At 40.6% G+C, this 59,683-nt stretch overlaps 3 protein-coding genes across 3 annotated transcripts; 1 reads left to right on the plus strand and 2 right to left on the minus strand.

The window, feature by feature from the left end:
* The first annotated feature begins 3,213 nt into the window (after nucleotides 1-3,213).
* LOC135464722 (uncharacterized) lies at nucleotides 3,214-37,475 on the plus strand. Its single transcript, XM_064742243.1, has 23 exons — nucleotides 3,214-3,329; nucleotides 3,673-3,884; nucleotides 4,724-4,813; nucleotides 7,759-7,909; nucleotides 9,127-9,235; nucleotides 9,887-9,977; nucleotides 10,265-10,342; nucleotides 10,665-10,825; nucleotides 11,172-11,209; nucleotides 12,446-12,551; nucleotides 13,893-14,057; nucleotides 14,733-14,877; nucleotides 18,172-18,291; nucleotides 18,893-18,944; nucleotides 19,222-19,395; nucleotides 20,796-20,912; nucleotides 23,511-23,771; nucleotides 25,515-25,614; nucleotides 29,066-29,234; nucleotides 32,277-32,476; nucleotides 33,761-33,884; nucleotides 36,350-36,487; nucleotides 37,287-37,475. The coding sequence occupies exons 1-23, from the start codon at nucleotides 3,227-3,229 to the stop codon at nucleotides 37,473-37,475; spliced, it is 3,093 nt and encodes a 1,030-aa protein (XP_064598313.1). The 5' UTR covers nucleotides 3,214-3,226.
* Nucleotides 37,476-41,340: 3,865 nt separating this feature from the next.
* On the minus strand, nucleotides 41,341-44,567 carry LOC135461821 (tubulin alpha-1A chain-like). Its single transcript, XM_064739067.1, has 3 exons — nucleotides 44,464-44,567; nucleotides 44,056-44,278; nucleotides 41,341-42,559 (listed from the first exon to the last, which is right to left on the minus strand). The coding sequence occupies exons 1-3, from the start codon at nucleotides 44,464-44,466 to the stop codon at nucleotides 41,430-41,432; spliced, it is 1,356 nt and encodes a 451-aa protein (XP_064595137.1). The 5' UTR covers nucleotides 44,467-44,567; the 3' UTR covers nucleotides 41,341-41,429.
* A 1,146-nt stretch (nucleotides 44,568-45,713) lies between these two features.
* LOC135482388 (tubulin alpha-1B chain-like) lies at nucleotides 45,714-48,585 on the minus strand. The gene is made up of 3 exons (XM_064762343.1): nucleotides 48,474-48,585; nucleotides 47,460-47,673; nucleotides 45,714-47,303 (listed from the first exon to the last, which is right to left on the minus strand). Exons 1-3 carry the CDS (start codon nucleotides 48,474-48,476, stop codon nucleotides 46,180-46,182), a joined length of 1,341 nt encoding a protein of 446 aa, XP_064618413.1. The 5' UTR covers nucleotides 48,477-48,585; the 3' UTR covers nucleotides 45,714-46,179.
* Between the last annotated feature and the right edge of the window lie 11,098 nt (nucleotides 48,586-59,683).

Genomic DNA, 59,683 nt, shown 5'->3' on the forward strand with positions numbered 1-59,683 from the left:
TCAGGCCTTTGTCTCAGAAAAAGAGGCGTGCGTCTGATTTAGGGGAATGGTCGGTAACGCGCCAAAGTAGATGGTTACAACGTTTACTTATCTTTCCCTCTCATGAATCTTGCAACCCGTCGTAAGTGAAATGATCTTGGAATGACGATAAACCACAATGAAATAAATAACTCAACACCGATGAGTACATATATTGTGGAAATATATTAATTATTCTGCTTTTTGGTCTGAATAGAACTGCAATGTCATTGCATTGAAACACAGTCACTAAATTAGAAAAACGGATTGTGTTTGGAGACAAATGAGTCCACTTTTTTGTCAAATTGCACTGTAGATGATTTGCCCTTCCATGGGAGAATTGTATATATGAATATATGCTACTTCTATATGTGTACTGACAGTTAAAACTAGCAAACCTACATAAACTTATGTAATGTTGGCTCATTATCAGTTTGGAAAAACAGGTATATATATCTTCGTGACACTATATCATATGATCTGGAAAAGCCAAATCTTTGAGAAATAATCAAAATTCACAACCTTATGGCATTTGCAGCGGCTCCATTTCAATCGGCTGACTAGTCCCATCTAAGAGAGCTAACTCATAAACATATACAAATACGGATGCCCGAGGGCGGAAAAAACATATAGACCCTATATTAATAGTAATGTGCACTGGGAAAATTGAAGTTTACGATGTTAAGTTTACCGAGAAAATATATTTGCAATAGTGTGATGTTTTATTCGGCGATGGGGCCTGTTTGTGTTACAAGTATATATAATTTCCGGAACCTGAAAAGTGGAAGGTCAAAAGATATGCGGCCCCCATCCCCCGACCCCACTTTTGAAAGTGCCATGTACATGTTCATGAACATGTACTTTTCTGCGTCACGAAGCATCCAGTTGTCTGTATATAGCTGCGTCGATTAATGCGTTCTTGTGAGTGGTTGAATACAGTTTGCCCACAGTTGGCCATTGTGATGCATCGTCTGCAACAGGTCACGTGACAGTAACTCTGCTCCGTCAGAGCTTACAGCTATCGATCACAATGTCAAACTTTCTGAGGTAAGCGTAATTAAGCCGGGCGTATTTAGGTCGACAAATGATCCGAAGCGACTGCTTCAGTCCATTTCTATCTTCAGCATCTAGAGAAGCATGCTACGGAAAACAAAAGTTTTGTATGCATGACCACTGTGTTTAACAAGACTTTTTAATATCAAACCTTTGCTAACTATATCGGGTGGGCATAAAAATGGGCCGTGCTTTGACACTCAACATCTCCAAAAACCTCTTACGTCAGCTTCGAAAAATTTACACACACAAAACCCATATATGTTCTAAGTATACAGACCAAATTTCAATTTCATCCCTTAAGATGTTCTGGACATTTCACAATGATGTTCTACCTTGCTTTACTTGAAAAGGTGATCGATTTTTTGTCCACCGCAGAGAAAACACTCTTGATTCAGCAAAAGTTGTGCCTATATGGCAGAAGGGTTTCTCTGACACTAGAGGCAGCCAATTTTTCCAGGTGATACTTGATTGACGCGTGTCACACAGGTGATGCGCACGCTCTACTCATGACACCTGACCGTTGATGCAATATGTGGGTCACCGGAAAGTGCGTTTTTGAGGCTATCTTCTTATTTTAACCCTGTGTACACATTACTCAAGCTATGCCCTTGAAAAGTGGTCAGTATATTAACAAAATCATGCCATTTGAATATCTAAAGTTTGAAAGGGTTTGAACAAAGGATAAAGGAGCAATGTAGCAGCAAACTATGGCCCATTTCTTTATGCCCACCATAAAGATTCAGGCATGCAGTAGGCATATCTATCCTCCTGTACGCTGTTTTAATTTGATTAATTTTCTTGAATTTTCATTCGTAAAGAGCGATCCGATTGATCAAATATTTTTTTACACTCTAATAATTCGACAATAAATAACGAAGGCACGCCCACGTAGGACTACTTTATCTAAGTGTAATATAGACCTTTCCGAACTGTCAATCAAGAACAAGCAGTTGACCAATCATTAGCACTATTGTTGCAAATAGGTCAAGCGGATGTGCTACACATTGGTTACAAATACTCAATCTTCTATAACGCCATGACGCCACAATGGGAGGCTTGAAGACCAAATGGCAGTAGAACACATCGTTTTCATCTGTGACGTTGCAGTGCGTGTGCACTTCATACATGATTTATTAGCATACATACAACGAAGTAATAAAGGAAAACGCAAATGAGTTCACAGCTTTAGGCCGTCTGAAAGAGGCGTGAAGGAGATTTACGAGCTCCTCATTGCTTTCACGTGGAAGGGAATGAAAAACTACGTTGTCACGAGAAGGGGTGGTGGGACATCGGATGTGTTAGATCCATCCATTGTCACTGGGGAAAGGGGCATATTGTTTAATTCTATGAGGTGATGCTAGTGTGATACAGGGCCTTGAGCCATCGTTACGTCAAAAATGGATTGCAGCGCAAAGTATAGAATGTCGTAATGTATCAATTTCTAATGTAAGGTCATACCGTCTATAAGGTGGCGCCATCATATTGAACTGTGAAAGGAACAATTGACGTAAATAAAATGACGCCAAGGCCCTGCCGCTGGGCGTTTGAAAGTCCCTGTATAGAGCTGAAAGAGACTGAAGGCACGTCATGTAAAATGACAGAGAGAACACGGTACTTATACCTGCTTTCGTCTGTACTGTGTTCACATTCACAAACAGGAGCATCAGTGCAAATTCTTCAGGTAGACTAGGAGGAATCAAGACTGTTAAAACAATGCACTACACGGACAGCGTTTTTTCTCTCTCTCTCTCTCTCTCTCCCACTTATAGCCTACACCTAAAAATATTACATTCAGTCCTTAAATATATTTTGTGCAGCATGTTATGACGTCACGATAGCCTTTTACAATATGACATCATACCAGGACATTTGCAGCACCACCAAAACGTCACGAATTATGACGTTAGACGGATCGGGGCCATTTATTGAAAAGGTGTATATACGGTATATGATGTAACCCTTGGAAAGTGAAGGGTCACATTTATTGTATTTTTGATAACGTCTGTTGAACGTCATAGTTAAAGAGAAACACTTGACGTTTAGACTGCTGTCTGTTGCGTCATAACCGAATGAACAAGGACAAACGCGACATGTGACACCAGTTATACAGCGAAATGTCCGACACATCGGGCAATCCACTCTATTTTACATCATGATTTTATATTTCTCTTTTTGGGGTATTTTTTTTCTGTTATTTGATGTCGACGGGTTGTTATGGCAACTTGCCGACAAAGAGACCATTGATTCTCCTGAAGGTAAGATCAGCTAATCATCGATACACTAGATAGTGTTACCTTGTACCTTATAGGCTAGGAACTTGTTTCAAGATGAATGCCCTCCTTCAGTCCTGGGGCTAATATAACATACATATATTAGTCCCAGTTCAGTCATGATACCGGGAAGAATTTATATTACAGAGAGATTACTCCGTTTTTACGTGTATGTGACATGACAAATATGTCCCAACAATTGTCACATATCTTAAAGATTCCCTAGAAAACAACTTTTCACCATATGACCTGTATAACCGTATGTTTATATCAGGTTCGAATTACTTAATTTACCGTGATACAATGTTCTTCTGTGTATTAATTGCAGAGCGGGTCGAAGTGAAACTCGTCGAGGAGAGCGGGGAAGACATTTGGCACGGCCATTTAAAAGAATGGTTGACATTTGAAGTGTCTGACCCTGAACGACCTGACGGAAATTTTTCTATACATCTGCGACACAACAGAAATGTGAACGTGCCGCGACCAATCTATGTAATGAGGGAGGGGCGTATTGTGCCTCAAACTGTGCCTGCACTAAAGGTAAGCATAGCTACCGTCTTTTGAAAACAGGGATTTGGAAATATCTTCATATATGATTAGTTACAATTAGCCATTGAAGGAGTTCGGCAAAAGGGCATGTGAGCCTATGTGTGTATATAAGCCTATCAGACACCTTCCCCCCCCCCCCAAACCAACCCCCCCCCCCCCCCCCACCCCCCACCCCCAAACCAACACACACACACACACACATACTATAATTAACTGTTGTTTTCATAAAAGAGGGCATACAGAACGGGCAGAATTAAAGCTATTGTGTGAATTATGCCACTTCATGAGACGCTCGATCATATATAGCTGAAACCCTCATACAGCACTGTCTGACATAATAAGTTTATCTTCCGGTATTTATTTATTTGATTGGTGTTTTACGCCGTATTAAAGAATATTTCACCTGTACGGCAGCGGCCAGCATTATGGTGGGAGGAAAATCACGGCTATCTGCAAATTGCTGGAGGACCTTCCCACGTACGGCCGGAGAGAAAGCCAACATGGGCTGGACTTGAACTCAAAACGACTGCTTCACAGTTATCACACCATAGTCGCTGCTCTGGTCTTACTCTCTATGCTGTGCGTCTTCGGTTATATTTGTAAAAGGCTTCTGGGCCATTGCGCCCCACTGGCGTGCTATTTCCCTCGGTCACGTAGGCCCCTATATAATAATTGAAAACCGAACTTATAAGTATGGGCTTCAAGATATAGGATTGTGGTCTCGCTATATTTTTACAATACATTATTGTCTATTCAACTTAACGCAGTTGGTTTTGGAAATGTAGAAATTTCCCCATATATTTTTCTCCCCTGTTGTGTCTGTTTAACAGCATGTGGAGTTTTACCAAGGTGCAGAGGGACTCGCCTCTATTGGGATCACTTGTGAACTACAAAAGGGAGGGTGGAAGCAATTCGAGGTTGTAAGTACCGTATATTAGAACTACTTTTGATCCGCAGAAGTAAAGCCGTTTACTAGTATTTTGAACTGCGGAAGGGAGTAAGTAAAGCTGTACATTAGAATTACTTTTTAACTGCAAAAGGCAGTAAGTAAAGCCGCATATTGGAATTGCCTTTGAATTGCAGTATATGTATATTGGAAATACATGTATTTGTGAACTGCGGAAGACACTATGTGAAGCAGCTTATTCGGAATAATCGTGCATGAACTACAGAAGAAAGAAAGTGGAATTGGTCCGAGCTCATAAGTAAAGCCGTACGTTGGTATAATGGTTGAGTTATATACGTCCAGTTCATAAGCAAAGCCGTACATTGGTATAATGGTTGGGGTGTATACGTCCAGCTCATAAGCAAAGCCGTACATTGGTATAATGGTTGAGGTATACAAGTCCATCTCATGAGCAAAGCCGTACATTGGTATAATGGTTGAGGTATACAAGTCCATCTCATGAGCAAAGCCGTACATAGGTTGTGATGATTGGGGTGGATACGTCCAGCTCATAAGCAAAGCCGTACATAGGTTGTGATGGTTGGGGTGGATACGTCCAGCTCATAAGCAAAACCGTACATTGGTATAATGGTTGAGGTATACAAGTCCATCTCATGAGCAAAGCCGTACATTGGTATGATGGTTGGGGTGGATACGTCCAGCTCATAAGCAAAGCCGTACATTGGTATAATGGTTGAGGTATACAAGTCCATCTCATGAGCAAAGCCGTACATTGGTATAATGGTTGAGGTATACAAGTCCATCTCAAGGGCAAAGCCGTACATTGGTATAATGGTTGAGGTATACAAGTCCATCTCATGAGCAAAGCCGTACATAGGTTGTGATGGTTGGGGTGGATACGTCCAGCTCATAAGCAAAGCCGTACATTGGTACAATGTTTGAGGTATACAAGTCCATCTCATGAGCAAAGCCGTACATTGGTATGATGGTTGGGGTGGATACGTCCAGTTCATAAGCAAAGCCGTACATTGGTGTAATGGTTGAGGGTATATACGTCCAGCTCATCAGTAAAGCAGTACATTGGGGGTAATGGTTGAGGTATATACGTCCAGCTCATGAGCAAAGCCGTACATTGGTATGATGGTTGAGGTATACAAGTCCATCTAATGAGTAAAGCCGTACATTGGTGTAATGGTTGAGGTATATACGTCCATCTAATGAGCAAAGCCGTACATTGGTGTAATGGTTGAGGTATACAAGTCCATCTAATGAGCAAAGCCGTACATTGGTGTAATGGTTGAGGTATATACGTCCATCTAATGAGCAAAGCCGTGCATTGGTGTAATGGTTGAGGTATACAAGTCCATCTAATGAGCAAAGCCGTACATAGGTTGTGATGGTTGTAAAGAGGTACATTGGTATGATGGTTGGGGTGTATACGTCCAGCTCATAAGCAAAGCCGTATATTGGTGTAATGGGTTGAGGTATATACGTCCAGCTCATAAGTAAAGCAGTACATTGGGTAAGGTATATACGTCCAGCTCATAAGTAAAGAGGTACATTGGTATGATGGTTGGGGTGTATACGTCCAGCTCATAAGCAAAGCCGTACATTGGTATGATGGTTGGGGTGTATACGTCCAGCTCATAAGCAAAGCCGTACATTGGTTAAGGTATATACGTCCAGCTCATAAGTAAAGAGGTACATTGGTATGATGGTTGAGGTATACAAGTCCAGCTCATAAGTAAAGCCGTACAATGGTTAAGGTATATACGTCCAGCTCATAAGTAAAGTCGTACATTGATATAATGGTTGATGGTATATACGTCCAGCTCATAAGCAAAGGGGTACATTGGTGTAATGGTTGAGGTATATACGTCCAGCTCATAAGCAAAGCTGTACATTGGTGTAATGGTTGAGGTATATACGTCCATCTCATGAGTAAAGCAGTACATTGGTGTAATGGTTGAGGTATATACGTCCAGCTCATAAGTAAAGAGGCACATTGGTATGATGGTTGAGGTATACAAGTCCAGCTCATAAGCAAAGCATTACATTGATGTAATGGATGAGGTATATACGTCCAGCTCATAAGTAAAGCAGTACATTGGTGTAATGGTTGACGTATATGAATAGGCACATTGGTATGATGGTTGAGGTATACAAATCCAGCTCATAAGCAAAGCAGTACATTGATGTAATGGATGAGGTATATACGTTCAGCTCATAAGCAAAGCCGTACATTGGTTAAGGTACATACGTCCAACTCATAAGTAAAGTCGTACATTGGGTAAGGTATACACGCCCAGCTCATAAGTAAACTCGTACATTGATATAATGGTTGAAGTATATACGCCCAGCTTAAGGCTAGTTGAATGGTTTAACGTCCAGTTCAATGGTTGAAGGCTGGGAGGCTATAGTTTTTGCTCGGAATAGTATTTTTTTCGTATCATGTTTTTTTATCTTATTCACCTACACCGTTCATTGCCAATTGACTTGGGAAACATTTACACTCCGCTGAGGTACTTAGGTACGCCATATTGGAGATACATGTATATGGAATTTTAAGAAACTTCTTCTTTCTAACCACTTATTACATTGCTTTGAAACTTAAAACACATATTCTTTACTGATGGGGCTGCGAAGTTTGGGAAATAGACTGCGTTGTATGCTCAGTAGGTCTCATGGTGACCTAAACTCTTCAATTTTGAAATAACCTGAAATACACTTAGTCATTTTTTTTTCTTGGTTGAAGACGAATCTGGTTTGATTTATTTTATCATAGAAAGCATAGTTTCCCTGTAAACTGGAATTAAAACTTGAAATCTTGCTACAACATAAATTGTATGTACACATGTAGGCAATTTTTAGAACGAATTCAGTGCTCTGAATCAGGTGGTAATATATCTCCACCTCACCTGTTTCGTGTCTTTAAAATCAGGTGTTCTGTTTTCTTAGGAGGGAGTTCTTCAAAGAGGCGATAAGTCGTACCTTATCTATCCAGAGAGAACATCACCGGACTTTTTGGCTAATGGCGAATTTCACAGGCATATCCTTAAAAGAATAAATCAAACGGAAGAAGTTTTCGAAACTGACTATATACTGCCAGGTATGTCATCGGGGTTTAGGAGTTCATGCAGGGTTAGATGTGAGATTTGTTCATTCTTCCCAGCTTATCTTCAATTCATACAACTCGAACTCGGCCGTTTCGAGTGTTCTGAATATGTCAAAGCTGTGCACGACAAAACATGTTTTCTCTAATACTGCAGTAATTCTGACTTATCACCTGATTATTTGTGAATAATAAAGACTATAACGTCACAATTATCACAAATGTACCTGACGCATTGGTGGCAAGCCAAACGAGGATAACTTTCATTGTCAGTTCGAGTCGGCGGCGTGGCCTGCACTCGGCAACGTCCGGAAAAAGATAAACTCGTGGACGACTGGATTGAAACCAATGAGAACTACGCCATCTGAAGGAGGATTGACATATTGTTAACCTTAATCTGTGTGTTAATAAGGAACAGAAAGGAATTACAATCAACTGTTGTGATAAAGGGGAGAATGATGGGAGAAAGGTGAAAAACAGCAAAAGATATAACTAAACTTCTTGCAGATAATAGGTCCATGCAGACCTAAACGGACGTAGGCACTTTTTTGTTGCGTGCTTGGTAACTCTATATATCACCTTTTAATCTGGAATTTTTGCGATGCCATGGAATATGCCATTTTAGAGAAACGGGAATCAGGATGTCGCCTCATCCTACGCTCTCCAGTATTGGAGGCGAGATACTGCTTTGTCGTGCGGTAACAGTAGACTTGTTCCAATACTACTTTTCTCATTGAAACTGGCTTTAAAGTATATCGGAATTGTCTTCTAATCCAGCTGATTTAACACCACCTCAGATTGCGCTGACGTTAGGTTTGACAAAATTTTGTTACTTTGAACTGTGATACCTGGGTTGTCCTACATCACAAGAAAATGAAAAGTGGCGTTTTCTGAAGTTTAAATGTGACTCTTTATCGATACATGTATACATTTGATCTAGTGTTGTCGTTTTTTTATTTGTAAGTCATTTCATACAGTTTAGCAAATGAAAGATTAATCAAAAGCGTATTGAACGTTAAGTCTGCCTTAAATCTTAATACCAGTCTTGCTCTAGTACAAAACTAATTAGACTTTAGTTCAGGCTAAACTGAATAAGTGCTTAGGCGTTAATATGTAATCATTGACTTTAACCAGCCAAGCTCATATAACTTGTATGTCATGTGAAATTCTGTAGTCTGCTGAATAATGCACAATAAATTCTGCGACTTTTACAGATAATTCAACCGTTTTTGATGAGCATTTGCCACATCGACCTAAGAGGCAAGGCTTCAAGACATACAAAGTGGAAATGTTGGTTGCTTTGGATTACTCCATTTATCAATAGTAAGAACATTGTAATTCTGACAAGTTTGTGTTTCGGCCAAGTGCCGGGCAATTCGTCAAACACACCAGGTTTTGGTCCAATCCATGTCTCAGATATGTTTATTATGTCTTTAAACCTTGCCATATGCGGGGGATCCCTGGCATTCCACCTTCAGACATAAAACTGACTTAAGAGCAAAGCATTCTGTGGTACAGTTTCCAACATTTATATGAATCAGTCATTTAATCAATTGGTATCATTGTTAATCACAACGCTAAAGAACAACAAATCAATCAGTCAATCCTCTTGTGGACCTCTACAGGACGATCTTTCAGCGACCTGCCGATGGTCGTGGGTATCGCACGCGCTCTGCACTATTTCCTATCATGATGCTGGCCGCCGTCGTATAAGGCAAATATTTCTGACTACGACGTAAAATACTAATCAGGTTAACCAAAAAAAAAAACAAAAAACCGTTACTTGATATACTGTCATAGCTCTATTGTAGTTTGTGGTGAACGTTGTTTTGGAAATTAGTCCCACGATCATTAACCCAGATCGTCCACAATGGTTGACGGCTGATATGTACGAATGTTTCGACGCCTTGATAGAACACTTGGGTCTCATAATTCATCCTAATACTTGTTTCGTTGTGCTTTCTTCATTTCTAGCTGGTCTTCACAAACAAGCGGAAATAATAACAATCAACATGAGTTAACATTACAGTCCATTCAGCAGTATTATGCCTATTTCCTAAATGGGGTAAGTAATTTACCTTGGTGGCATCTTGTGTTCTATTTATAACATATATACAGTATATTCAGTTGTGTAACAACATTAATGTCACAATTTCAAAATAATTAAAATCAATAAAATGCCCGCCATATTACAATGCATATTTTTACATGATCACGTTTTCCAGTTAGGCCTATTTTGAAATTATATGAATATGTTGGTAAGAAAAACTGTTTTGCAAATTGAGTGCTTGTTTCAAGTAATTCCAAAAAGAGCCTTCCTCTTCAAGACACATTTCGGTTATGGTTTTGCAGATAGATCTCAGGTACAAGAATATCAAAGAGAATGACTTTGCCATTAACGTCCTCCATTCTGGACTGTTCGTTGCGGATGTAAGTTCATATTACAAGAGTACCTTACTTTGTAAAATGTTTTTTCGAAGTGATTATTCATCTTGTTCTCAGATTAGAGAATAGGAAAATATATGTATATTTATTTATTTATTTATTTGAACTGACAAATTTGTCCACACATGACACATATGCTTTGCCTGTTGGGTTGGGTCAATATTTTGTATTTCCTACAGTGACAGAAAGACAGCCATGTCAACCAACTTTATATTTATTTGGGTAATAATGGACCTTCATGAAATGTGTCTGAAATCCTTGATTTCCTCGAGGCTTACTCGTTATTGATTTATTTTTTTCGGTTTAGTCAAGTTCTGTTTCGGTGTGGACGCACGGAAAGACGTCACCAAACACTGACAATCCTGAACGGGCGTTGTTGGAAGCTAGCTCTGCGCTGGAAGCGTTTACCTCCTGGGTTGGTTCCCGCTCAGACCTACCTAAACACGATCACGCTATGGCATTTACTTCGTTAGTATTCGTTAGTATTGGATGTATTCACCATGGTATGGTGCTCAGGCTTACGCTGTTATAGTTACTTAAGCCAATAGTTCAACATCCAAAATGAAATCCTTAAATTCTTATATTTAAGTCTACAATGTGCAGAGCTAATTAATTATTTTAGTCATATACCAGACAGGATATAGAAATTCTCTGGGAAAATCTCTGTAACAGTTATGGAGTTATTTCATCTCAAACCGAATACGATCACTTGCAACATGTGAGGACAGGTTGATGCCGGAATCAACTGTATTCCATTGTTTAGCAAAAAATAAAATTGCACGAATGTTTGATTTGAACTTTTCTCATTTTTCAGATATGATTTATCGACTCAGGGCAAGAATTCAGTAGCCGGTAAGTTCATGTAAACAAGGTAAACGCACGACACAAGGACACCGTTTTAGCCTTTTAGCCCAAAGGGCGTGGAGTATGGGGGACACATCATCGTGTTTCCGGATTCTGTAAAGCTGGGAACAAGCTACAGGCGAATATATCTGATCTTGGACAGGAATATTTCCGCCTGCGAAATATATACGCTAGCGATATTCGCAGAGTAGTCGCAGACAGTACTCTAGCCGGATTTTTCCGTTGGTCGTGGTCAGCGAGGTGTGTCAGGTGACCAAATAAATCATGTCATACAAACTGACACACATCAACATAATACAGTACTGTCTGACTGATCAAATTCCGACTCCCTATCGCCGAAATTCTCAGCAGCAGGCATTCTAAACGTCAGAGAATAATCGCGGCCATATTTTCTCGCTGGTGTCCGCCGTAGACAATTTAAGCGGAATTTTGCTAATTTGCCAAATTCGCCTTTACGAGTCAAAAACAAGAAAGAACACCCGAAAACATAAAAACATAATTTATAGAGGTACCGAACACGTAAAAACAACCTGAATGTGGCCGTGTAGGTATTTCTCCAGCTCTCTTGCGATGTAACTAGTGTTATGTTATTTGTTGTCTTTTTCTTTAATTCGTTAAAAGAACTATACCAGAGAATGTCCATCACTTTTAGGTTTAGACTACGTGTATATTCACACTGAACTTTCTGTATTTTATGTTTTAATAGCCGACTTTTTCTTTAACAAAGTTACACCTTCGTTACCATTACCATTTATGAATGCACATATGGACAATGTTGAAGGCAGCCCAGAATTCGCGCAAAGAGGGCCTTTACGTTCTAATTTCCGTCAAACGGAATGTTAACAATGACGGCAATATGCGAAACGATCGTTTTTTATGCTTGAAAAAATAAAGTTTATGATTGGTCACATGGACCTTCTTAATTGATGGTTCAGAAAACGTTAGGCCCCAACGTTCCGAGTATTGGCAGTTCCGATGGCATCACATCATCGTCGCGCATATTGCAGAAAAGATCGTGAGAAAATCAATTTTCTAGCCTAATTCATCTGAAACTGACTTAACGGGTGCATGAAAACCAGACTGCTTCCAGGTTGCCTAAAGGGCCGAGAACGTAATCTTTCTACCCCGAGGGATGCCATGTTCTGATGACATCAGGTATACAGGTACTCTGTAGATTGCCCCGAGAATTGCGGTACGCTAACGTTGTGATTCCTGGTTTCACAGGTTTGGCCTACATCAGTGGAGTCTGCAAACAAAGGGCTACCTCAATATCCGAGAATTTCTTCAGTTTTCGAGGTTTGGTTACCGCTGCTCATGAACTGGGTCATAAGTAAGTATATTTTCTTATTAAAATTCACTTACAGTAATTAACTTACATTCAGAAGATTTACTTTTTTGTTTGGTATTTTACACCGTCCACATAACTGATCTTAGGAGTACATGTAATCCAATGGGTACAGAAGAGGCTAGGGTACATAGAAACATCGGACAGGCCTACTACAGTTGTATATATGGAGAAAATCATGTTGTGTAGGCGATATGAACCAGTTTGAATTGTCCTATCTTACTTCTTCAGTTACATTTCAAAGTTCACGATTACCATCAGTGGAATCGAGACCGATAAATCAATTGTATACTTTGACAAAGAAGTACTGATTATAAGACAATATTCCCCATAAACTCAAATTATGTGGAAGGCCAATGGCTAAAAGTTGTCATACCCCTGAACTCGCTATACTTTGTGATGTGCAGATGGATGGATGGATGTTCTTGGGGATTAACATCGTTCTTAACAAGTTTTCAGTCATATGACGACGAGAACTCCTTAGATGCGTGTACATGTCCTGTGTCACATGGTGTTGTGATATCTAATCTTGACATTCAGTCGTGAAATTCATTTGTGGCAATTGCTTGTGACGTTTTGACACCTAAGTGTGACATGTAGTTCTGACATGTAGCCGTGACATGCAGTAATTGTGACACTGAGTTATGATATGGAATTGTGACCTGTCTAGCTCTGGCATATGCAATTACAGCATTCAATTGTGACTTGTAGTCGTGACGTATGCAGCTGTGACATGTAGTTGTGACATGCAGTTGTGACCTGAAGGCCCGGCATATGCAGTTGTGACGCGTGGTCGTGACACGTAGTTTTGACCTGTAGTCGTGACACATGCAGTTGTGATATGTACTCGTGACTCGTAGTTGTAATATGTAGTCGTGACGTATGCATTTGTGACATTTAGTCGTGACATATGCAGTTGCGACATGTGGTTGTGACCCGTAGTCGTGACATATGCAGTTGCGACATGTGGTTGTGACCCGTAGTCGTGACATATGCAGTTGCGACATGTGGTTGTGACCCGTAGTCGTGACATATGCAGTTGCGACATGTGGTTGTGACCCGTAGCCGTGACATATGCAGTTGCGACATGTGGTTGTGACCTGTAGTCGTGACATATGCAGTTGCGACATGTGGTTGTGACCCGTAGTCGTGACATATGCAGTTGCGACAGGTGGTTGTGACCTGTAGTCGTGACATATGCAGTTGCGACATGTGGTTGTGACCCGTAGTCGTGACATATGCAGTTGCGACATGTGGCTGTGACCTGTAGTCGTGGCATATGCAGTTGCCACACTCGTTTTGAGTATTCTCTTGTATTCCTAACAGTTTAGGCTCCAAGCATGATGGTGATGGTAATAGTTGTGACACCGACCAGCAGTACATAATGAGCAGTGTGTCTGGCCCCCCGTCTGCAGGCACAGCTCTTCACCCTTGGTTCTTCTCTACCTGTTCGATAACCCAGTTCAGGACTTTGATGCAAGAACTTGACAGGTCAGTGGTTCTGGACGAGGGACGCTTTTCATGTGATAATGCAGTCAAGCAAAAGTTCAAAATTTAAATTTCTTTGTGAATAAGTAGCATGACTACCTCCCATATGAGCTGCTGTACTTAATTTGGGTGCGATCTTCCGCAAAAACTTAAAATGTTCTGAGAGACAAAAGACTGATCTACCTAGAGGTAATGTAGGCGCCACTGGAGGGTCAATTTACTGCCTTATATTGCGTTGGCAATGCGTGATTTTTGATCTCAAAACTTTGTGCATGATTAAACGAATGAAAATTTTGAATGATCAATTTTACACATTTTAGCCAAGAATCTATTTTAAGACTTCAAATATCCAAAGTTTAGATTTGATTAAATGTTTTATGATGAAAAAATACCGTATGAAGCTGCCTTAAAATGGGCTCCCCACGCCAATAGACGTTCAGTTTAATCAGATATGTGTGGTCTTTAAACGATAGACGTGTTTTGTAATATTAGTGATTTCTTTTGGGATGACAAATGGCACTTTGTCATGTAAGAGGCATCTTACTAGAACGAGAGACATGTTTTGTAATTAGTTACTAGCTGTTTGTCTGATTATGGTTTGTACTTCGTTGATCCGTTGTTTATTTCTTTTGCAGATGTGTTTTGTAAGTATCATTAATTTTATGTGTCTTTCAACAGAACTGGTTCAAACTGCCTGTTATCCGAAAACCCTGGATATGATTCCAATTACCTGGGCCCTTACCTGACTACACAGCCGGGTCAGTACTACGACGGGGATACACAGTGCGTCTATTCTTTGGGACAAGGCTCCTTTGTATGTAGGGTAGGTTTAAGAGATATACTCAGACGAAGGTGGTTGGGTTGGGGGATGAACCAGTCCAAAAAGTCAATTATCGGCCAGATTTCTGAATATAGCGACATGAGCGAGTGATAGAATGATAGGAAACCCTGGATAAAACTGGGCATTCAATTGTCCATTCAAGTTCACATACTTGGCAGTAGGCATCTGAAACCCTAAAAGACAGCACCTGCCCAAAACATATTTCATTCGAAAACAGAATATTCGAGCTTTCTAAAAGTGTCATGCTTCATTATTTTAATGAGATTTCACCGAATATCGTGCAGAACAAAATGACAATACTGCACAAATGGCTGGTGTGAATCAAGGCAGCCATTTAGAGAATTTTATCCAATCAAACACGTTGCTATTAGGTTGCGTGGCATAAGGTGTCAAGTAACCTTTACCTACTCACTCTATGAAATGACATATGATAACACAGAATAGCCCGAGACCGCGGTCTAAGGATGTCAAATGTATTGAAACGCGGGGACCGCTGGCCATCCTTAGCACAACAGTTATGAGGACCAGATTCCGGTATAATGCTTACAAAGAGCTATCCCCTCGTTTAATTCAGATGCATGCGCGATAGATCCGTCCTGAATACACACATAGCATGGCAATTCGGAAAACTAAAATATTTACGCACTTTCTGCCTCAATCGCTACTTGCCTTAACATCGCCATTCTCCTGTAAATCTTTACTGAAGTCGAAAATAGGCTCGCATTTAGCAGGTCGCCGCGCGCTGCCATGTTTTTAAATCTGGGTCAGCGAGGCGCGCATGCGCAGCAGCTGTTGACGTTTCCGTGAAATTTAGAATGGAACGGTTGCCGAAGATAATCCCCCCCCCTAACCTTTTTACTGCAAGCAATTTGACATTTCGCACAAATTGTGGGGTCCATCATTCTACTCCACAGACTTCAGACAGTTGCGAATTCGCGCATCCACTGTAACATGGCTTTCTGCATGATAAGCTGTTTTTAAATACCACTATTTTAACCTGGAAGATTCCTCGGCTGTGATTATGCCTAACCTCATATTAAAAGATCACAGCCGAGAACTGCTGCATAAGACATCATTTTGAGATCGTTTACAACGATTTATTTACATGTAGCCGTAGAGACATTTCAAATAGTGTTGTGGGACAGGTCCGTATCATTTACGGACCACCACAGACGTAAAATCAGTTGATTTATAAGCCGTGTAATATTTAACGACGGCATCACAAATTACAGTAGCATATAGTCTCGGCCCAAACCTCATTCATCTCATCAGTAGATCTTACGTCTACTTATACACGCTGTTCAAGTTACATAAATACCTTTTTTGTCGTTCATGTTAGCGTTTAGTCAACATGCAGTTATTAAATAAAAGATATCAGTCAGGGAAAAATTCATTAGGGATTATTGGAACTGAAGAATTCAAATTTTGCCCTTTGTCTTTCTCGCATACAATTTATGATTGTTCTGTTCATAAAATACAGTAAAAAGGTATTGAAACGCCATGTTAAAGCCGAGGTTCTTTCGCTGACGTCCGCATTAACTGGATCAGCACTGCTCCCATCCTAGAAGCCACCACTACAAAATTGAAGCATAAAATCCAGCGACAGTGGAATGCCTAGATCAGCCTCAGTGGTGCTTAGATTTATTTATTGTTTCAGAACTGAGCATGGATCCAGTTGTACAACAATCCTATTGTAAAATTGTAAATATTTTTAGGGGTTCAAATCACGAGCACAGCCTCTCCAGAGGCTATACGACCTGAACCAAGAATACCGCGGGGGTGCATCTGCACGCTACTCGTAAACTGTATAAATGACACAGTAGGCCTAGTATGACAACAGTTCAAGCAGTGGAAGAAATATCCCTCCAATATGTCTAGTTTCCGAGGAAGCTTCTTATCCCTTAGTCCTTCATCGCCGAAGTCCACAACTTTAATCTGCTAAAGGCCACTGCTTAGACTATGATACAGGAAATACCTTCGACGTTCGAGAGGTAGAGTAAACTTGACGTCACATTTGCCTTCGATAATGGAGACACGCTGAAGCTGTGACAAAATGAAGTTTCACTAAGTTTTACTGGGTTGAAAAAAATCTAAAAAAAATATTTAATGCCGCTTTAAGATATTTGGAATGGTAGTCTTTCAGTGGACATAAACATTAGTCAGGTGTTGTCTTTCACTTTGAGTATATCGGGTAGGCATAAAAAAATGGGCAGTACTTTGATGCTGCCTTGCTCCATTATCCTATGTTCCAACCCTTTCAAACTTTAGACATTCAGATGGCATGATTTTGTTAATATACTGACTAATTTTCAATGACATAGCTTCAGTAGTCGGTACACAGGGTTAAAATGAAAACATAGCCTCAAAACGGTACGTTCCGGTGACCCACACTGAATCACCTGTCAGGTGTTATGGGTAGAGCGTGCGCTGCACCTGTGTGACACGCGTCAATCTGGAAAAATTGTCTGGCTCAAGTGTCAGAGAAACCCTTCTGCCAGATAGGCACAAGGTTTGTTGAATCAAGATGGTTTTCTCTGCTGCAGACAAGGAATTGATCCCCTTTTCAAGTAAAACAAAGTAGAACATGCGTTTTTGACTCTATTTTGATTTTGGTCCCATGAACAGAAATCTTAAAGGATAAAATTGAAATCTGGTCTGTATACTTAGGACATAATGAATTTTGAGTGTGTAAATTTTTCGAAGCTGACGTAAGAGGGTTTCTGAGATATTGAGTGTCAAAGTACGGCCCATTTTTTATGTCCACCCGATATATAGATGACATTTAAAATAGCAGCACAATTTTGGCCGTCGACAATTAGTCCCTTTAACGCTAATTGTAAAAACTGAAAAATCAAATTAGCTTGACGATATTGGGGAAAACCGACCAAATCCAATGACTGATATAATATCGCAGTACGTATGGTTTTGCTCATGCAATTTCTGTCAGGTAACAATGTATATGTACATTACACAGGTGATCTAATGTTAAGCAATACTGTCGTACAATCTTGCCCCTCGTGAATTAAAATATTACTTTACCAAAAACTGTACCGAGCGACATTGTCAACCGACCAACAGAGCTTCTTATAAAGAGCAGCTTCCCTGTCAGCGATAGAGTAAGAGTAAGAGTAAGAATATCAAGTTGAAGAAAACGTAACATGCGCACAGAAATACAGTATGATACATTTAGTGTGCCTCAAAATCCTCTCAAAAAGTACACGGGCTATTTGTTCTTAACGAGAGGTTGTGTTTATTATATGCTGTGTGTGATTTCAGCAAATCTACGAGAGCACGGGATACGCTGAAGTCTGTTCAGGTTTATTTTGCCTCATGCCGGACTCTAGCAGCTGTAAGCGGATCTTCCCAGCTAAGGGCACGTCATGTGGAAACAGGAAGGTAGATTTAAAGCTTTCTTGCAGACGCTAAATAGAGTTTTCAGACGTGGTGATTTTGTGTGTTGAGCCTCGGTTTTGATCTAATATAGCCTGAACACCTTTCCCAAGTGGCAATCAAAGGAGATCGACAGCGAGTCTCACATTCGGCAGTTGCTGCCCCTGAAAGGACTGTTCTAACACACCTATTTTGTCCTATTTTGTCCACTGTCCAGAATTTTTCTTTCTTTCTTTCTTTCTTTCTTTCTTTTTTTTTTGTTGTTTTTTGTCTTTTTTGTGTTGTTGTTGTCTTCTTTTCTTTGTTTTTTTTTGTTTTTGTTTTGAAGCAAGGATTGTGAATGTTTTAATGCCGGCTTTTAAAAATGCTTCCCCATTTTTGTAGTGAATATTTATGGGCCAGTGACTGGTAACTGTTTAATAGCTCTCCCGTCTGTTGGAGTTCTTGCGAGGATACGATGTCATCAAACATTGTCATTTTCTGCGTGTTGGAATCTTGCCAAAACGTTTTACATGGAGTTTTCAAAATTGATGCCCACAGCCTGTTCGAATCATGATATGATGATAAATACAAGTATTATTATTTGTCTTGTTCTCTGTTCTTCTAGTGGTGTGTGAATGGTGAGTGCGTGTACGACACAAATGCCCCAGCTGTATCCGGTTAGTAAAACTACTCATATCAACAATCAATCCTTGGGCAAATGTCAAATCTGGTTGAATCCCTTTGAGACACTGGTTTACATAATGTTATGTCTGCTAAACCTGACACTTGTGTGGTACTATATGTACAATTTGCTGATCACGTGCATATGAAACTGTACGAATACCACTGTCGAAATGTCTTTTTGAGTTTGTCTAGAAAATTGGATTAGTTTAGTCAATTTCCTGTTTAGTATGCCTTTTAAAATCATTTTAGCAATGTTTTATCACAATTCAGATTCATGTCCGTTTGGAGATGAGCCTGGTGTCGTTACGGACGGTAAGACTTGCTCTCAGTTGATACGTGAGCGGTCCGATGCGTGTAATTATTATTCCAAGCCATGCTGTGGCTCCTGCTCGCTCAACCAACCCTCCCAACCAACAGAATCCCCCCAACAAACGCAGGACACAGGTGAGTTGTGGAACCGTCGGGTAGGTAAAGAGGTTGTAGATCCATTTGTTGCATTGACTTATCACTTTATAGCTTTAATTGATGCTGTGAGATTTCTACTGAGCCAGTTGGTCAAGCTCTCGATGTTCTGACAGCGCTAACGCAAGATGAATTGAATACATGAGTTTCTAGTTAAAATCATTCCTTCAACATCATGTGACTTGAGACAAATGTTAGGCAACTTTTTTTACACTAATTTACGGATCACCTGTCTCACCTGAGGCGTTCCAGAGGCTCAAATGACACCTGTTTCCTCTACAAAGCTTCTCAAGTTTCACCTTCAGTTCAGCTCCTCACTTTCCTGCATCGTTCATATACTCTAAAATAATTTTTGAAAGATTTTAATGACGCTAATGTTACAGTAAATGTGATCAAAAATGTGATTGGAACTAAAGAAATCTAGTATTTGTTACATGTGAAGCTTTGTCAGTGCTCCTGGTGGCCTAAGTATCTGTGTTTTGTATTGTCTGGCTATCACACGAAATGCTCTGAACTTTGTTTTCATAAATTGGTGAAGATCAATCACAGGTTTGTCTTAGTGATGATTGGATTTTAAAAACACGTGCACTGTTATCGAAACTGAGACATAACCTGTCCCGGACAGCTGAATTTCGAGTGATCCATAGCGACTGTGTGATATGCATCACAGACTGGGAAGTTAATTCTCAACAACTTTTGTGCTGTTTTAAAACCCTGCATGAGCTACAAGAACCAAAGGCCAAATACAACAAAAGTGCAATATATACCACAGCTGAACATTTAATTTTTCGAGCCAAATTCAGCGCGAATGCCACAAGCTAACGCGCTCCCACCCTCCTCAACATATGTTGTTTCTTTTCTATGATAGATTGCAGTTTCTCCGAAGCTGTAGTATTAAAGGCGTGTCATAATAATACTCAAAAAATTGGAGTTTTGGGCTGTACTCAAGCATATTTCACTCATACGACGCCAGGCACCATTACAGTCACCAGTTGCTGGCAGGCCTTTGCACGTGCATGTACGACCGGTGGACAAGATATAAAGGGTAACTGCGCGGCATAATAGACTGACTTGAAACGGACTTGTGGGAAAACGAAGCTCTGTTTGTTGTGTTTAAGTCTGTATTCAAGATTTTTTACTGTTACACCGGGAACCAGGCAGGTTAGGTTTGGAGGTGTAGTAAATCAGTGCTCATCTGCTAGTGATCCATAATAAACCTTCTGACTACAATCACAGAATCAAGTGCAGATGCTCTATCAACCTTATGCGCCTTTTCACTCTACGTTAGTAAGCTTTGATTTCAAGCAGGCTGTTCGCTTCCTTTTTAGTTCATACTGAACTTTAATATGTATTTTGCACCTATCTAGAGGTTATGATTACAGGTTGCCAGTACGATCAGGCGTCCTACTGTGGGTCAATCACTCCAGGGCAGTGTTACAGTTCAGCTCAGGAATGCTGCCGCACATGTGCGAACTACTATAATCCCGATGCAGCGCCAGGTGAGTCATTTGCCATACTTTAATACCAACTTCATCCCCTAGTCGATATTGTAGTTTCCAATCTTTGCCATTTTTAAGTTTTACAGTTCGTGACTTTAAGTGGATATTATATCCCTGAACGTGTCATGTGGCCCACTTTACAGGAGGTGTGCTAGAAGGAGAGGTAAAGTAGTCCAAAAAAATATACATCGCGAGGCTTTATTTCATCTTCTGTGACCTCGTGACTCCAGTCTTCTTAATACCAAGACTTAGATCACCCCTATCTCGAGACTCTTATCTACGATAGCTGTAACTTACAATCAGAAATTACAATCGGCTCGACCCTGTTGTAAATATTTAAAAGAACCCCAAAATTAACGCTATGTACATATACTTGTCCTAGATAGACTCTTAGTTGGTGCCTCTCGACTCGGTTCGCAAAGGCATGGGAATGATGTTACAAGCAGTTGTTCACATGTTTTTGCTGTTAGCTGCTGAATCATTATGACGCAGAACTTTTTTGAAAAAAGAAAAGTTATTGACCGATACCGTGTCCATTTACACAGGTCTCATTACTGTACAAATCAAATTTAGCCAAGTCTGGGGAATATGTAATCATATGTATAGGACATATAGGCCCCTAGCAGCGTATAGATTGAGAATGTTGCTACAGAACACATGCGGACATGCCTAACCCGAGATGGGCTCACAGTAATACATAGTATCTGTTTAACATAACCTGTAATGTTAATAGCACGTACATGTAACTACCTAGCTCTGAGATCGGTTGGCCATGTTCCCAGTTTAACCCGCAACTCCACTCTGTCGACTGCGGTGTTCTCATAATGCCAAAAGTGTACGAGACGAGAACAGGTTTCCGTGATCTTTAAGTATAATTAACGTCCCATTTAATAAATAATTAAATTAAGGGGTTTGTCACCGCCGTAGCGTTGTTTGCTATGTAAGCCGATACCGCTGAACCTTGTTTCTTACCGAGTCAAATCGCGCATTGGAGGGATTTGGCGAGGTACGAAACAAGGTTCAGTGGTATCAGGCTACACAACAAACACCAAGACGAAGTCGTTAAAGTCAGCTTTACCCCCCAAATTGAACAAAATGTGGCAAAACTGCATATTTCATACAGACATTCTGTTTTACTGCCTCCACAGAGGTCATGCATTTTAGGCCAATCAACGGTAAGCCTAGATACGTCAAAGCTGCGTATGTATGATGTCGTGTCTTACTGTTTCGTGTTTATTGTACATGTATTGTGACGTCATACCGCTGAGCTCAGATCGGAATGCCTTGAAACAAATGTTTCTTTTTCAACGTCATGGCGTCTGGGGGGAAAATATGAAAAATGTAAAAACAAAAGCGATAGGCCTATCTGTAAACTGTGCGAAATAACACTTTTATCACTGGACGAAATCTCGATTGTTCACGTTTATATAAATCACGCGGCAAATCTAACAAGTAAACAAACTCAAATTCTTTTATTTGTCGACATAAATAGCATGAAATGATTTAACTCGGGGAGGTAAACGTACCGGCCGGTGTGTTGCGTGACACACTCGAGGTTGTTTGAAAGGTCATCTCTGTTTAATATGAATATTTGCATACTGCCCGCAACTAACAGCAGGGTAGAATAAACGACTTACTCACTCAAACTTCATCCAATCTTCGCAAACCGCCATTTTGAAATCACGTGAATCCGTTGCTAGGGTGAAATCGGCTACTCTTCACGATTATTAAAACAAAAGTTAAAGTCAGCAACAATGTTGTTCATCGCCCCTTAATGATGTGCGTCTCCTTAGTTTCAGTCTTAACGTTCCACGAGTTTATTTTCTGGACGAGTGCGGCCGGCTCGAATAGCAAACGTTGGAATGCTGTCTATGCGCCTGATACATTTGTGTTAATTGTAACGTTATAGTTTTCATGATTAACGAATAGCTGTATCATACGAAGTTAGAATTATTTTAGGTTTAAAAGACATGTATTTGTGGCGCACAACTTTGGTATGTTGAGAACTGCGCATTCGAGAAGACGAAGTCTCGGGTTACCAAATGGTACGTCCGTCATTCAACACTTATGTCTTAATTCACAAAGGCTATAGGACTATTTACTACCGACTAACCCTTTCGGCCGCGTCAGTTTCCCAAAGCACTTCTTAAATCTCCCGTCCTATGAACGACCTAATGTTGGACAAGAATCGGAACTGAACTCCTTAGCGAAAAAATGTACAAAACGTAGACACACTGACGTTGAGATAAGAATAACAATATAAGAGTTGATGAAAGGCGGTTAATGCTGCAGCAAGCTGATCCATTTTCTGTAGCAGGTTACTGAAAAATGCCTAAAGTTTTGCTCTTATCGCAACGTTTGTGGGCCACAACTGCTGCTACTTTTTTGACTTTATCATAATTCTGTTAACCGACTTACATTTATATCATGCAACTGCGTCTAAGTGTTAATCGCTTAATCATCTATTTGTATATTTAAAATTCGGGTTTTATAATTTTACGATTTCTCCTCCTTGAATTAGGCAATCACAAAATAGTTTGTACATAAAGCTTTTTCACATGTGAGTGGACAGTTAGATTGTATATTCTCTGTTTGAAGGTTGTGAGTATGGGGACTTGTGGGACGAATGTAACCATAGCCAGTGTTCCATGTACAGCCAGACAGTCCGGGATTATTGCTGCCAAACATGCAGCTCGACCAGCCAACCCAACGCACCGGCAACAACCACGTCACCATGGCCGACCAGCCCACCTCAAACCACTACCCAAAACTGGACTGAGACAAAAACTCCGTGGAAATGGTGGTTGACCACGCGGCCAATGGGCAAAACGCCAAGCTCAGTCCATTCATTACGATCGTGTAGACTTAACCATCACTGTCTCATTCTCCTTTGTCTTCTTTGTCTCGACTTTGTCAACACATATGTAATTGTAACTTAACTAAAATAGATGTAGTTATTTTGCAATTGGTCATCCATACAATTTTTTGTGTCGTTTGTATTTATTTCATAACTTAAACGGGGTCCCTGTGGCTGAGTTGCTTACCGCGCTAGCGCAGCGTAATGACCTAGGAGCCTCTCACCAATACGGTCGCTGTGAGTTCAAGTCCAGTTCATAGATTCATTCATACTGTAGATTTAATAAGATAACCAATTACTGAAGCAGTTCCAATCAGCCTAAAATTTCACAAAACGTGGTATTTTTGGCCTAACCCTTCCTAGGGTAGTTGACGGCCAAGTGAACACACGCGTAGAGTTTCGCATGGCGAGAGAGTTCAGAAAGAAAGGATCTGATATGGTTAGGCGGGGAATCGGCCTTAGTGCAACAAACTGTGCACCTCAATAAGCGAAACTGACTATCGCCGTAAGTGACAGCTGCTGACGTACTCTTAAGGCCACTTCTTTATATATATAATATGACAAAATTCATCGTATTATAAAGATGATGTTTTACATATGAAGACAAACGAGACTTTGAAAGCATGTAGAAATACACACATAATCACAAAGTTTCAGTGAAAATATTGTTTGGTTAACTTTTATCTTCGTACCATAATTTAAGAACACGGTAACTCGTTGAACGAAAAATTGTCTTTTTTGATCAAGAGCGTATTTTTGTCGGGTTATTACTAAACAATCATGTCTTTCATGGCGTATAAGTTTTATGGGAGCTTTGATCAAGTTTTATTCTTCCGATTCAAAAATTTACAGAATCGTGCTGAGATTTTGAAATTTGCACTTTTTTTTAATAATACCTCTCTGAGGCCAATTATCCGCCTTACATTTTCCTTTATGAAAGCGCTTATAAATGACTTTTTGTTTTTGGAATGGTGGAATAATTGTTATGTTTCCAGAATTTGGTATAAGTAAAGTTTTCTAGGTTCCAGAGTTGTGTTGTGTATAAGCGCAACAAAGGTTATGACTGACCCATGACTTGTCACGCATATGCCGTGGCAGCCACTGGCATACAACCTCTATACTGACTTTCAGACCTTCATGCAATAACGAAACAAACGACAGCATCGCTCTCCTGATCACACTCGTCTTTCTTGTCAATGAGCAGTTCGACTACAGCTGTACAAATATCTCGAACAACCTACCAATGAAATCGGGGAAGCCCAGTGGTCGTCCTGCCTCCCCTTCCGTGCCGATGCACTGGTACTGAGTCATTCAGGTGACTTCACTACAATTTTTTACAAGCCAAAGATAATTTTATTCCCAAATCAGCGGTAAATGTATGACGGGAATTGCTTAAATGTGAGCGATCGCAACCGTTGTCAGATATACCGATTAGGAAAGCAGTTAATTTGATTTATTACATTTATTTGTTTGATTATTGTTAAAGTCATCAATCAGTTTGCCAAAATATTCAATATTACCAGAAAAATCATCGGGATGAAAAGAGAAGGGGCACGATCAGTGGGCCAGAGAAGGTCGCGTAAACTTCTGCAGGCTTCCCAAACAAACCACCCTCCATTATCTGCACAAAAACCTTTTCCCCTTTTTCTAACTCTGTCAAAACGGTGTTCATCAGCGGAAACCAGGTACTCCATGTTTCGTAGAGATCTAGGTATAATTTCGCGTCCATATCGTCATCTTTATAGTTAACAGCAGTGAATGTAATCTGATGAACCCGGCCACAGGAGCGATGAATGTGTTCTTCTCAGTGCTGAAACCGTTACCAATATTCGGCATCACTTTTTCGTAAGTAACCTGGCGGGCTCCAGTCTGATGGTTGTCTTCCCAACCGAGAAGGCGACGAAAAGTCGAGTTGGTGTGTTGAAATTTCCCGAAACAAACGCCATCGTGTTCGTAACTAGATAACCCTTTTTACCCTAAGGTGTAAGTTATTGTTTACCAGTACAATTACATGTAGTAATTCGTTGACACTGTTTTCGTTTGTTGTTAAGTTGTGATTTCAGCAGATAAAAAGGGAAACACATTCACACTGAGACATGTGACTGGCATCCTGACATGTCGGATGACATTTATTTATTCGATTATCAAGTTAACATCATACCCAAGGATTTTTTCAATGAAAACAGCGGCGATCTGGCGCCTCTTTCACAAAGCAATAGGAGGCTAAGCTGACCGTAATTGCAATGGCAACATATGTCTTTAACATAGTAATTACTATCAACTTAGACTACGATCGATGTGTGCCGGAGGCCCCATCTGGAAAAGCAAAATTCACAACCTTACGACAATTGCAGCCATGGTTGCATGGATGCAGAAAATACAAAACCGACGATGCATAAAAACTGTTATTAAAAAAAGACCATTATTTCAGTATATGTGGCATGAACATTTGTACAAAAACTGCCTACGCTAAGTAACTCTCATAAAAGAAAGGAAAACAATAAAATGAACTATATGTCAAACTCCATGAAAAACATCCGGGTGGTATGATTTATTTTAAAGTTGAACTCGACAAAGTTTGTCAGGCGGCTCCAATTCAATCGGCTGGCGAGTCCCATCGAAGAGAGCTAACTCATAAACATATATAAATATGGATGCCCAAGGGCGGATAAAAACATATATAAAGCCCTATATCAAAAGTAATGTGCACTGGGAAAATTGCAGTTGACCATATTTAGTTTACCGAGAAATTAGTATATGGTTGTGTATTGTTTTATTTATTGTGTGATGCACTATCCCCTTCATGCTGAACGCCAAGCGAGGAATTTACAACTTCCTCTTTTAAAGTCTATGGATGATTTGACCCAGTTTTATACTTCTAATTTTAAATTTACAATAATGTGCTGAAAATGTGTGATTTTGAAATTTGCACTTTCTTATCGTGCACGTACATTTCTGGGTTCCTTTCTGTGAAGGGTCACTCGCCACATGTGTTCATCAAAGTGACCCCCTAAAAAACAAAACTCTTAATGTAGGAGTACATACTGTTGCTTTTAATCACACTCTACCCGTGCGAACAATTTGTGCTATTGTACAAAATCCTCCCGAACGTGAGGGAATTCCTCCACTTACAGTACATGGCATGCCTTAGGGCTGTCACTGTGCCGTGTCATATAATGCGAGACTGGCATGTGCACAGATCAGCGGAAGGTTGACTGGTATTGAATCTGGAGTGATGTAGTTAACTTGGAGTTAAACCTTCAGACATAGTCAAATGATGTAAACATTTGTTGGAATTATGCAGTATGATCTGACGTTCACTTTATGGGTGAAAACACGTTCAAGAGCTCTATCGCTTTTGTATCCGCCATTGTGCATATGGAGAAGGAAAGGGAACGTCTCGCGCGTGTCGACTGTGTCAAAAACAAAATCATCTTTACTTGGGCACATTTTTATTATCATTTTATTTGCCTGATCCAATAACAAAGAATATACCATGCAGATTTTGCACAGAAATTTCATGTCACTTTACACGAATTTCCATCAACCAAACAGTGTATGCAAGATTCAGTTAGAGGTCTGGTGGGTCAACAATAGGCATCACAGTCGCGAACTTGATCCTAGTAATATCGTGTCTGTTCGGAACCATTTCAACCATATTCTCAGCGTAAGTATTGTACTGTTGTTTCACTTTAGGCACCTCGCAACAGTTTAAAGTGATACATGTAGCTTCTGCCCAGATTTTAGCGCTACTATGGTTCGCCTGGCGGATTGAAGTGTGCTGCACAGTCTTCACGCAGGATCTGTAGCCCAGTCTGTCAGAAAATTTCTTCTGCGTTAGTATTAACGATATCGAACATCATTAACTCGAATTGCGCTCACGCATGTTTGTAATGCTTTTCCATGTATTCTGTCTATGCATCTCTTACAAAACAACTGCATTGATTTTGATGAAACTTACTATACATCTTGCCACCATCTGAGCTTGTGTATACTTAATTTAATGGCAATCGGCTATTTTTTTCATGATTATTCCCATTTATGAGTTTGCGTAATAGTACTTTTCAAGAATTCGGATTTTGTCCATGCAACCCTTACTAAAGTACTGAACCAATTTCCATGAAACTTAGCATACATGTTCCCTATGATCTAAACTTGTGCATGCTTAAGGTTAGCTGTAATCGGGGTATTTCGGACATGAGGATTCTAGTTTTAAAAAATCTTAAATTTTGGTGGAACAATACAGCTGCTCCAAAATCAGAGCAGATCCTACATGTATGTATATAAACTATCGCGAGCAAGACAGTCAGGTCTCTTTGTATTTATCGTATGCATGTAAATTCGTGCAGAGCAATGATTGCCATTTCCAAGCCTATGATATGGATATTTATGGCTTCGTGTCCAGGTTACAACTCCAGTTACTGGAGCTGATAATTACTTTACGACTGGTCCAGAACAACCTAGTCATGGAAGCCGAAAAAGGTCAACATGACTAGATGAATCCGCCATGTCAGTATCGTTTCGTGGCGCAGTCTGGCAATATTACTTTGCTACATCTCTAATCTCCTTGTACCATCACAATAAGTTGCATTGCTTCGCAGCAGCTCAAGCGCTTAAGTAGTCATCCGTGCGGAGAACTGAAAAAATAATACATTTCGCATTGCTTGCAAGTATCCTGATTTCAGTACAATGTTGGCATTGATGTTGTCTCTCCAAATCACAACTGTTGGTGTAAACCTAAGTATTTCACTACGGTTTCATTGATGTAACACAGCTTTTCTGGAACATATCGCTCGCTTGTCAGCTTTAAAAATTGCACATGGTTTCCAATCCTTCTTTTGGAGTAGGGATACCGGTTAATGCCATAACTGTAAACATTATACCAAATGTTAAAAGCAAGAGTGTTGGGATGGTCTGGTGACACTAAGCCAATGTGGCGTCAGAAGATGCGAACTCCACGTTAAGCAGAAACCACTGTGACCATGTGACAAAAGACTGCAAACTGCACGTTTAGCAAAAACAGCTATGGCTATGTGAAACAATACTGCAAACTCTACTTCAAGCAAAAACCACTGTGACTATATGACAGAATACTGTAAACTCCACGTTAATCAGAAACCACCCTGTGACGGAATACTGCAAAGTGCACGTTAAGCAGAAACCACCCTGGCCATGTGACAGAATAGTGTAAACTCTACGTTGAGCAGAAACCACTGTGACTGTGTGACAGAATACCGCAAACTCAACATTAACCAGAAACAACAGAGTAATTACATATAAATATTTTTTCTTACAGAGACCAAATAATGATGGACAAAGCAGTGGCCAACGACGAATTACAAGAACACCACAAAAAGGATTTTGTCTACGTCTATGCCCCGCTTTCCTGTGGACTGGTGCCATCAATCTCTCCATTCGCCCTAAAGTTGGAGACATGGCTCCGCATGATGGATATCCCATACAAGGTAATGACTAGTTAATACAACTCCACATGGTGAATATCACATACACTGTAATGACTGGTTTATAGGATTGCACATGGTGGATATCCCTTTCAAGACACTGACTAGTTTATATGGATCCGCATGGTGGATATTCCATTCAAGGTAATGACAAGTTTATATGGCTCGGCATGATGAATATCACATTCTATGTAATGACCAATTTATGTGGCTCCGCATGATGGATATCCCATACAAATTAATGGCTAGTTTATATGGCTTGGCATGGTGGATATCCCATACAAGATAAAGACTAGTTTATATTGCTCGGCATGGTGGATATCCCATACAAGATAATGACTAGTTTATATGGCTCCGCATGGTGGATATCACATACAAGGTAATGACCAATTTATGTGGCTCTGCATGATGGATATCCCAAACAAGTTAATGGCTAGTTTATATGGCTCCGCATGGTGGATATCACATGCAAGGTAATAAACTATTTATATGGCTCCGCATGGTGGATATCCCATACAAGTTAATGGCTAGTTTACATGGCTCGGCATGGTGAATATCCCAGACGAGGTAAAGACTAGTTTATACGGCTCCGCATGGTGGATATCACATACAAAAGCATGACTAGTTTATATGGCTCTGCATAGTGGATATCACATACAAGGTAATAACCTATTTATAAGAGTCCGCATGATGGATATCCCATACAAGGTAATGACTAGTTTATATGGCTCCGCATGGTAGATATTCCATACAAGGTAAAGACTAGTTTATATGGCTCCGCATGAGGGATATCATATTCAAGGTAATGACTAATTTATATGTCTCCGCATGGTGAATATCTCATACAAGGTAAAGACTAGTTTATATGGCTCCGCATGATGGATATTCCATACAAAACCATGACTAGTTTATCTGGCTCCGCATGGTGGATATCTCATACAAAGGTAAAGACTAGTTTATATGGCTCCGTATGATGGATATTCCATACAAAACCATGACTAGTTTATCTGGCTCCGCATGATGGATATCACATTCAATGTAATGACCAATTTATGTGGCTCCGCATGATGGATATCACATTCAATGTAATGACCAATTTATCTGGCTCCGCATGATGGATATCACAAACAAGGTAATGACCAATTTATATGTCTCTGCATGGTGAATATCTCATACAAGGTAAAGACTAGTTTATATGGCTCGGCATGGTGGATATTCCATACATTTGATTTATTTATTTGATTGGTGTTTTACGCCGTACTCAAGAATATTTCACTTATACGACGGCGGCCAGCATTATGGTGGGAGGAAACCGGGCAGAGCTCGGGGGAAACCCACGACCATCCGCAGGTTGCTGGCAGACCTTCCCACGTACGGCCGGAGAGGAAGCCAGCATGAGCTGGACTTGAACTCACAGCGACCGCATTGGTGAGAGACTCCTGGGTCATTACGCTGTGCTAGCGCGCTAACCGACTGAGCCACGGAAGCCCCCAATATTCCATACAAGGTAAAGACTAGTTTATACGGCTCCGCAGGGTGGATATCACATACAAGGTCATGACCGATTTATATGTCTTTGCATGGTGAATATCTCATACAAGGTAGAGATTAGTTTATATGGCTCCGCATGATGGATATCCCATAGAAGGTAATGCCTAGTTTGTATGGCTCCGCATGGTCGATATCACATACAAGGTAATAACCTATTTATAAGAGTCCCGCATGATGGATATCCCATACAAGGTAATGACTAGTTTATATGGCTCCGCATGGTGGATATTCCATACAAGGTAAAGACTATTTTATATGGCTCCGCACGATGGATATCACATTCAAGGTAATGACCGATTTATATGTCTCCGCATGGTGAATATCTCATACAAGGTAAAGACTATTTTATATGGCTCCGCGTGAAGGATATTCCATACAAACCCATGACTAGTTTATCTGGCTCCACATGATGGATATCACATTCAATGTAATGACCAATTTATGTGGCTCCGCATGATGGATATCACACACAAGGTAATGACCAATTTATATGGCTCCGCATGGTAAATATCTCATACAAGGTAAAGATTAGTTTATGTGGCTCCGCATGATGGATATCACATTCAATGTAATGACCAATTTATATGGCTCCGCATGATGGATATTCCATACAAAACCATGACTAGTTTATCTGGCCCCGCATGATGGATATCACATTCATTGTAATGACCAATTTATATGGCTCCGCATGATGGATATTCCATACAAAACCATGACTAGTTTGTCTGGCTCCGCATGATGGATATCACATTCAATGTAATGACTAGTGGAATGTCTAGTGGACACCCTATTTAAAGGCGGGGTATTTTGTCTGATGCGGGATAATAAATCTGACTGATGGCAAGGTAAACACCTGACTTCATCTGGGCGATATCTCTTACATGATGGTAACATATCTACAGTACTCCTGATGCATTTGTTTGGACTTTACAATATACAATAAAAGATAATGCATGCTCATGTTGTCCCATCTGGGCAATATCTCATACAAGATAATGAAATGTTTTGCTTTTTTTTCGACTGAGCGGTGTTGCATACAAGATAACGACATTTTATATGGCACGGGTTGGGGGATATCCCAAACAAGTTAATGGTCATGTTACATGGTGTAGATACCATATCAAGTACTGATACTTATTTGCTACGATAGGTTGATGTCCAATATAAGATATATGGCGTGTACTAGGATGTTTAAATTAAGAAATCTTTTTTAGTCAAAAAGCATTGTACTTCAGACTAAGATGTCAAAATTTCTGTCAGGCTTAGAACCGCCATGTAAGTTCTGTAAATTGTCCAATTGCTCCTATGACATGTTCTTGGCCTGAGCCGTAATAAACTTACTTACTTACTGTCATTGCAGCTGAATATTACACGAATCTGTCTTATTAAGTCAGTTCTCAAGCTGGTCAAGAGCGATCCTTCTTCAACTGACCAGAAGGGAGTGTCTCTTGAAAACAATACAAAATTTATATTGAAGGTTTTGTTACTTTGCAGACGATTCCAAGCAAGACACCCTCTACCAAAACCAAGCAGTTTCCATTTGTGTATTTGAACGGTGAAGAGATATGTGACAGTAACCTCATCATACGGAAGCTCTCTGATCATTTTTGTAAACCAATAGACAGCCATTTGTCACAGGTGGAAAAAGCCATATCTTTGTCATTCATCAGGATGGTTGAAGAGCACACATTTCAGTAGGTCCAAGTATTGATGTGAAAACTATGTGTAAGACCGATTACACAGAACAGTCATGTATGTCAGAACATGGGTATGAGATTTGCATGCGGCTTTGAATCATGAGGTTTCTTATGTACCTACTGCGATGCTGTGGTTTACCCCAGTAAGTCAGTATTGTCCACTCATGAACCTGACCACTGTCGTATGGGTGAAACATTCTGGAACCTGGTGATCAACACCCATGAAATAAATAGATAGAATGACCCTTGGCGCATGCCCATACCGCCCTCAACCTTGGAGACGTAAGGTAGAGCCAAACCCAAGCACTCTTTACATCATCTTCACATTGGCAAGTCATCTGTAAAACGACGACCGTTCAGTGCAAGGTCTTCAGTATATTAGGACCTACCTGAACAGATGACAACAGCTCATGCTGTTCAGATTCTTGCATGCGAACTTATCCATTGAAAATGCGTTTTATTACTTAAGACTGGAATAAAAGCTTCATTCTCATACTAACTTATTTCCGGTTTTTAGATTAGTTAAATTTTATATATTGGCAGACAATTCATGAAAAACAGTTGAAGAAGAGGTGACATATTTACTACATTGAGACATTGTTTTTAGTTAAATCGGGAGAGCGGAAAGCTGATGGCACAGTTGCTGGCAAAACCACTATTGTTACGTGCAGGCAGCTCATAAGACAATTGGCCCATACTGTGATTGCATGCTGGATGCATAATTATTCAGATGCAGTCTCCATCAAGAATAGGGTGAATGGGACAGATGGTTAGACTTGAGCAGCCAGGATTTTTAAACTGCATCTGAACAGAGGAGATGTAGGCCAAGGTGTACAAGCCTTGATATTATACCGGTCTTACGGAAGGCACACTGCCTTACTTACATGAAAATTTTACTTTCATCAACTACAGACTATGACCTGGTTTATAATCAAATCTTAGGCAAATTTCTTCACTTTTCTTGTAAATTGCGTTGCTTTTTGACACTGGGATCAAGGCATTTACGAAATAACAGTAACGGGAAAACTAATTCATTGAGCTATGTCAAAGTTGGTTGTGGGTTTTCCCCGAGCTCTGTTCGGTTTCCTCCCACCACAATGCTGGCCGTCGGCGCATAGGTGAAATTCTTGAGTGCGACGTAAAACACCAATCAAATGAATAAAAAAATATGTAACAATGACATTTCCTTCCTTCTAGTTGAAGAAACCGGGAATAATCCCGATCTCCCGGATACTACATTGTTTGTATGAACTGACAAAGACATCGTGATCTTTGTTGCAGAGCATATATATGGTACCGTTACGTGCACGCGTCCACTGATTTTTGGGGCTGTTTTAACTTCAGCGATCAAGGAGCCGATGTGGTCAAGAGATACAGCTTTGTTGAGAATGTCGTTAAAGAGAACGTAAGTAGACAGTCTATTTAGGCATTGATATGTTCAGGAAATCTTCGACACCTGTTGGACCCTGCTGGCTGAGGGCGTGTTGGTCTTGCGAGATTCTCACGTCCAACACGTTACTTTGGCCCTTATTTGGAGAGAGACGGGAGGTTGGATTGGCTCGGTCCGATCAATCGGCTTGGTCACAGGTAAAAAGCAGGTAAGGCTCATAATGATCCGTCTAATTACCGTTCCATAGGTCTTACCAGCTTCGTCTACAATATTATGGAATGGACGATAAACGATAAACTTGTTTGGTTTTTAGAAAGCAAACAAGTTACGCTCTAATATACATTGTGGTTTTCGGCTAGGTCGATCAACTTTGGATCATCTTGTCCCATTTGAAATCGGGATGGTTTTATTGAAAACCTTGAAAAGGCCTACGACACCACATGGAAATATGGTACTTTAAAGAACCTTTCTGACATGGACATTACAGGGCGATCACCGATATTTATATCAGAGTTTTTAGCTGATCGTCAGTTTAAGATACGGGTGAGGTCCACTCGTTCTAACTCATGAGCAAGAAATGGTATACCTCATTTCAGTACATTATCGCCAATATTGTTTAGCAAAAAATAAATAGCTTAGCCAAAACATTAACATCTGTCACGGAGGATTCTTTATATGTGATGGATTTCCTTATATGCTACCTTGCTAAAAAATACGAATAACATCAAACGTCAGCTTTAGCTTTGTCTCAGTTAGATCGGGAAATGGGCAACTGAAAAGGTTTTAAATTTTCAACATCGAAGACCGCTGGTATGCATTTTCGTTATAAACTGAAATTTCATCTTGACCCTGATCTAAAATTTCGTGGTAAACACATTAAAATTTTGTGGGTACAATATTTGATAATAAATTATCTTATACACCTCATATGAAACTGCTTTAAGCTAAATGTACAAAGGCTCTCGATATAATTAAGGTCGTGTCTAGCACTGATTGGGGCCGGTCTATTTATTTACCCTGTATCGTTCTCTGGTGAGGTCTGAATTGGACTAGGGCCCATCATTTACGGTTCCGGTGCTTTTAGACCTCTCCGGTATAGAGTTTATACGTAGAGATAAACGAGCCTTGTTTATATGACGTATGAAAATCGGCCTTCAATATGCTACAAAGCTTAAAGCTCACCAAACAAACCCTGCCTACGAAGTGTTTTCAATCCATCATATGTAGATCAATTTAATAAAAGTCCCAATAAGATCCCTTCGTTCGATCTTCGTATAAGGGACCATATTGTGGAAGCCATCTTTAAGATAGAGATAGCTCCAGTGTCTTTCTCGAGTCCCGCATATACAAACCCTCTTTTTTTTGCTAAGTTTTGCAGAAATTAAGGCTTATTATCCGGGTAATAAATTCATATATACTGATGGGTCAAAGGATGAGGACAGGGTTGCGTCCGCGGTTGTCTAGAACAGCGAGTCTCTTCTCTTTGTCTTTCATCCCTTTCTTCAATCTTTTCTGTCGAGGCCAGGGCTATTTTCCTGGCCTTATCATATGTTTCTACTGGTGGTCAGCTAAATGTACAAATATGATATGCAGTGACTCTCTCTGCTGACTTTGGCAATAGAGAATAATAAATTTTTAAATCCGTTAATCTTTGAAATTTTAGCCCTGTATATAAAACTAATTAGAAGAGGTAAAATTATTGTATTCTGTTGGATACCAAGTCATACTGGTATCCGTGGAAACACAGTCGTAGACAGAGAGGCAAAAACTATAAAATAGTTAAATAAAAATAAACTAAATAACCCTATATCAACGGTCAAATTACCTTACACTGATTTTCATTCGAACATTCTGAAATATATTCGTCACCTTTGGCAGGGTGAATGTAATTTACAGGTGCATAATAAACTGCACACTATTCACCTTGGCATTGGCTATAATTCTTACATTCATGTTTTGTCACGAAATGACCAAGTAGTTACAAGAATGCCCAACACGGCACCTCGTTAATGAGGTGCCGTATTGGGCATTCTCGTTTGACACACAATTATATTCTTAATGGGAGCAGTGCTCCCGAGAGTGCTGGATGTGATGCTCAATACGACATTAAAACTATCTTAGCTAACTGCATAGACGTTGGTCATGTCCGGGCAAAGTTCTACACAGTCAGTACTATATTCTGTTTATTTGACAGCATTGATGGCGATGCTGTCACTGAATAATTAAAGCCCATTGGCCTGTGTAATAAAATACAGTTTTTCTATATCCAGATAACCCCTATATACATACATAAAGACAATTTTTTAGATTATGTATTATAAAAACGTTATGGTTTTCCGAGGTTTGGTTCTTTTAACTGTTTTTAATCACGTACGTCTACTTTTTGACAACCACTTATTACGTTGAATAATTTTAGTGTTCGAACATGGTTAGACGTTTCTCGTATCTCGTTTTTTTTCCTTCTAATTTTCCTACTACAGGTAACACAGAAATCTTGGCATCACGGGATTGGCAGAAAGTCGGCAGACGACATCTATGCAATTGCGGAAGCCGATCTTGAAGCTATGTCCTCGTTCCTTGCTGACAAAGATTTCATGATGGGCGATAAAACGTCGTTGGTAAACCACGTATACATGTTGTTCTCAACAGAACTTTCACCACCTGTAGTCACTTGAATAATAACTATGCTTATTGTGAGCAAATCTGAACATAATACTAAGAATGCTGAATATACTATGATCAAACCTGAATATACTGCTAGCAAGCCCGAGTATATCCCGAATAAACCTGAATATAACAAGCCCGAATATATCTACAGCAAACCTAAATATACTATTAACAAGCCTGAATATATCCCGAATAAACGTCAATACACTCTGAACAACCCTGAAAAGATCCTGAACAATCCTTTATATTATCTTTACGAAACTGAATATACTGTGGTCAAACGTGGGTATGATCTGAACAATGCTAAATACACTCTATACAATCTTGAATATACACTGAATAAACCTTACTTTATTCTGAATAAACCTGAATATATTTATTTGTTTCTCTATTTGAAAAGTGTTTACGCTGTTCCTAAGAATATATTACTTATATGACGGCGACCAGCGTTATGGGGGGAAGAAACCCGTGGGAAATCCACGGCCATCCGAAGTTTTCTGGCAGACCTTAGATGTTTGGTCGGAGAGGAAGCCAACATGAGCTTGACGAATTCACAGCGAACGAATTGTTGAGAGGTTCTTGGGTCCTTGCGCTGCGCTGGCTCGCTAACCACCTGGGTCACGCATGCCCCCTCCAGCTCCAAGAGTGTTATGACGTAAACGACAGCTGTCCAGTGTGACATGAAACTGAATTCTTGTAACGTCACCACATAAGGGTAGTATATCATTTTTATTTTTCTATCTGTTTCAGGTGGACTGCGCCTTGTTCGGACACTTTGTCCAGTTGTTTTACATTCCATTTAATTTTCCGCCAAAGATCCATGCAGAGACAAAATGTCCAAACCTTGTTAGCTTTACAAACCGGATGCGTGACCGATTCTTTCCTGACTGGGACCAGCGATGTCAGTCAAAGGTTAAGAGTTCTGTAATTTCTTCTTAGACGTTCAACCGGATTATTCTACACCGCGAACAATATTCACAGCCTTCTATATCAGACCTTACGTGTTTCTTCCAAGAAATTGTTCACAATTGATCTTGGCCCACATTTACAATTACATTCGGCTTGAGTGGTCACTCAGATTCTACAATTATCGCCACAGATGTCTTCATGTTAAAAAAATATAGTTATATCAACATTATTGTACTTCTGGTCTTAATCCTTTACGGCCCAGTGGGGCTGACGGTGTACACTACAATTCCCTGTCAATATTTCATCCAGAGCCTCTGTGGTGGAACCAGCTCGGCGCAATTACCCAGGCGCCTGTCACCAATGCGGTCGCTGCGAGTTCAAGTCCAGTTCATGCTGGCTTCCTTTCAGGCCGTACGTGGGAAGGTCTGCCAACAACCTACAGGTGGTCGTGGGTTTCCTTCGGGTTTTGCTCCATTCCCACCTACCAGAATGCTGGCCGCCGTCCCATAAGTGAATATTCTTGAGTGCGGGGTACATCACCGATCAAACAAACAAATCAATGTTTAATCCAGCGCCCTGATGACATTGACATGGTGTTTCAAAACACAGTCCTTCAATTCATAAATTTCAGAGCTCAAAAGGCATTTTTAGTTCAAAACCCTATTCATGTTGCTGTTCTTGGGATGTCGTAGAGTGTATAGAACTACTCGAACTTCTGATTGATGATATCTGAGTGAAATTTGACAGGACGATGTGTCAATGTCGTATATAGGTATCACAATGGGAACAAAATGCGCCCCCTTTTAATAAACCTTTGTTTCAAGTTCTGTGAATGCAGAATATGTTGATAAACAATGGACTTCGTGAAGCCAGCTCATTTACATTCACCAAATGTCATGTTGACGACAGTCTAGCCAAAGATAAGTCCTTTATATACGAAGCAGTGAAGGAATATATCCCGGTTTACTGAAATTAAGAGACTGATGATTCCCAGATGGTACATCTTATCTGGATTTGTATATTTATCAAAAAAAAAAAAAAAAAACAATAACAAGGGCTTCCTGTCCCGATTGATTGTATAACAAAAGATGATTTTAATTTTGATATTGTTAACTAACATATATGAATGGTAATATTCCAGATAAACCTCCGTGTGATACATACATATCTCGCCTAGTTGCATATACTGGAGCGTGTACTATCATCGACGATATCAAGCTGTATCTTAGAGCACTGCTGTTGAAACTTCTGAAGGCTTTACTATCAAGCGCCTCTATACAACATTCTTAAATTTTGTCAAACAAACCAGCAGATAGCTACGACTTTAAATAATAGCTTGGAAAATCTTTCCCGCTGTACTATTTATGTATGTATCTAATACCGCGTAACCCGGGGCTAGGGACAGTATAAACATGTTGGAGTTTTAATATCACCGGTGTGTTTATATGAACAGTTGCAGAAAAGCGTAACTAAGATACTTTTATAGATACTATTTTATAGATACTATATTATATATATATATATATATATATATATATATATATATATACACCTTTCATGTAACTCTTCTGTCAAAAATGCATATACTTTTAGAGATTGTGATGCTATTTAAGTAATGAAACTGGTATTTGGGAATTTGACTTTGGGTGTTGTTTACCAGTTGACATCCTGCACTGTGTGATTGATAACTATCGCTTACTATTTCAATCACTCCGGTTTCCTCCGCCAATATGTATTTAATTTATTTTATTATTAATTTATTTTATTGATGTTTTACGCCATACTCAAGAATATTTCCCTTACACGACGGCGGCCAGCATTATGTTGGGAGAAATCCGATCAGAGCCCGGAGGGAAACCCACGACCATCCGCAGGTTGCTACCAGACCTTCCCACGTGCAACGTTAGAGGAAGCCAGCGTGAGCTGGGCTAGAACTCATAGCGATCCCATTAGTGGGAGGCTCTTGGGTCATTGCATCATGATGGCGTGCCACCTCCTTCCGCGCGTAAAAACAACAACAATGGTGTAAATAAAATATCATTGAGTATTAAAACAATGAAATGAATTAATACAACACCATGGTTCAAATAATTTATAAATGTTCAGGCTTCCGTTTACATCAGCAATACACAGGACCTATTCCAATGTCTAAAACCTTGGTAGGGTGTTGAGTGTATCAAGGGGGATAACTCTTCAATACATCGCCCTCTGTCCTTATGTCACAGGGAATCACTCAAATCAAGCCATAACTTAGTCCACTATATTAGGTGTAGCTTTTTGTAATACAATAAATAAGACAGTTGCATACATTGTGAGAAGATAATGTCAAGAAGATGTAAATGTTAGTTATACGCACTTTGGTAAACCAGTGTCTATGGAAGCGAACAAAAAACAAAACAAAAATTAACAAAAAAAAAAAGAAAAACAAACAAAACAAACATACTAACAAAGCTCCACCGTTGTTGGGTGTTCCAAATGATGACACCACTATTTCTCCTGTTCGTAAATGTCCTTCAAGTTGATCTAGCGGTTGTGAAATTAATTTGATTTGCTTTGTTTCATTGTGTTAAGAAACTTGATAGCCACCATAATAATGCATAAATTAATGCCGAGCTTGCATTGAGGAGTGTCAGCATTGCCATACACTGTAATCACACTCCCTAACTATTCGCACAGAAAAGAACTACCCTTAAAATCACATCAGAAGATTTATTATGCTAGAAATTTCAAACGCTCTTTCCTATAATCTAGCACCCACGAGCGTAGTAACTCGTAGATATATATGTGAGAGGAAATGGCGGAAAGAATCAGTTTGGATTAAGCGATGATTTCTAACAGTTTACAATCGTGAAAATGTCTGTGAATGAAGAGAATGTCACAGTTTCACTTGTAATGAAACAAGCAGTACTTCCCACCCCCGCCTTTTTGAAGTGTTTTCAAATGGCTTTGAAACCGGTTAAGACGCGATTTGCGCGCGCAGGTTTATCTATGAAAAAATCCCATCGTTTGATATAGAATCACTTAGGAGTTTTTCATGCAAATTCTGTCTCTGTCAGATAGTACTGCAGTGATCTCCGGCGTCACGTGACATTTGTACAAATGAAAAGTATCATAATCTACTACTAATGTGCTTCTTTCTGTAAGTAATTTCCCTGGATTTGTTTCACGGTGATCTGCAGTGCCGTACTTAGCATCAATAGAATTCGTGGTTCAAATCCATGTGTAGGTTACATCAATATACATTTATATATTTTGTAGTTATTATATATGTCAATTGTCGCCTATATTTGAATTCATAAATTACATAGCTATAATAGGCTATTTATTCTTTTCTGATTAATAATTCATCTGGGGGAAACGGTTAGACGGAAGTATTCCTCTCATTGAATTGAGACCATTGTCAGATCAATATGCAGCCTATCAATATACACCGTGTATCAATATACACACGACAACAATCTTGTTCGATCACGCCTAGAAAACGTCTACATGTACAGGCGTATTCCTGAAAACCTAATTATGAGTTTGGTAATAAGCTCTGTACCATTTAATACACACAGCGACCATACTTATTTCAATAAGTATGGTCGCTGTGAAACTAACGCGAAACCGCCTAACAAACAAGGTGACTAACTGTTCTAGCATAACAGAAACTCATTAAGGACCAAATCCCCAGTGAACCCACACTCGTCCTGCTTCACGAGAAGGCAGTTACCGCTTATGAGACACCTGGGCAAGGTTTTAAATCAAACCAATAAAAACCGGATTGTATAGCTCGCCATATACAGCCTTTTTTGTACTATCACATTTGAAGACAAGCGGGATTAAGTATTGCATGAACTGTATCTCGAGTTAAAGCATACCAGAAAGTAGAAGACAGAACAAAAAGACAGTGTGCTGAGAAACGAAAAGGTTTATTTTCTGACATTACAGCTGGGACAGGTTCACTAACAGGCTGCGCACGTGTGCTGTATATACCCGATTTTAATACTCCTCGGCTTCATCCTCTCCCTCATCCTCCACGGAGTCGACGCCCACCTCCTCATAATCCTTCTCCAGAGCGGCCAAATCCTCCCGAGCCTCGGAGAACTCGCCCTCCTCCATACCCTCTCCCACGTACCAGTGGACAAAAGCCCGTTTGGCGTACATCAGGTCAAACTTGTGATCAAGACGAGCCCAAGCCTCAGCAATGGCAGTGGTGTTGCTTAACATGCACACAGCTCTCTGGACTTTGGCCAAGTCACCACCAGGGACGACGGTTGGAGGCTGGTAGTTGATGCCGACCTTGAAACCAGTGGGACACCAGTCGACGAACTGGATGGTCCTCTTGGTCTTGATGGTAGCGATAGCAGCGTTGACGTCTTTGGGCACGACGTCACCTCTGTACAACATACAGCAGGCCATGTATTTGCCGTGACGTGGATCACACTTCACCATCTGGTTGGCTGGCTCGAAGGTGGCGTTAGTGATTTCAGCCACAGATAACTGCTCATGGTAAGCCTTCTCGGCCGAGATGACTGGAGCATAGGTGGCCAGAGGGAAGTGGATACGGGGGTAGGGTACCAAGTTGGTCTGGAACTCGGTCAAATCAACGTTCAAGGCGCCGTCGAATCGGAGAGAAGCCGTAATAGAGCTCACGATCTGGCCAAGTAGCCGATTTAGGTTTGTATAGGTTGGACGCTCGATGTCGAGGTTACGGCGGCAGATGTCGTAAATAGCCTCATTGTCGACCATGAAGGCACAATCGGAGTGCTCAAGGGTGGTATGAGTGGTTAGAATGGAGTTGTAGGGTTCAACCACAGCCGTGGATACCTGAGGTGCTGGGTAGACGGAGAACTCCAGCTTGGATTTCTTGCCATAGTCCACGCTGAGTCGCTCCATAAGCAGTGAGGTGAATCCAGAACCGGTGCCTCCTCCAAAGCTGTGGAAGATGAGGAAGCCCTGAAGACCCGTACACTGGTCAGCCAGCTTGCGGATGCGGTCCAGGACGAGGTCCACGATTTCCTTACCGATGGTGTAATGACCACGTGCGTAGTTGTTGGCGGCATCTTCCTTGCCGGTTACCAATTGCTCAGGATGGAAGAGCTGTCGATAAGTACCTGTCCGGACCTCGTCTATCAAGAAACAAAAGTCACATGTCATTTTAGAGAATAAATGTTCTACGGTTTTGTATGTCAAGAGATAGTCAGACGACATGATGTACATGTAGTTTTCTCTACAAACATTATATTTCAGCAGTACGTATAAAGGTCTTCCAGCAACTTGGGAACGGTAGTGGGTTTCTCCGGGCTCTGCCTCATTTACTCCCACCATAATGCTTGCCGCCGTCGTGTAAGTGAAATATTTTTAGTGTGTTGTAAAATACCAAAAAAATAAATAAACATATTTAATCACTGAATCCCAGTGAATAAATACATTAAAAAAGATTTAACGCAAAAATTACTATGTTAGCTGATGAGTTATTCATGTGATATCTGCTGTTGAGCAATATATACCATGCTAGAGTTTTTTCCGTATTAGAATACATGGGACAACTTCTTTGTGAATTTGAATGTGATATTGCGTCAGGTAACTTTGTGATAGCAGTATATGTATGTGAACATGACTCTTAAGAGTCTATCTTGAACACGGTTAAAACACATTCCATTTTGAAACTTCACATCACATATCAATTTGGCCGAAGTCCAGGTATATGTTGAAAGTTCACGTGGATGTGACGGGTGTAATATGTGTGTTAGCTACGCAAACAGGAACAAAGATAAGCGGGCCTCTCGACAGTGTGTGCCTGTCGTTACCTGGTGACCGGCGTAAACAAATGCTGAAAGTTTTGGCTCACCTTTGTTTACCGACCATAAAGTACACCGAAGCAAAATAAAACCTGAATAGTGTCTCGTTTTTGGTGACGTGCTGTGCATTATAGGCGAGTTGATTAATTCGGCAGTTGTATTGATAAGGGTTTATAAAGTAAAGTTTATACGATCCTATATTGATGGACTCTGGTGATAAATCCACAGCCCTGCTACCTCATTACATTTCGAAACCTTCAGATATGGGACCAGGGTTGATGGATTACCTATGCTCTTAATAAACAGATGTCCCGCGTTGGGACTTGGAACTAGAGTATCAGGGGCAGATCCACCTATACAGCTGATTTACTTAAAAATAAAATACGACGACTAACACTTTATTCAAACACACCTCAGACTTAATGGTAATTTAAAGCGTAAGTATGGCCTAGATTCAATCGTCATTTCTGTACAGCTCTTTATAGTCTTCAGTTTCATAATTTCAGTTCTGCCACGTGTTGATGTGGGGCAAATAGGTTTGTGTGGATGAGACGAATATTTCATACATCCCAACCCCAATTATAGTTTACAACATCTTAACTCAATGCTGTACCTTCGTATACAATGTAGTGTTCGTTTTACCAGCCGATGTAAAGAGAAAATACGGAAGACACAGGGCGTTCCACTAGGCTATATATCGGAGCAGAAATATGGAGAACTATTTCTCGTGGACAAAGGGCTATCCAGGTATTAACAGGCATGGATGGAGGCACTTAACACAGCCTTTGTCTGGATTCCCGCTAAAAAAAAATAGGTTATCTTACCGACAACGGTGGGTTCCAGGTCAACAAAGACGGCCCGGGGAACGTGCTTCCCCGCCCCAGTCTCGCTGAAGAAGGTGTTGAAGGAGTCGTCCCCACCCCCGATGGTTTTGTCTGAGGGCATCTGACCGTCCGGCTGGATTCCGTGTTCCAGACAGTACAGTTCCCAGCAGGCATTTCCGATCTGGACTCCGGCTTGGCCGACATGGATGCTGATACACTCACGCTGAGGATTAAAGCAAAGACAGTTTCTAAAAAGCTGCCAAATCTATAGCACACACCGATAAAATACATCTCACCAATTTTAATTATCGATTAACACTCACAATAATTCATTAACTTATGATAAATGTACAAAATCGAGACCAGTTTAGGCTTATTTAAACTATCGAAGTTAACCGTATTTCTTACCATGATGGTTAGATGGTCGAATCACAGATGACTCACAAGACTGTAAAGTTGTCGGTGTGAGAAGCAAATGTGAGCCTAACTGCCTATGCACTGGCTTATGTAGGCGAGCAGCGGGCTATTGTCACCAGGCGTCGTCTGTTACTCACACAAATACAAAGAAAGTGTGCCGATCCATGATTGGTTTAACTCTCGCGTAGATTTGATACCAAGGTTTAGATTGGTTATCGGTTTCCACGGCGACTCCCGGCACTTGTCAAGTATTGACCGAGTTATATCCACCGGTAAACATTCCGAACAAATTACATAGCAGCTAAATCGAGTTTTTGGTCGAAGTCTGTGCTGGACGAAGATTACAGTGGGGAGCGAATGTATGTAATATAAAATCCCCCTTCTTGTTTCATTGTGACTCTTACCATGCTTTACACATTTAAAAGCACGGTAAATAGTGGTCATCTGAAAAAGTGTAAAGTACTATACATACTTGAGGGTTTATTTCTCACACACGCCACTATACGCTTAACGTGCGATTAATTTAGGCCATATGAAATACACCACAAATCTCAAGTGCCTGCATGTAATACTGCCTACCCACGAAACTTTCAACTATAGGAGCCCCACAGACTATCATTTGGGTAACGTGTAAATAACCAGGGAGGCACTGTTGGTGTGGTTTGAGGATTTTCCGAGTTATACTTGTGCATTAGCCAACACCTTGTGGTATGAATGAGAATGTTTAGTTATTTGTTCTGTTTGCTTGTGTAACGGATTGATTGCCTGATTTACTGGTTATTTGTTACAAGACGACGGTCAAGTTTGTGAGTGGAAGAAACCTGATTGAACCTGGCTTTGAACGCGCGATGTCATTGGTCAGGTGTACCACATCACTTGAGGTAATTTGGTTCATTCAGTCACCAGTGGGCCGCGGGTTAGTGACGTAGAGACATGTGTAAGAAAACACCCGATATCATCCTCATATTGTACGAAATAAGAGATTTCTGGCCTGTCAGCTTTTATTTATTCATTATTTATTTAATTGGTGTTTTACGCTGTACTCAAGAATATTTCACTTATGGGACGGCGGCCAGCATTATGGTAGGAGGAAACCGGGCAGAGCCCGGGGGAACCCACGACCATCGGCAAGTTGCTGGAAGACTGTCTCACATTCGGTGTCAGCTTTTAACTGCACATGTTGACGACTCAAGCACTAAAAATGCATATATGCATAGAAATCAAACTATAGTTTTCTGACGTCTTTGACAAGTTGCATTTTATTACCTTTAATTACAAGCTTCCAGAATGACACATTGAGACTGGAAAAGATAATTATCCACCACGAATGTACTTTAGGCCTAAATAATCAAAATAATAACACAGCTGAAAAACAGTTTTGATTTTAACAGCACTACAAACATTTTGAAATATGGAAGGCCGAAAAACTGTCACTCACACATATAAAACTTCCTTCATTATATTTCACACATATTTTGTATATGCTGTATACAAACCGAAAAGCTAGACCAGCATTCAGTTTCAGTCAGTGATAATGTTCAATGTTACAATGTTCAGTTGCACGGTACAGTTATAAATTGTATAACACTGTGTGTTATTATTTTATTCATTAAATTCTTTATAATACAAATCATTTCAGCTTGATTATAATTGTATGACCATATTTACAATTTGCCGTCACAAGACAACACTTCGCTACTTTCAATATCAATATTCGTCTGGCTCCTCGTCGTCCTCATTCATTACTGTGTCTTGTCCCACCTCCTCATAATCCTTCTCCAGAGCGGCCAAATCCTCCCGAGCCTCGGAGAACTCGCCCTCCTCCATACCCTCTCCCACGTACCAGTGGACAAAAGCCCGTTTGGCGTACATCAGGTCAAACTTGTGATCAAGACGAGCCCAAGCAATGGCAGTGGTGTTGCTTAACATGCACACAGCTCTCTGGACTTTGGCCAAGTCACCACCAGGGACGACGGTTGGAGGCTGGTAGTTGATGCCGACCTTGAAACCAGTGGGACACCAGTCGACGAACTGGATGGTTCTCTTGGTCTTGATGGTAGCGATAGCAGCGTTAACGTCTTTGGGCACGACGTCACCTCTGTACAACATACAGCAGGCCATGTATTTGCCGTGACGTGGGTCGCATTTCACCATCTGGTTGGCAGGCTCGAAGGTGGCGTTAGTGATTTCGGCTACGGACAGCCGTTCGCTGTATGCTTTTTCAGCCGAAATAACGGGAGCGTAGGTAGCTATAGGATAATGGATTCTAGGAAACGGCACCAAGTTTGTCTGAAATTCGGTGAGATCAACATTCAGAGAGCCATCAAACCTCAAAGAAGCGGTGATGGAGCTGACGATCTGACTCAGCAGCCGGTTCAGGTTTGTGTATGACGGACGCTCGATGTCGAGGTTACGGCGGCAGATGTCATAGATTGCCTCATTGTCAACCATGAAGGAACAGTCGGAGTGCTCAAGGGTGGAATGAGTGGTCAGAATGGAGTTGTAGGGCTCGACCACAGCAGTGGACATATGTGGGGATGGACATATCGCAAACTCCAGTTTGGATTTCTTGCCAAAGTCCACACTAAGTCGCTCAATAAGGAGCGAAGTAAAGCCCGAACCGGTGCCCCCGCCGAAACTGCGGAAGATGAAGAAGCCTTGGAGACCTGCACACTGGTCAGCTAGTTTACGGATGCGGTCTAACACTTGGTCGACCATTTCCTTGCCAAGAGTGTAGTGACCTCGGGCGTAGTTGTTGGAGGCGTCCTCCTTACCGGAAATGAGTTGCTCAGGATGATACAACTGACGATATGTTCCCGTGCGGACCTCATCTGGAAAGGAATCTTATGTATATAAGTGCTGATACAATTAAAGTATTTTCTATTGTATATTTGGAAAAAAAAATGTCGGAATTGGTGTTGATATTTTGCACGTATGTGGAAAGTATTGTTTATGCGATGTTAGGTTATGGCAATTCAACAACTCACCGATAACAGTGGGTTCCAGGTCAATGAAAACAGTCCTTGGAACGTGTTTACCGGAGCCGGTCTCGCTGAAGAATGTATTGAAGGACTCTTCCATGGTGTTCCCTGAAGCCATCCGACCGTCTGGCTGGATACCGTGTTCAAGACAGTACAGTTCCCAGCAGGCATTGCCGACCTGAACCCCAGCTTGGCCAACGTGGACGCTGATGCACTCGCGCTGTAAAGAATTATGATTTTAGTACCTCATGCAGCTTATCCGCTAGTGGTCAAACGCAAACAATGCATGCACTAAAGTCAAACATTGAATTCTGAAGCTTTGATTGGTTCGTTTGAATACTAATAGGCTTAGGTAACATTTCTCAATATTTTATCCTTTTCTTTATTATCAAACGTTCTACACCTATGTTATTAAACCTGTACTACTGCTGTCATTTTTACTGCTAATGGTAAGAGTGTCCGCCTCGAAGTCGAGGGGAAGGGATAAATCCCGGGCTGAGTTATACCAAAGACTTCTGCCTAGCTTGACGCCCAGGACGGAGAGGTTAGAAAAAGGACTGCTTGGTCCGGTGTCAGTATAATGTGACTTAGCATGGTGTCATGTCTCGTGTCTTCGGCATGATACTTTAGCAGATGCAGCACTTTAGCGGCATGGTTTTGCCCTGATACAGTATATGTACACACACCTTATGACTCCTCGTCATCAAATGACTGAAAAATTGTTATATATGACGATAAAACTCAAGCATACATATATACATACTGCTGTCACTTAGGTTTAGTAGGTAAGGATCATTAGATAATCCATAATGAATTGAATCTGGTTTTGAATCTCGACATCACTGGTCAAAGGCTAAGAATGTTGAACGGAAAGTTTACTTACATGAAGCAACAGCTACTCGGCAATATTATTTATTTACAATTCATGCATATATTTGAAAGCAAAATTAAAGCATATAATTACATGTGGCTGTTAAGTGCAATTACGATATTACATGATGTTAACACTGACTGACTTACCATGATGAAGTGATGTCGAAAATGCAGGTTGTCTCACGGGACAGTAATGTTGTCGATGTGAGAAACAAATGTGAGCCGCTCAAATCCCTCATCGTGTTATATAGGCAGGTTTTGTCGCGCTTGGTCACATGGACATGTTTGTTAGTCATCCGGTTACTAAATACCTCAGATGATGTGTGATTGGTTAAAGAAGTACGTTTTAAAAGTATTATCTCCTCGAGTGGTTTAAAAGACAAAGACACCATAAATGTAAGGCACACGTGTCAGACAAGATATTATACTTAACATGCTTTGGTGATTCTGAAAATAAAGGCGAAACAACTGAGACAAAGTGATATTGACAGTATTAAATTGTGTAGGCTGTTAATTCTTGTTTGGATTTTTAAAATTATTTTGTCAGGGTTATTTTATCTGCTTCGTCGCTGTGTTATCCTATATGCTATAGCCTACTGGTGTATGTGGTGAGATATGACTAATGTAGTTCAAAATATTCGCTATGTCAGTTAGTCCACGTGGCTTGCTACCGGAGACATGTGCGAAGGTCAGATAGTATCTATGTCAGAGGCTTTAGCTTAATCATAAATGTAAACAGAAATTATCTTCTAGCTTTTTAGCTCAATATGTTGAATCAGATGCCCCCGTGTAAACTCGACATTCATTGCCATCCACTGTTTCAAATACAGCAATAGTAACAAACGAGTGCTAGGATTTCTTACTTATCTAATACGGAATCTCTGGATTTGTTATGCGTTTTTGAAGTCTGGTTATACGACTGTACAAGAGTGTGTGCTGCGTGTAAGCCAACATATACAGAGCATGTTTTGCTTATTGGAGCCAAGGTTAAATGTTATCAAGCGGTGTTTGCTGTAGAGGGCACTGTCTCTCTCGGACTTAATTGAAACACAATGGTATACACAGTAAATAATGAAGCGCTAATATATTTGACTTCAAGACTTCAATGCTATTGCCTGCCTCTAGTACAGCTTGTCTTTATGGATTGTGTCAACATGTTTGTCTGTACGAGATTATGCTTATATTGTTTATGCTGGACAAAATGCCTTGCGATTATTGACCTGGACCGCCCTTTATTGTTTGACGGCTGGTATACAGTCTGTTTTGACGCACAGATTATAATTCCACGCTTTTAACTTCGATAAAATATAGCAAAGCATATAGCTTTCAATATTGTTTGTAGTTTTAGTTTACAAATTTTATTGGTAGCTAATAAAATTTGTTAAGCCCGCTTGAGTGTTGTGTTTTTGACAAATACGTTGTTCTCGCCACAGCCGATCCGTCCCTGGCCAGTAGTTCACAGACTAGAATCGAGCTCTCGTTGGTTCCCCTGCAGACTTATATGTCATGTATGATGCCTGTTGTATGTAAGGTTAGGTGGTCAAGCACTTGTTCCACCATCGAATCTGACCTCCGCAGTACAGTGACAAATTCTCGGTTACGGCGTAAAAAAAAAAAATCTATTTACCTGTGTATCATAGTGATGACAAATCTTCAGTGAGTTACAGATAACATCCTTAAAGTAGAACGAGTGAGTCAAAACAGTGTATCAGCTATAGGCCTATACATTTGTGTTAAAGAAGCTTTTCTAAAGCCTCTTCCGAACCAGCCACATCACTGTGGTCGATGAAAACTTACATGGTAATGTTCTCATTACCGGATGGATCATATAGTCAGGTACATATCTGGTTACATCTGGGGATCTGGGGGCAATTGTCCTACTTTTAGAGAAATAAACCAACACACCAATTCGCAAAATACTTAGTTGGAAAATGACCTAGGCAATCCAGAAAGCAAATGATCAAACAGACAACCTGCATTAAAACATAAAATTGAATGTGCTTACAGGCAGACTTTATTGGTATAGGGAAAGTTCGGCAGAACGTGAGGTATATAGTACAAGTATATGCAAGTAAGGAGTATAAATGTATTACTGAGGCAGGAACCCGATATTGATTATTGAACTTTTATAGTTATGTAACGTGGACATCATTGACTGAATGAGGGCTCGTCGCTACTGTTTCTACTATCGGAGTTGTCGCTATTACCATCATCTTCGTCGCAGATGCAGGATTCGTCTGAAAAGGGCAAAGGTGTAAAATCGATGTAGACCTGGTTGTAGGAGATGGCCGTTAGGAGATAAAAAAATGAGGTATAACTAAATCGATAGTGATCTTATGGTGAACTGACATGGTTTTCACATATTTTTTTCTGTTCATCCAAATATTTTCTCTTCATCTAAATATTACTGATCTTTACGGACTAAGCTGTTTAAAGCGCAGATGACAACTTTGTTGACCAACGAATTAGCTTGTTTGCATCTAGTTTTTTTAAAAAAGGCACATTCAAACCCTTGGATCTAATATCTATATCACAGTTTAGTGAAGGAGTCTGTTTACTGCCTACACTACATTTTAGTGATGTCATCTGTCTTCACCACTTTTCTATACTACAAAGTTGTGAGCCTTGTACGACTGCCGCCTACACTACATTTTAGCGATGGCATCTGTCTAAACCACTTTTCTATACTACAAAGTTGTGGGCCTTGTACGACTGCCGCCTACACTACATTTTAGCGATGGCATCTGTCTACACCACTTTTCTATGCTACAATGTAGTAGGCCTTGTACGACTGCCGCCTACACTACATTTAAGCGATGGCATTTGTCTACACAACATTTCTATACTACAATGTAGTAGGCCTTGTACGACTGCCGCCTACACTACATTTTAGCGATAGCATCTGTCTACACCACTTTTCTATACTACAATGTAGTAGGCCTTGTACGACTGCCGCCTACACTACATTTTAGCGATGTCATCTGTGTACACCACTTTTCTATACTACAATGTACTAGGCCTTGTACGACTGCCGCCTACGCTACATTTTAGCGATGTCATCTGTCTACACCACTTTTCTATTCTGCAATGTAATGGGCCTTGTATGACTGCCGCCTACACTTTATTTTAGTGATGGCATCTGTCTACACCACTTTTCTATACTACAATATAGTAGGCCCTGTACGACTGCCGCCTACACTTTATTTTAGTGATGGCATCTGTCTACACCACTTTTCTATACTACAATGTAGTAGGCAGTAGGCCTTGTACGACTGCCGCCTACACTTTATTTTAGTGATGGCATCTGCCTACACCACTTTTCTATACTAGAATGTAATGGGCCTTGTACGACTTCCGCCTACACTACATTTTAGTGATGGCAACTGTCTACACTATTTTTCTATACCACAAGGTAGTAGACCCTGTAGGACTCCCGCCTACACTTTTAATTGTGGTATATATGGACCTGTAACGTAAAAGATGTAGAGGTGAGCTACATAAAACACTTTTTACCTGGCACACTGCTGGTTACTTTCACAATGCAAATTTCATATGCAGAAGATGCCGCTAGTTGAGTAGGGGAATAAATGGTGTAGTGACAGTTTTCTTCCATAGCCTCAAATTTTCGGACAGTCCCAGAAAGTCCAGAGCCTCCTTCTCCCAGACTAAAATCCGAGAAATGACACAGAATCAATAATACATGTGGCAGCCGTCAGAACTTCCCTCCCATCAGCTCAACATAGAGCTGTAAATGAAAAGTGGGACATTTGTGCGCAACACATACAATGTACGATGTACTTGCAGTTAGGCCCCATACCTTACCAAATTTAGTGATCGAGAAAATTAGCATTAAATCAACGTCACTTGCGCACTCAGTAAATAATTATTATGATTTGCTGCTGTCGCTACTGTTACCATATTGTCATCACAATCGGTAATGTTGCTACTTTCACCACATTATATATTGTCACTACTATCGGTAATGTCGCTACTTTCACTATACTGTCACCACAATCGGTAATGTCGCTATTTTTATCATATGTCACCACTATCGGCAATGCCGCTACTTTCACTACATTGTTTATTGTCACCACAACAGGTAATGTCGCTATTTTAACTACATTGTATATCATCACTAGAATCAGTAATGTTGCTACTTTCACTACATTGTATATTATCACCACAATCGGTAGTATCGCTACTTTCACTACATTGTACAATGTCACCACCATCGGTAATGTCGCTACTCTCACTATACTGTCACCACAACAGGTAATGTCGCTATTTTCACTACATTGTGTATTGTCACCGCTATCAGTAACGAGGCTACTATCACTATAATATCACCTCAGTGGGTAATGACGCTACTGTATTGTCATCACAATCTCTAGTCGCACCGGCCCGGATAGCACAGTTGGTAGAGCGTCCGCTTCGGGACCGGTAGATCCAGGATCAATCCTTGGTCGAGTCACACCTAAGACTTTAAAAGAGGAAGTTGTAACTTCCTCGCTTGGCGTTCAGCATGAAGGGGATGGTGCAACGACTGGTTGACCCGTATCAGTATAATGGCTCGGGCGGGGCGGCTTACTTGCCTTCGGTAAGTCGTCTCAGTGATGCAGCACTAAATAAAAGAGCGGTGGAAATCCGTCCTGCTACAAGGAGGCACATTACACGTGCATGCACCCTAATGATTCCTTCGTCGTCATATGACTGAAAAATTGTTGAGTACGACGTTAAACCCCAAGCACTCACTCACTCACTCTAATGTCGCTACCTTTAATAAGTGCACTGCCACTAATATGGCTACTTGTCGCATTTTTAACTAATATCGCCGCCATCACTAATGTCGCAACCACCGCCTTTACCTTGGTCAGAAGTCCCACCAGGCCCTTGGTCTGAAAAAGACGCAAATAGAACATTCCGTTAAAAACCTAATTCAACATTGTGTGACAGATAGTGGGTCTGACTATAAAATGAAAAGCATGACAGCTCACATCATGTGCAGAGGCCTTTTTTTCATTCCCTTTCATTTGAATATTATTGATCCTCACTGGCTCACTTGTATGAACTACCGACCGATCAGTCTCACTATTTCAAGACTTTCATGTCGATAATGTTTGGCCCATGAGTTTCTAAAACAGCTTGTTACATGTTTAAAATAAAGAAAAATGCACTGTGTAGCCCATGCTTTGTCTTTATTCTCTTTAAACGTTCTTCCTGTCAAACCCGATCAATCGATGACCATTAAGGACGCAGCCTTCACTATAGAGCTTTTGCTGAGGCTTTACGTCAGGATGTTTACCAGGTACCGGGCAAAGGGAGCTCACTGTATGGGCGAAACATTCTTTAGTATAGACTAAGAGATTGATAAAATATAGAACAAAAAATCTCTTGGCGTATACGCTAAACGCGGATGCATGTCACGTCCAAGATAAAGGTGGTGTAAGAATAAAAGTTTTTACCTGTCACACAGCTTGTCACTTTTACTCGAAACAATAAGGCGCTGGAGGTAGAACAAGGATTTGGGTAAAGCTACAAACGAAGTTGTAGTAACAGTTTGTGGAGGGGATGGAACTGGGGACGATCTCAATACTTAAGATAGTTCCCGGAAGTTCAGAGCCTCCTGTTCCCAGGCAAAATCCTCCACTACCACAGGCACCAGCAGAAACCTCACATGTAGTTACCACTTCGGCCTCACCTGTTTGGCATTCACCTGTAGACAAGAATGATTTAGACCTAGTGCATGGTTCACCGAGTGATCAAATTGTTGACAAATCTGGCTAGTTATCAGTGCTAAGTAACCGATCAACAGCAGAGAGTTAAACTAACATGATGCGCAATTGACGACGTTTCAACAACTCAGTGACAGTGTTGACAAACTGTACGAAGAGTGGAAAAAACAGGTGTGTTGAAATTCTGAAGTAAATTAATCTCAAAACTGTTATAATGATTTCGTGCACACCTTAGTTGCCAGTGTTATTACCTACGGCTTGCTATTCAACGTATGAATATAAACATTACCTCATGAGGAGCTATCTGAACTCCGGTTCACCTGGCAAAATGTGCAGTTGGCAAATAGATTCACTATCAAAATTTACAGCAGGTAACTTGTTCAGTTGAAAAAATATCCATAGACCAATAGTAGGCAAATAGTTCACCTGGCAAGATTTACAGCTCGCCAATAGTTTCATATGAAAATGTTCAGCAGTTAAATGGTTCACTTTCAAAAATGCCCATAAATATAGGCCAATAGAAAGTAAGTAGTTCACCTGGCAAAATGTACAGTTGGCAAATAGTTTCACTGTCAAAATGTACACCAGGTAAATTATATATTTGCAAAAATATCCATAGGCCAATACTGGACAAATAGTTCAAATAGTTCACCTGGCCAAATGTACAGCTGACAGATAGTTTCACTGTTAACATGTACAACAGGCAAATAGTTCACCTGAAAAAATATCCATAGGCCAATACTGGGCAAATAGTGCACCTAGGCAAAAGTACAGCGAAAAAGTGCACTAGTCAGCGGTATTTTGCGAGAGTCTTCTTCTGCAAAATAGGTAATGTGTTCAAGCCGGTGTCATTCTTCCACATCTCTTCTGACTGAAAGGCCTATATGCAAAAATGTTCACCAGTCAGTGTCATTCTGCCAGAGTGTCCTTATGCCAAACAAGTCTATCCACGAAAATGTGCAAAACATTTACTAGGTGCAATATCCACCAGGCAAAATATTCACTAGGTGCAATATCCACCGGGCAAAATATTCACTAGGCGCATATCCACCAGACAACGTTTTATAACTGATTCGGGCTAGGTTTGTCGTAATTTGCACGTATGCTTATAACTAATTAGACGAGAATCATGAAAGCGACTCATTCTGTACGTTAGGCACTTCTGGTTGGTTCATATCTTTTGGCCTGTTGGGCATTCAATACATTATATACTACACTCTCAATATACAAACTTGAGTATACATGAGTTACATTTTTGCATGGCTATCACAAGCATGGTTGAGGGTATTAACACTCCGTCTTTGATTAAAACTCACTCCGTGTTATTTAACAACAAAATAAGCATGGGTTCAACAGCAAGGGTTTGAAACCAAAAACAATAATGTTCATGCTTTGTGATAACCCTTAGTAATAGGCTTTATAAAAATTATATTTGCAAATGTACGACAGGCTGAAGATTAGCGCGCATGTAACATGAATAACACTGAGTGTATTTACCTATGCACCAATATCAATCCAGCTGCAATATATGTCCCAAATTTGATTTATTTATTTGATTGGTGTTTTACGCCATACTCAAGAATATTTGACTCATACGAGGGCGGCTAGTATTATGGAGGAGGAAACCCGGCTGAGCCCGGGAGAAAGCCACAACCATCCGCAGGTTGCTGGAAGACCTTCCCACGTACGACGAGAGAGGACGCCAGCATGAGCTGAACTTGAACTCATAGCGACCGCATTGGTGAGAGGCTCCCGGGTCATTACGCTGCGCTTGCGCGCTAGACAACTGAGACACGGAGGTACCCTGCGTTCTAAAGAATGAATGAATGAATGATTTTGGCTCAGCGTCACGTGGGGAATATTTTAGCCATATCGTGGCGAATGCCTTAAAGTTTCATAGAAGGTCAATCATGTAATAATCATCAATAATCCGGTAGCTTTCAATATGACAATCGGCTTGTAAAATGGGATGACTGTATGGTGTATCTGAATAAATAACACTACCAGTACAATTTTTTGGCCTTTTTTCAAAAGGCTTTGAACATCACATTGGAGGCCTACGTAGCCGAGAGGGTTTGCACGCCAGCGCAGTGCAACAACCCAGGAGCATCCAACCAATGCAGCTGCTGTGAGTTCAAGTCCAGCTCCTACTGACTTCCTCTCAGGTCATACGTGAGAAGATCTGATAGCAACCTGCAGATGGTTATGAGTTTCCCCCGAGCTCTGCCTGGTTTCCTCCCACCATAATGTCGTGAAGTGAAATATTCGTGTGTACAACGTAAAACGCCAATCAAATAAACAAATAATTAAATACCACACGCGTTTGTGTTGTATTACGGCAATACTGAGTGCATGGAAAAACGGACTGTAAAATTTACCAAACTGTTGTCTGTATTGCAAGGTCCTAAGAAGATGGCCTCTTTATTTCTCAAGTAATGCACTATAGTCTAAAGGGAAAACAGTGACATACACTTTTTTGCTTACAAATGCCATCCAAGGTTATGGGTAAATATGTGAAGAGTTGATCCTCGTTCGTTTTTGTACTTAGTCCGACATTCTTGATTTTGCTCATGTAGTGGCGCACTAATGGTTAGTGTTAGCTTGATACAGCACACTGACAACACACTTAGACCGGAAGCCTAAACAGCAGAAACCAGATGGCGAAAGAGCGAAGTTAAGCTCGCATGTTCGACTGTGGAAAAGGTCGAAAACCCGAATGTACGAGACAAAAATCCCGAAAACGAACAACTTAGCACTTTCGAATTTCGCCTCTTTCGCGTTTTCGTGATTTCGCGCTTCGGCCATTCGTCTTTTCGACCTTTTGTTTATAAGCCCGAAAACAAGAAAACATGAGTGGCTGCAAATATTTTCCATATTTTACAGATACAGAAGATTTTAAGATAACAGTATCGGATTTATGGCACATTTTCACACTTCGATTTACAGTGGGAATTGAAATGAACACGTATCCTTCCAAAAGTTTTTCTGGCCATCTGTGACGTCAGTAGATTATTTTGGTGCCGTTTCATCTGCCGCAACTCGTCTTGTTATCTGACTAAAGAGAAGTGCTGTTACTTTGGAAATGATTTCCCCTCAAATACGAAGAAAAACATTCCAATGCACAGCGGTGTCATCCGCAATGATCAAAAATATTAATCAGTAATCTCTAATTGGGGATTTAGCTATTTAGGGATTGGAACTGCGTAAAAGTCAAAGAACAGTAACTTCATGATATTATATCAATGTGCACACCTATGGAGTTACAAAGCCTGAAAAGAATATCAAGATCGGTTGTTGCTCGTTTTTGGTGTAGTATGTCCCGTGATGACCTGATTTTGAATTGTGAAGCACAAATAACAATGTAAGTAGTTAGATGTAGTTTGATCTGAGGAAGACAAACTTGGTTTTATTTCTTTCCTGCAATGTATATTTGTCCTATAAACTGTACTTAGGGGCCTCCATCGCCGAGGGGTTAAGCACGCCAGCGCGGCGCAATGACCCAGGAACTTTTCACCAATGCGGTCGCTGTGGGTTTTAGTCCAGCTCATGCTGGCTTCTTTTCCGGCCGTTAGTGGGACGGTCTGCCAGCAAGCTATGGATGACAATCGGTTTCCCCCGGCCTCTCCACGGTATTTTCCCGCCATAATGCTGGCCGTCGTCGTATAGGTGAAATATTCTTGAGTAGACTACGGCGTAAAATGTCATTCAAATAAATAAATAAATCAATAAATAAATAAATATAAATTGTACTTAAATATACCAGTGGACAAAGGCACGTTTGGCGTACACCCATAACTCCTGGTGTGTTCGGACCTGATACTGCCTGTGTTTTGTACGGACAGATTTTCTAGTAGCCAGACCACGATTGTTTTATTTTTTTTTATTTTTTTATTTTTATTTTTTTGCAGACATATATTATCAATTTATTTCATTGGTGTTTTACGCCACACTCAAACATATTTCAGTTACACGACGGTGGGCAGTGTTAGGGCGGCAGGAAATCGGTCAGAGCCCGGGGAAAACGTGGCAAACCTTCCCACGTATTAGTTGGACTACATAATAGTTTGACAAAACAGATGTGTAGGGCAAGTCTTTGGGAACAGTTTTGGATATCACTTCCACAAATATGGTAGTCAAGCATATGTTCACCTTCAGGGGGAGAGTACTCTTATATAAGGAGTGAGTGCGAGTGAGTGTTTGGGGTTTAACGTCGTACTCAACAATTTTTCAGTCATATGACGACGAAGGAATAATTAGGGTGCATGTACGTGTAATGTGCCTCCTTGTAGCAGGACGGATTTCCACCGCTCTTTTATCTAGTGCACTGAGACGAGCCATTATACTGATACGGGTCAACCAGTCGTTGCACTATCCCCTTCATGCTGAACGACAAGCGAGGAAGTTACAACTTCCTCTTTTAAAGTCTTAGGTGTGACTCGATCGAGGATTGATCCTGGATCTACCGGTCCCGAAGCGGGCGCTCTACCAACTGTGCTATCTGGGACTGTCCTCTTGTATAAGGAGCATATCGACGAGGGTTTCAGAACAGCACTGATATTTTCCACGATTCTGTCATCACACTCAAAACGGTTACCATAATACTGGCCGCTATCGTATAAGTGAAATTTTCTCTAGCATGCGGCATACAATAAAATAATCAAAATGGTAAATAAGCAGTGTGGTGTCAGCCTCAGATGTGGGTATTCATGGATGACGGTACAATTAAGGGCGTAGATTAGATACATTCCTATCTTGTCGGTGGCCCATCTGCACATTATGAGTCCTTCTCTTTCCGACTGGTGGCGGATAATGATTTAAGTAGTTTACAGTTTCAGCCATGGTATGAGTATTGGGGTAACAGTGTATCCGTTTGGTTAGATCGAGATCATTCATTCATCCCAGCTTTCCCAGCTGTGCATCCTGTGACATAGGCCTCATGCTTGAAGTTTTAAGCATAGACATTCTGTGACATAGGCCTCATGCTTGAAGTTTTATGCATAGACATTCTGTGACATAGGCCTCATGTTCGGGTTCTCATTCACAGACATTCTGTGACATAGGCCTCATGTTTGAAGTTTTATGCATAGACATTCTGTGACATAGGCCTCATGTTTGAAGGTTTATGCATAGACATTCTGTGACATAGGCCTCATGTTCGGGTTCTCATTCACAGACATTCTGTGACATAGGGCCCATGTTTGAAGTTTATGCATAGACATTCTGTGACATAGGCCTCATGTTTGAAGTTTTATGCATAGACATTCTGTGACATAGGCCTCATGTTTGAAGGTTTATGCATAGACATTCTGTGACATAGGCCTCATGTTTGAAGTTTTATGCATAGACATTCTGTGACATAGGCCTCATGTTTGAAGTTTTATGCATAGACATTCTGTGACATAGGCCTCATGTTTGAAGTTTATGCATAGACATTCTGTGACATAGGCCTCATGTTTGAAGTTTATGCATAGACATTCTGTGACATAGGCCTCATGTTTGAAGTTTATGCATAGACATTCTGTGACATAGGCCTCATGTTTGAAGTTTATGCATAGACATTCTGTGACATAGGCCTCATGTTTGAAGCTTTATGCATAGACATTCTGTGACATAGGCCTCATGTTT

The sequence above is a fragment of the Liolophura sinensis genome, chromosome 1 (genome assembly GCF_032854445.1).
Source record: "Liolophura sinensis isolate JHLJ2023 chromosome 1, CUHK_Ljap_v2, whole genome shotgun sequence".
In the NCBI taxonomy this organism is placed as follows: Eukaryota; Metazoa; Mollusca; class Polyplacophora; order Chitonida; family Chitonidae; genus Liolophura; species Liolophura sinensis.

Excerpts from the sequence above, each read along its gene's own strand:
- LOC135482388 (XM_064762343.1), bottom strand. Across the intron at positions 47,304-47,459 it reads CCTGGAACCCACTGTTATCG|ATGAGGTCCGCACGGGAACA; the intron begins GTGAGTTGTTGA and ends ATTCCTTTCCAG.
- LOC135464722 (XM_064742243.1), top strand. The coding sequence starts at position 3,227 with ATGATTTTATATTTCTCTTTTTGGGGTATTTTTTTTCTGTTATTTGAT. Across the intron at positions 9,978-10,264 it reads ATGCCTATTTCCTAAATGGG|ATAGATCTCAGGTACAAGAA; the intron begins GTAAGTAATTTA and ends ATGGTTTTGCAG. Across the intron at positions 14,878-18,171 it reads AAGGCTCCTTTGTATGTAGG|CAAATCTACGAGAGCACGGG; the intron begins GTAGGTTTAAGA and ends GTGTGATTTCAG.
- LOC135461821 (XM_064739067.1), bottom strand. Across the intron at positions 42,560-44,055 it reads CCTGGAACCCACCGTTGTCG|ACGAGGTCCGGACAGGTACT; the intron begins GTAAGATAACCT and ends GTTTCTTGATAG.